General features: G+C 44.8%; 1 protein-coding gene, 1 long non-coding RNA gene and 1 pseudogene across 3 annotated transcripts in view; 2 read left to right on the top strand and 1 right to left on the bottom strand.

Moving 5' to 3' along the window:
* Nucleotides 1–16,893: 16,893 nt before the first annotated feature.
* LOC132006425 (14-3-3 protein sigma-like) lies at nucleotides 16,894–42,333 on the top strand (annotated as a pseudogene).
* A 27,345-nt stretch (nucleotides 42,334–69,678) lies between these two features.
* LOC132006549 (uncharacterized) lies at nucleotides 69,679–71,792 on the bottom strand. Of its 2 annotated transcripts, XR_009401132.1 has the most exons (4): nucleotides 71,618–71,792; nucleotides 71,031–71,224; nucleotides 70,786–70,902; nucleotides 69,679–70,553 (listed from the first exon to the last, which is right to left on the bottom strand). It is a non-coding gene; the product is annotated as an uncharacterized LOC132006549 (long non-coding RNA). The 2 variants fall into 2 exon arrangements; XR_009401133.1 differs by lacking the exon at nucleotides 71,031–71,224.
* Nucleotides 71,793–71,961: 169 nt separating this feature from the next.
* PRAG1 (PEAK1 related, kinase-activating pseudokinase 1) overlaps nucleotides 71,962–72,089 on the top strand; it is a 47,288-nt gene continuing 47,160 nt past the window's right edge. The window contains exon 1 of the mRNA XM_059384415.1: nucleotides 71,962–72,089. This exon is cut by the window's right edge and continues 27 nt beyond it. The gene's annotated coding sequence lies outside the window, so the exon portion shown is untranslated.

Below are 72,089 nucleotides of genomic sequence, written 5' to 3' on the forward strand. Positions count from 1 at the left end.
AGTTGATACATAGAGAAGGTTGAGAACCTGCTTCCCAGCCCAAAGCGTTTTATGAGTCTGAACTAGGTCTGGACTTGAAGATAACAAAAGTTAAATTTTCTTTAACTTTTGGTATCTTAAAGGAACTCATTTAAAAAAAAAAATACTCTTTCTAATTTTTAGTTGAGTTTCTAATAATCTTTATTGGACTCACTCCCTCCACTATTTTATTGAGAAAAAAAAAAAAAAACTGTGGCCTTTTGATAAAAGGTCTGAAGAACTCTGAATGGAAACCCAGAGTTCAGGGGACCTGGGCAATAGCCCTAATGAATATCCAGTAATGCCTACAACCATGCGAAGTTATTCATTTTTTCCCTTTTTAATTCTATCAGCATCCTTTTGATGGACAGGCTCTGAAGTCCACAGAGATAAGCTTGCGAGTTTGCAATCTGGCAGCATAGTTGCGAGTCAAATGGGTTTAAAGCTGGACTTTGCCACTTACCAGATAGGTGACTTGCCCTCTCTGTGACTGGGGTTCTCATCTCTTAAAATGGGGGAGACATTTTTGAATTCTGCTACTGGATTTTTCTAAAGGTTATCAGGATTGGGGAGAGGCGATGACAGCGCCTAGCTCATACTGTGGGGAGGATTAAGTAAGTTAAGACCGGCCACGAGTGTATTTGTAACCCCAAATCAATACCTGTGGTACTTTCATGGTCAGTTTCAGACACACAACGCTGAAGAATGTGTGTTGCGATGTGCATAGTCTCAGCTGACACTGAACAAGAATGACACCCTGCTTTCTTGTTTCAGCTTTCTGACTTAACAAGTGTCACTTTTGAAGTCTATTTACTGCCATGTTTTTATATTTTTGTGTCTTTTGTTAGAGATTCTGCTACTTAAAATGACCCCAAAGCATAGCCCTAAAGTGCTGTGAGGTATTTGTAAATGCAAAAGACTCTGAGGGGCTGTACAGAGAAAATACATGCATTAGATAAGTTTCCTTCAGGCATGAGTTTTAGTGCTGTTGGCCATTGAGTTCAATGTTAATGAGTCAACAATATCTACTAAACAAGGCGTCTTTAAACAGAAACACACATAAAGCAGGTAATGTACTCAATGGATGATGCAAACATTGTGACCGGAGGCTTGCAGGAACCTCCCCTTGAACCTCTTCTAGGAGCAATGATTCAGTATTTGTGGATTCAGTATTCACTGTGACTTCATAGAACACAACTACCACAAATAAAGAGAACTGGCTGCCTACCCAGTAAAGCACATACAGTGCCGCCAGGCACATAGTTACTGCTACAGAAGTGTTTGTTAAGTGAAGAAATCCCTCACTGAAGTTATGAAGTTCAAATGTCACCTTTAAGATCCGTAAAACGGATCCAGTAGGAAGCAGGAGACTAGGTGTCTCCACGGCCCTTCTAAGGAAAGTCATGGATCCGGGGAAAGGGAACTATAACGGGCCGTGACAGATTTGGCAGATGGGATTCCCTCAGGTTTCAGGGCCCTTTATAAGACGAAGGCTACTGTAAACAGCAGTCAGAGATGCTGCTGGGAAGGCAGTGGGTTTCAGAAGTCAGCTGTCTGATCATCTGGAATCTGATGCTGGGCATCAGAATCAGCGAGTGGGCTACAGAAACACCTGCTAGGCAAATTTCCCCAGCCTCACTTCAGAAGTTCTGATTCAGAGTCTCTACAGGCGTATCTACACATATGCAGCCTTGAGCAGCTCCTCACCAGCAGTCCAACAACAGCACCTAGGGGAGAGAAAGACTTCCTTTGGAGTAGGACAGCCTTGGTTTAAATCCAGCTACATGGTCCTGGGCAGGTGACTGAAATCAGTGGGCCCGGGTTTCAAGAAAAAATGATTACCCCAACCTTGAAGCATCATTGCTGAGAAAAACCAGGTAACATTTGTAAATTTCAAGATCTGATGTCTCAGGTGTTGGTAGATACCCAATGTTAATCTCCCTTCCTATTAGTTCATACCTAACTGCTGTTCCCATGTCTCACTTTTTATATGGAACTGACATTCCCCCAGGAAACACAGGGTTATTTCCCAGCAGGGAAGAGAATTCATAGCACCCCTTCCCTCAGGTGGGGTTCACACATCTGGCTTAGAACCAATGGATAAGAGAGCACCTGGGCAGGAACTGTGGACTCAGCCCAGTCTCATTTTCCTTGCAACTTTTGCAACCCAGAGAAGCCTGCCACAGGCTGCATTGTTGATCTGAGTGTGAACTGGAAAGAAAGCATTCCTTCCTTTGGTCTGATGTCAGCTTTCCTTAGGAACTTGATCTGGAGCCCCAGGGGCTTTGCAGATGTAATTGGTGGATTGAGTAAATGCAGACGGGCCAGGTGGGTAGCGTGGGCGCCAGAGCACAGGTGGCCACCGGCCTCAGCTGCATCTGGCACCAGCTGAAGCTTCCCCGGAGTCATCTGCAGGCCCTCCGGGCCCCATCTGTTTGCCACTGTCCAGGATGCAGACCCCCAAGGCCCTGCCTGTGCAACAGCTCTGTACTACAGGATGAGCTGTCCTTAGTGAGGAGACCTATGTAGCCTCCTCTGTTTCCTCCCCTTCCACCCATAACATCTTGTCCAAGCCTGTCTCCTCCACTTTCCCTGCCCTCTAACTCCTACCCAATCTCCAAAGTTCAACATTTCTTCACGTCACTCCCTGCCTTTGCCATTCATGTTTTTGCTCGATCTTGGCTAAGGGCTCTGGAAGTTTTCTTCCTCCTCTCTAGTGGCAAAGCCATAACTGCCAATAAAAGCAATTTCCCTCTGACTTTGGCAGAGTGAGATGAATCCCCACGTGGCTTCCCTTACATTCTCCTTGACTGGGTTTTTTTTTTCAACGAGTGTCCAGGGCCTGTTGAAGTTCGGTTCTGTCCAGTAGAAGGTGGGAATTATATGATCATTATCAAAGTGCTTTAAGTGGAGTGGAGTTTTCCTAAACTTTCAAGTATGGTCTGTTGACATCTTTCACCCTGACTGAAGAATGAGGACAGCTACAGAGCAGAGTGGAGGGTTGGAAATTCACAAACGCATACATTATGTTACCGCACATTTCTGGAGGGCTGATTCTGTGTCAGGCCTGGTGTGAATGAACTAACTCATTTAATCATTTCAACACCCAAGGATTTAGGAACAGTTAGGTATTTTCTTGATTTTACTGATAAAGATACCGACACATAGAGAGATTAAGTAATTTGAACAAGAGCCCAAAGCTTGGAAGCAGCAGTGTCAGGATTAGAAACAGAGCAGAATGTCTCCAGGTCAGGACTTGTGACCCCTTCACTAAGCTAGGCTCTAAAACAGCACTTTTCAACCTTCAAGACCATTGAGCCTTAGGGTTCCTAGACATCCTGGTGACTGTCAGGGGCGGGAAGTACCAAATTTGGGGGGGACCTAGTTACCCAATCTCTACCTCTCTCCCCAGCCCATCTCCCCTGGTGTCTGCTGCAACCACAAGCCTTCTGCTGTCCTCTCTTATATACAGTGGACTTCCATGTAAGTCTTAGCTTGAAAGGGGGACCCGAGGGAAGTGTGTAGCTCATCTCTCCAAGTTCCATTAGTCAGGGACAGTTTGGCTGGTGTTGATAACTCCAGCACTTAGCAGGAAATCTGATATCTGGTGGCTGCCTAACAACTGTTTTTTGCATGAGCAACTGATACTGCCCACCCCTGCCTCCCCTTCCTCTATAGCCTCTAGGAAATGAGCACAGGAAGGGGAAGAGTGTGGCAGAGCAGCAGGATGCAGCAAGTATGGCCCCAAGAGTGCCTCTTCATGATTTTACCAATCCTCCAGTGAACTCAGCAGGCCTCCAGGGCCTCGCCTGTGAACTCAGGGTGTTGGACTAAACACTTCGAGTTCTAGTAGAATCTTACATTTCTGTGAGTCAACAGCAAGGACACCAGAACTGGGAGCCAGTTACGCATCAAACGTGTCAATCACATCTCTTATCTCTAGCAAGGGAATCCTCCTTCCTCCAGTGAGCGCACAGGGCACAGTGTTTGATGTCACCTCTCGGGGATCCCCTAGGGAAAAAGTAATGTTCAACCTCCCAAGGAAAGAAACAGTCATGTATATACAGTTATTTTTAAATATAACTGGGTCAAGGATGCTACATGACAATGTGGTCATTAAGAAGTGTCCACCTACATGGGCGCCTGGGTGGCTCAGAGGCTCAGTTAAGCCTCTGCCTTTGGCTCAGGTCATGGTCTCGGGGTCCTGGGGTCAAGCCCCACATCAGGCTCTCTGCTCGGCAGGGAGCCTGCTTCCCCTCCTCTCTCTCTGCTTGCCTCTCTGCCTACTTGTGATCTTTCTCTCCCTCTCTCTCTGTCAAATAAATAAATAAATAAATAAATTTTTTTTTTTTAAAAAAAGAAGTTTCCATATACAGAGACAATGTTGAAGACAGAATTGCACAGGCTGAAAAGTGATGAAGCACCTTCAGGAAGGTCTTGCTGTCGCTTCCTCAGAAGCAGGACCAAATGCAGACACTGCCAGACAAATTACATCCCCCAGACTCATGTGTACACATTAGATGTGAAATATATCAACACTGACTTGTGAGAGTGAGAAGCAATCCTTGTCGAAGGCATTAAGACAATTTTAAAATCATTTCTATTATGACAGATTTAAAACAGGATTCTTTCTGCTTTACTGTAGGTGAGGCACCTATATTGGTTTCCTGCGACTGCTATAACAAATCAGCCCAAACTGGGTGGCTTAAAATAACAGAAATGCACTTCCTCATGGCCCTGGATGCCAGAAGTCCCAAGTAAGTATCACTGAGCTGAAGTCAAGGCAACATTAGGGCTGTGCTCCCACAGAAGGTTCTAGGGCAGGGCTGGTGGGTTCTTGCCTCCTCTAGCTTCTGGGGGCTGTTGGCATTCATGGTCACAATTCTATCTTCCTGGTCACATCACCCCCTCATCTCCTATGCGTCAAGACTCCTCCTGCATCCCTCTTATAAAGATACTTAAGACTGCATGAATAATCTCGAGATCCTTCATTTAACCATGTCTTTTGGTATATAAGGTAATATTCATCTGATGTCTTTGGGGGACATTTTTCAGCTAACTACAGCTTCTGAAGACCACTGCAGGACTCAAAAATCATCCACAGAGGGAAAAAGAAGAGTCAAACATCAAACACCATCACCCACTGGAATCATCTGCCTGTATAAACAGAAGTGGATGCAGAAGATGTCAGAGAGGCTCATCACGATGCTGTTCATTTCCCCCGCAGCCTCCATGGAGGAAGACAGAGAACTTTCCCCTTCTCTAGGTCACGGAAAGTGCTACCAGGAATAGAGTAGAGCCCGGTGACAGAGTTTTAGCTTGACTCCATCCCCCTGAGTGTGCAGCTGCACTGGCTGAGCAGGAAGAGTCAAGAGATAGAGCAGAGGGATTGCGGGAAGTGGGAAGTGCTGCTCACGGCCCCTCAGGCCCGGAAGACCCAAGTGGTGTCCAGGAGGGGCACTGGGATCCAACAGAGGGACCTACATGCAGAGAAGCTCCAAGACGGAAGGAGGAATTATCATAAGGACCTGCCCAGAGAAACAGCACCGCCCCTACCATCAGGTTCACAACCCAGAAGTACCCTAAACCCCTAAACAGAGAGAAGCAAAACTTGTCATCCGCCATGCCCCATGCGTGATCCGCTGATTACATCCGTGCCCCTCCAGAAAGACTTCTAGCCCCTTCTCATATTTCCCTTGCCCCAGCTTCAGCCTCGGAGAAACCAGAACCAGTTTCATGTGGCAGGAATAGGAAGGAAAATCCTAATGTCAGACCTTGAGCCCAAGGCAGGCACAAAATGGGAGGAGAAAAGCTTTAGTTTTGGATGAAGTTTTCAGTCTTGAGGTCTATGCTGTACTGGCCATTTTAGTTACTGAAATGCTCAATTTTCAAACTGAGATTCATTTTGGGACTTAGAGAACCCAGAGGGCTCTTTATTACTAACAGGGACAAAGTCACTGGACCTGCCCAAGTTTCCCCCCAGCAATGGGGACCTAACCAGCCCACAGAATTACCAAATGGATTTGAACAAACCAGGGAGAAAATACAGTGGTTTTCTGCATGCGCCTCACTAAGTCTAGCCCAGTCACTGTGATGTTTGGATTGCTTTTTATCCTTCGGTCTCTTTTTATTATATAGGGCAAAAAGCTGGATTCCACACATGTTCTTAAGCCTCAAGGGAAGGCCACAAAGGACCTGTGAACCAACCAGAACTGTCCAGGTCTCTCTATTTTCAAATGAACTGCAAAAATCACCTTCACAATGTGCAGCCGTAAGCCATGAATTGCAAGGATTTCTGGGTCAGTGGGGAGTGCCTGTGTTTCCACAATTAGCTGCACCACTAACCTCACGAACTTAAAGAGCTGCAGTTCATTTGGCTTCCAAATGCCATCCTGTGGGCCCAGTTCAGTTTCCATACAGCATCTTTCTCCAGTGTGGGAACAAAGTTCCCTGATTCACTCACTCTTCCAGGGCCTGGGAATCCCTGGGCCTTTCATCACCCTCTGTACCACAAATGTGGTCATCTCGGCATTTATCTGCTCCTAATGTTAAGCAGTTTTAAGAGCTGGAGCAGATGAAGAAGGGCCAGGGTGGAATAAAAGCATTTCAGAGCAGGCTGCCCTCTTCTGTTTCTCTTCTTGATGAACTCGGGCAGTGAACTTGAAATTTGAGTCAAGGTGATAAGCTGAGTCATGGTTTCCCATAATTTTTGGTGGACCCGAGAGCATCATTCTCCCTAGTGGCAGATGGTATCCTAAGCATAGGCCAGGACACAATACGAAAACATGCAAATGGTACCAGGTTAGAAATTGGGAGACCTGTGATGTGCTCTTGGTCCAGGAACTCACTGTTTGCATGGCATTCTTCATCCATGGTATGGGCATAGCTCATACCATGATCTCTCTCGTGATCTGTCTAACCAGGCTGAGAAAAGCCAATGGATCAAGGACTTGGAAAGTGCTGATACTGCCATTCAGTAGTGTGCAAAGAGCTGATTTTCTGTCCTTCTGTTGGAGGTGGTGATGAAGAGCTCTGACTCCTCCGTGAGGATGATGATTGATCACACTTATTTAACTCCTCTCCTATCTGTGTCCTCAGTAAAATGAGGGGAAGCCATTAAGTTACTGGGACAAAGAGATTGGACAAAAGACAATCTAACGAATACATGCACACACATATGGGAATGGATATGTGAATGCATATGTAACATTTTTAAAAAGCAGAAGCACGAATGGTAACGCACTTGGCATATTCCAGCAGGTGCATTCTAAGCCAGCAGCGGGGGAAGCTGGGAGACGACTCAGTTTGCATACAGACCTTGAGAAGCCTCAGGAACTGGCAGCACATTTGCCCTTGGAAGTGAGGGTGAATGAGAGGCCAAAAAGGGAGGAGTAGGTTAAAAGTCTAGTTACAAAGCAGTGAGGTGCACAGTCCCCTTCCCAACACTGTCTGGATTCCCCGTGCCCTCCCCTGCCCCTAGGAGATTGGAGGCTTATTCTCCAGGGAGGACAAAACAGAATCTACAGACCAGGGAACACCACCAGTTGCAGGTAAGAGTACTTGGTCGAGAACAGGAGGATAAACAGAAATATCCCCACCCCTCCACCCTACCACAAAAATGCTGGAATCTAGGCCATCACCCTTCAGAGAGAAGACTGGAAGATCCATCTCTGGGGAATACGATCAAGACTGAGAGGAAAGACCCAAAGACACTGAGCTTGGTTTCCTGTGGAAATGCACGGTGAAGCCAGTCAGCTGGCCCGAGGTACAGTTCCCAGTCTGTTGCCTCCAACACCTAGGAGCAGGCATCCAAGGGCCACCGGACACCTGAGGCAGGTCTCAGATATGAAAAGCAGATTTCACGAAAGATAAACAGAAAAAAACACCTTGGAGTAAACAGATACTAGGCAAGGATGTGAGAATTACTCCCCCGCCCTTGTCAAAAACAAACAACAAAGAAATTGATGTTTATCATTCCCAAAGAGATAACAACAGATACTACAACTTAGAAACGAGCATGGAGTTGTTTAAGAAAGGAAAGCGTAACCATGTACTGAGCGGACTACACCGCTCAGCCGAAAACTGTATTTACATAATCTACATCACGTAATCTGTTATGATATAATCCAAAGCCTGGTGCAACTACACAGAAGTGGGCAGGGAGAGGCAGCAAAATCTCTCCCGTCATCTTCCATGTGGGAAGATCTGAGCTAATGCTTAAAACTGAAAAAAGAAGTCCCATTATAAACAATCATGGGGAGACACACACACACACAGGAAAACAAAAGGTAAAACCACGAAAGTGACAGCCTTGAGAAGAAGAAATAGGACGGCTGGGGGTGTCACTGGAGGACAGACGGATTGATGTTTTCGGTAATGAGCTCAGAAAACTACTTGATTCTTGAAGCCATGCATATATATATATATATATATATATATATATTTTTTTTTTTTTTTTTTTTTTTTTTTTTTTTTTAAAATACAAAAACGAAAACCAAATCCCAGAAGAGTTTGGACTCTGGCATCAGCATGCCTGGATTAGTCACTGGTCCTCATTCCCAGATGCTATAGGATGCTAGGCAACATACTTAACCTCTGTGGGCCTGAGCTGTCCCCTCACATGTCTGTGGGCCTTCACAGTGGTACTGCCTTATGGAATTGTTGGGGCATAAAATGGGACCCTGTGGGTAAGGCATGTAGCATAAGCACATAGTACGTGTTCAGTAAATGATGCCTAGTGTTTTCACTGTTGTTTTCCCACCCCCAAGAATCTGATTTCACCAAGTTGTGGTGAGGCTTAAATGCAGGAGTTTGAAAAGCTAACTGGGGGATTCTGACACATGAAGGAAAACCAGTGGTTTCCAGCCTAGAGGAAGTGATGGAGAAATATAACTACTGGTAAAAAAAAAAAAAAAAAAAAAGAAAAAAAAAGTGATTCCTGGATGTTTCGTTGTATCTCCTCCCACTTGAGCCCTACATCATCCAGATGATAAAGAAATGGAATGCTAGCATCCCAGTGATTCTCATTTTTCTAAACAGTAAAGCTGCCTGAAATGTTGACTATACACAGGAGTTTTCTAAATCAATCCCCACTTGCTCACTGAATGAGGTCTGATTTCAGTCATAAATTTTCAAAGGAAAATGCTGACCCTAAGACATACTAAGACAGGCTTCAGAATGTAGCACAGATTTTAAGAGCAAGCAATTTAAGCATAAAAAAATAGTAATAAGCTCTAAGATTTTGGAGGGCTCAACTCTTGGTGTCTTTAGAACACTTAGATTGAACCAGCATCAAAAGCTGGGGGGAAGAATCTACTTATCTTTAGAGATGTACAGCTCTGCCCCAAATTTCCAGGTTTAAAACCGGCATCACTCAAACACAGTTCCAAGTAGCTGAAGCAGAAGAGGGAATCTGTAGGCTCAGGTAACTGGGGAGGCCTCTAGGCTAGTCAACAGAATGAAGGGAAGAGCAGAGGGAGCCAGCACCGTACAGACCAGCATTGGAATTTATGGTGCTCACCTTGTTCTGGGGGCCCTGGATGTGTGGGACACAGCCGTGAAAACAACAACACAAAACTGAGAGACAAATGCATGTAAAAATAAGAAGATATCCACCTCAGAGGATGAAGACTTGTTCAAAAGCAGTGAGGAGGCCAGTGAGCTCCCAAGAAGAAGGAGAGAGCAGGTTGTAGGGTAAACCACTCTAAGACTTTGGCTTTACTCTGAGTGAGATGAGAATCCTTTGCAGGATTCAGAGGAGTGCCAGGATGTAATTAATGTTTCGAAACTTTGTGCAAGCAAACCACCAAATGACTGCTTTGCTGTATGCAAAACTGAATGTGGAGGGGGGCCTGGGTGGCTCAGTGGGTTAAGCCGCTGCCTTCGGCTCGGGTCATGATCTCAGGGTCCTGAGATCGAGTCCCCCGTTGGGCTCTCTGCTCAGCAGGGAGCCTGATTCCCTTCCTCTCTCTCTGCCTGCCTCTCCGTCTGCTTGTGATTTCTCTCTGTCAAATAAATAAATAAAATCTTAAAAAAAAAAAAAAAAAAAAAAACTGAATGTGGAGAAGCCAAGCAACAGCAGGGAGGCAGGTAAGAGGCTACTGTTTTCCAGGGGAGACACGATGCTGGTTGGAATTAGGTTGTCGTGGAGAAAAGGATGAGATGTCATCACGTCATCAGGGTCTGGTTCTATTTTAAAGGCGGGCATAAACGGACCTGCTGATGGATTCCGCTGAGCTGCAGGGAGAGCAGGACAGGGCTGCCTCCCGGCTACGAGGACTCTCTCCCTGCCCATGCATCCTCATAAACGCACAAATCCATCTTTCACTTTTGCTTGTCTTTGGCTTCATTCTAATTCTCCACATGGCAGGTAATAACACAGTGTCCAAGAGCTCCAAATTCATACCCTCCCATTTACATCCATGCGAGATATCTATACATCAGACCTTAATAATGTCCTGTTCGGTCATGGGCCCAACCCTTGGATTGGTCACTGTTGTCAGGAAGATGAATTTCATGACCGTCCAGACCTAGAATACACACTTAACCCCATGAGTGCTTACACCCCCAGGCCAGTAGAGCATGTTTCTGGGATTGCAAAGTTAGGAGAAGCTTTCCAGGCATGCGGTCTAACCCATACCCCTCCACCGCCCCCCCCCACAACAAAAACCGACTTGTTTCTTCTTTGAGTTTTTCTCGTCTTCCCCAGACTCTGAAGGCTCTTCCTTTCCCTGAAACTCACCTCAAAAGGGATATTGTTCTTTCATTATCTAACAGTATGCAATCAAGGTAAAAGTCACAGTAATTTTAAATCTGGCCTCAGGATTCAGCTTAGTCTGTCACTCAAAAACAGTTGGAAGAGGGAAGGGGCAGAGAGAGCATTTCGAATCCCCACCAGCTTAATTGTTCAAAGAGTCTCTCTCAGCTTCTTTCACAAGAAGCTGCATAGAGAAGCATTTCCAGTCAGTTCTCGGAGAGTCCTGATATGTTTTAGGGCAAGATATGCCTGCTTTTTAATTTTTTTTAAAAACCTACCTAAACCTTTCTGCACTTTGTCAGTTAAGAATTCTTGGCCCCGAACAAGCTCTACCAGTAGCATTTGTGAGTTTGGGGAACACTCTGCTGAAGAACTGAGGAAATAGTACATAGTCTGAAAATATGTAAATGTTGTAGCAATTTAAGATCTTGAAATGTTTGTTTAAAAAAAATGGCAGGCGGCCCTGTGCGCTGTGGGACTGGCTGCCTGTTCACATGAACGTTCAGTGACTGCGGCCATCAGTCTGATCACTGGTCCCACCAAGGCTGCCCTCTTTATCCTTCCTTCTGGAACACCTGCTCCCACAGTCACTGAGAGAGAACTGATCTCTGTTGACATCTTTCCCTTCCCCAAACAACCCTGGGCTGTTTATGGTAAATATTGCACACTAGTGAGGTTTTATTGATCTCTTTTTCCCAGACACCCTCTGTCTCCTCCCACCCCAGCCTCATTTTTGTTCGTCTGCCACCTGGAAGCAGCAAACGCTGCTCCTCTTGCTTTTCTGCATACCAGAGGCAGTGATAATATTTACAGTGGCAGGGAAAGGCCCTTCCTGCTGTCTTCACAGCCCTGGTACTCATTGGTGCTGGGACCCAGGGAGAGCCAAATGCAGAACAAGGGCTCCTTCCCTCTGCATGCCCAGAGAGGTATTCAGCTCTGGCCCAAATGCAAGGTGTGAGAAACCCCTCCCTTGGCCATCTGGGACATGGTAACCAGGGAACTCCCAGAAGTTTCCAAAAATGGAATGGTGTCCCTCTAGGTGTTCAAGGAAAGGTTAGCTTTCCTTCTGGAAGAGAGTTATAGAGGAGACGAACACATCTGGTAGAATTTGATGAGTTGCCTCCAAAATAGATTTCATGTACCCCAGAGGGAACAGAGACAATCCATTAGGGTATAGGAAGAAAATATTATAAATTTGTTTATTTTTAAATATAATTTTTGTATATCTTTTTAAATAAATATACTAGTATAGAAATATAAATATGGCATTTAAAATGAATAACTGTACATGAATTGAGGCTATATGTTCAAATTAGTATTATTACTTTGGGTAAATGATCAAAACAGTTTGAAAACACTGAATTAGGAGATACTCCTGCTCTTTTCTCACACTAAAATTCCGTGGTTCTGTGATTTTATGTCCTAGGAAAAAGTCAGCCGTGATAGACCTGATAAGGGGAGGTAAAAACGGACAACAGGTGTCCAGGTGGTAGCCAGATTCTAGTAGGGTTTCTGCCACTTGGGACTTTTGGCCCCCTCCCCAGTCCTCTCCTCTACCCCCAGAGAAGAAGGTGAGGGCCGTTACAGGCACAGACCAGAGGATGGGCCTCATTACTGCCCACTCAGCTCTCCCTCCCTCTTGGGGGTATAGCTCCACCAGGAACTGGGACCAGGATGCACGTGACAAAAAGAAATGATGGCTTCTGGTCTTTTTGAGACTGCTGCCAAGGTAGTACCATATTATCCTAGCTCTGTTTAGGTTTTTGGCCGGATGCAGACCACATGATCCCTAGTTTGAAACTCGAAAGGCCTGTCTATCAATCTTCTGGCTCAACTCTGACCACTTTGCAGTTCTTCATTTGGGGGTTAAGATATGCTTTTTCTCAACCTTCCACTTGTCTTTACTCATTTACCATTCAACTTTTCTCATCTGCTTTTTCTTTTACCATTTTCCTTCTTTCCATTATTTAATTTCACCTTCCTCCACCCTTTGGAGGATCTGAAGCCTGCTCACGGCCAGCTCCCTTCCGGCAGTATAAACCCCACACCATCTGGTAATCCTCACGTAAAGATCATGCAGGGAGTCTGAACCTCCACTTCAGTTGCTCCACATTCCCTCTGGAGCCTCTAACCAGTCCTCCCAAACACTTCCAGCCTCGAAAGCTATGATTTACTTAAAAACACACACACACATACACACACACACACACACACACACACACACACAGAACTTAAATGTTACCTCTTCCAAGAGCCCTCCCTTGCTCCTTCTACACCATGCACCAAGCTAATCAATTCCTTCCTTGTGCTTTCTGCACACGCTTTATTATTTTTTAAAAAAGATTTTATTTATTTGACACAGGGAGAGCAAGGGAGAGCGAGAGACACACTAGAGCAAGCACAAGCAAGGGGAGAAGCAGACTCCCCGCCGAGCAAGGAGCCCGACACAGGGCTCGATCCCAGAACCCCGGGACCATTACCCAAGCCGAAGGCAGCCACTAACCAACTGAGCCACCCAGACGCCCCTTTTTATTAAGATATATAGTATTATATTAGTTTTAGCTGTACAGACATGATTTGGTATTTGTATGTGTTGCAGAATGACCACCACAATACATCTAGTTAACATCTGTTACCACACAAAGTTAGAAAATTTTTTTCTTATAATGAGACTTTTTAAGATCTACTCTCTTAGCACTTTCAAATGCATAATACATATTAGTAACTGTAGTCACCGTGCTGTATATTGTATCTCCAGGGCTTAACTGTTTTAAAACTGGAGATTTGTGCCTTTTGACCCCTTCCTCACACTCTTCTTTCACAGCATCAATGACACTTGGCAGCACCAGTATAGTTACATGTCTGTCTCACTCTGCTGGTTTGTAAACTCATCCAAGGCCAAGGCTGATACCCGACACACAGCATCCAGCATAGTGCCCGGTACAAAGCAGATGCTGAATAAATGTAGTGAGGGGAGGAAGGCTGTCTGAAGACAACTACTCTTGGGCTCCCCATTGATGCCCCAGAATACGGCCAACTGCAAAAGTCACAATAAGAAAGCTAATATTTATTGTGCGCTCTCATGAGAAGCCAATCAAACAGGTAAGTGGTTGAGTGGAGATTGCCAAACCAATTAATTCTGTATTCCATAAACTAAGAAGCAGAGTACTGCTCCCTACGAACTTTTAAAGAGTATGTTCCAGGCTAAATGACAGTATCCTGCTTGTTTGGCTCTAACTGACAGGTTTTTTCCTTAGGTTTGTTTCTGTCTTTTAATCACAGTTTACACATGATTGTTCCTGGACTGTATGGATTTAATGCTTGCACCTGCAACACTGACATTTTCTTGTTCCTAGAAATTCACCGGAAATTTTCCAGTCACCAAAAGGCTGAATCTAACTGAAACACAACTTTACATGAATACAGTTTTCTTCTTTACCCTTCTCCGACAGGGACTATCATTTTTTTTTTTTTAATAAAAGGATCAGCAAACTGAAAAAAAAAGAATCAAATGCAAGGTACTAATTTTGACTACTAACTTCTCCATCTGGTCCTGCATCTACACTGCATCTACAGCCAGGACAAACCATGTACTTTCTCTTATATACTTTTTATATCTAGCGCTTGCTCACGCTCTGTCTTTCCTGCACACAAACACACACAGACACACACACACATGCACACACAACCTGAAGTCATTCAGCTTTAATTTCCAGACCATGAAAACTTTCACACATATGAGTGCTCCTCTCCTGGCCTTAAAACCAAGTCAGCCCTTACTATGCAAAGCTCACTATTAGCAGCTGCTCAGAGACCAACAGAACCTGAAAGAGTAATGCACCCCCCCTCCCCCGGGGGCCGCTGCCAAAGCATGCCTGTCCCCCAGTCCCCACTCCCAGACTGACACACCCATCCCAGCAATGTGCTGTGAAGAAAAATCCTCTCATAAGGGATGGCAACTCTGTAACTTCAAAAATATATGCTTCCCTCTCTGGTCAACGCTACAATCACAATCTCAGGAAATGGAAACTTGGACTGATACTTGATCCCAGTTCTAAGATTGTCAGATATCTGAAAACCCTGAGCCTGGTGATTCAGAGCCTCTTTGGATTACGGTGAAATGGAGCAAAATTACATTTCCCCCTCTTTTTTGTTCTCTCTCTGATCTGCCCACTCTCCTATTCTCTCTGCTTCTATATAAGGTCATTGTGAGGACAGATGTGATAATGTTTGTGAAATGCCTTGAATTCCTACAAAGGAGGTTTATAAACTCAAAACACTATTGCTTTTTGAGATGTTATTTTTAGTGCTCTGCAAACACTGTTAACATCTCTTTAGTGATAAAGAATCCTGTGGCTGGATGGCGGTGATGGTCCCTAGCAATGGACATGTACTTAATCCATTGCCCTGTTCCCCCCCAATGGTTTGGATGGTCAATTTTATGTATTGGGTATTTTTTACTACAATTTAAAAAAATATATGTAAATGAAGAGTCAACAACAAAAACAGAAAATGTTTATATTACCTGACTGCTTAGAAAGCAGGTTTCCTGGCATCCATCCCCTCAGTGCCCCTGTGTTTTTTCTGTTTGTATCTGTCTGCCCTCTGATCTGTTATCAAAACCTCATGGAGGTTGAGAGAGGACTAAAGCTGGAAAGACTGGAGATCGAGGGTCCATCCTCACCCCTTCCTCCACATTACAGATGAGGAATGAGGCTCATTTGGAACAAAATGGTCAACTGCCTCTCCAGGTTCCTAATTTCAGGTCCAAGTTTGTTTTCTTGGGGGAAAGAGGCACATCATCTGTGTATCACTCATAGCAATAACCCACACTATTGATAACCAGCACAGTACAAATCTATAACCTCCTTTATCACACCACTCCTGCTGGCCTTGTTGAAGGGTGACAGAGACCTGAGCTCCACAGGCTGGGGCACGCTGTCATTGCCCTGGCCTCCTCCAGGAAGCATACTTCCGAGGCTGCTGCTCTAGGGCTGACGGCCAGAGGGGCCACGCACTGGAGTGTGCCTGATTTCTGGCCACTTTGGGTTTTAGGTGACCAACTTTCAATCCTGTTCTGTCTCAGATAACTGAATACCAGGCTTTGCCAGAAAATGGACATTTTACACCCAGGTTATAAATTGTCATCAAGAGGCTTTCAGAGAGGTGGACATAACCTCCAGCTACTTTGGCTGAGTGGCACCACCGGAGCTCTACCTGGACCTTTAGGAAGAGGTCTCCTTGGAAACAGGTCTGCTGCTCACATAATGTGATCACCAGGCAGGGCAGAGTCCCGGGAGAGGTAGAACATGGCTGCACCAACAGCAGAGAGACTTCTAAGAAGTACCAGTGCGAAGGGACCTTAGCCATCCGGTCCATCCCCCTCCCCCATTTCAGAGATAAGGATCTGAGGACCAAGGCAAGTAGGGTGCACTTAGCAACCTGTCGAAGGCCGCCAGTCAGGTGCCTGCCTCTGGGAGTTCTCAGCCAGGCATTTAGCTGCCGGGGTCCAACCCCCTCCTCCATACTCCTCCACCTCGGCGTAAGGGAGGCAAAAAGCCATGCTGGGGAGGCATGGGCTTTGGAGCCAAGCCAGCCACACAACCCCCCCCCCCCCCCCGCTTCCTCAATCGTTAAAGTTTGGGCAGGTCCCCCTGCTTGAGCCCCAGTTTCCTCTATAAAATGGGCATCATAGTTCCCATCTTTCAAGAAGTGCGTGTTAAATTAAATGACTTGAGTTTAGGGACACCATAGTTTCCGGCAGTAAATGCCCCACAATGTAGCAAGGATTTATTCCATTTACTCCATTACAGTCATCCCCCTGCCCCATCAGGGGATACATCCCAAGACCCCCAGTGGATGCCTGAATCCAGGCATGATAAAAAAAAAAAAAAAAAAAACCCTCCAGATACGATTTTTTTTCTATTACATAAACATCTGGGGGAAAGTTTAATTTATAAACTAGATGAAGCAAGAAATTAACAACTAAATTGTACAAGTTTTTGTACCATACTCACCCCTCTTCTTGAGACGCCGAGAGGCGATCCTACTAAGGCGATGAAAGGAAGCGAGGTGATTGACGTAGGCGACGTGACGTAGTTTTGTCGTCTCCTGACGTCATGACGCTGCAACGTCAGAAGGAGGAGAATCTGGTTATGGCCCGCGGTTGGCTGTGGGTAACTGAGACCCACCCGGAAAGTGAAAGCCGGAAGCCACGGACTACGGTACTCAGGCCGCCCCGCTTTTTGAGCATCACGGGCCTTATCCAGGGCAGGATTCCAAATGCACTGCGGGTCCAGCTTGCTGGATCGGGGGACAGGACACCCATGATGATAATTCGACGATTTCCAAAAAATCGAGGACAGCAACAAAGAATAAAGCCCTCACACCTCCCGGTTGGAGAAAGAGAGACTATGCCCCATGAGTTGGCTTGGGGGTGGGGGGGGATTGATGTGGGATGTGCCCTCCAAGCACGTGTGGAGGAAGGTTTATGGAGCTTGCTTTCTTTCTTTCTTTCTTTTTTTTTTTTAATTTCTTTTCAGCATAACAGTATTCATTGTTTTTTCACCACGCCCAGTGCTCCATGCAATCCGTGCCCTCTCTAATACCCACCACCTGGTTCCCCCAACCTCCCCCCCACCCCCCCCACCCCCGCCCCTTCAAAACCATCAGGTTGTTTTTCAGAGTCCATAGTCTCTCATGGTTCACCTCCCCTTCCAATTTCCCTCAACTCCCTTCTCCTCTCTAACTCCCTATGTCCTCCATGCTATTTGTTATGCTCCACAAATAAGTGAAATCATATGATAATTGACACTCTCTGCTTGACTTATTTCACTCAGCATAATCTCTTCCTGTTCTGTCCATGTTGCTACAAAAGTTGGGTATTCATCCTTTCTGATGGAGGCATAATACTCCATAGTGTATATGGACCACATCTTCCTTATCCATTCGTCCATTGAAGGGCTTCTTGGTTCTTTCCACAGTTTGGGCCATTGCTGCTATAAACATTGGGATATAGATGGCCCTTCTTTTCACTACATCTGTATCTTTGGGGTAAATACCCAGTAGTGCAATTGCAGGGTCATAGGGAAGCTCTATTTTTAATTTCTTGAGGAATCTCCACACTGTTTTCCAAAGTGGCTGCACCAACTTGCATTCCCACCACGGAGCTTTGTTTCTTGGCTCTGAGTGGGGGTCGGGAGTGGGGAGCAGTGGAAGGGGGGAGGTGGGCAAACAAGAAATGCTGAATGGCTTAGTTGTCTTGGGACGTAATAACACAGGATCCACCCAGACCAGTGGTCCTCCACCTAGCAGTTCCTGGGAGCTTGTTAGATACCGATTCTCCAGCCGGATCTTGAACCCAGTGAATCAGAAAAGTCTGAGGATAGGCTCCTGCAAACTATTTACCAAACCTTCCAGGTGATTCTTAGACATACACACTTTGAGAACCTCTGATCTCAGCCATTTATCCTGATTTCCTGGTTGGTAGCACAGTGACTATCCATCTGAGCTGCATAGAAGTAGTCCGGTGCCAAGTCTACAGCTCAGAGCAATTAAATCAGAATCTCTGGGATTGGACTCAGGCACCAGCTTTTTTAAGACTCCTCCAGTAATTTCAGTGTGCAGCCAAGCTTGAGATCCACTGATTTGGAGCAAGAATTTTGAATGAAGCAGTAAGTCATTCATACCATTTGTGAGAACGTGATAGTGTGTGAGAGTATCAATCAATTCAGAGTGCTAGGAGTCACCCCATTTCCTTTGCTCAGAGGTTTTCCCACCATGACTTCCTCAACTGTCCACTGCAGTTTCCCTCTCCCCAAGAGAAGTTCTGAGAACACTTGATCCTCCTACCCATTCACCCACCTCTACTACCATCCAATTGTTAACGTCCCTGAATTCATGGACTGGTGTTAAGGAAGTGTTAAAGAAGATCCAGGAGGAGGCTCTATTTATTCTCTTGGAATCCACTGTGAATTTCTAAATTAAAGACAATTGTGTTTCCATCGTATATGTGTCTCTTCTGTCGTATTTTGTCTATAGTGCTTATTATGTTGATGCATTTTATTCAGCTTTCAGTTCACATCAGCACCAAAGCAAGCTAATAAAACCCTATGTGATTATGTTTTGTTTGGCCTTATGAAACACCCAAGTGTTTCACCAGCTGGAAGACTTAACATTCAAGACAGTTGGTGGTCTTCACCACGGTTTCCTTACCTGGGGGAGCGTGGGTAGGAAAAGAGAATCAGTTATTTCCCCCAGTATTCTGTAGACTGGACTGCAAGACAGTTGGTGAGTAGCCTCATGGTGAATAAAAATAGTATGTTTAAAGATGGGCAAGACGGGGCACCTTGCTGGCTCAGTCCATTAAGTGTCTGCCTTCAGCTCAGGTGGTGATCTCTGGTCCTGGGATCGAGCCCCACTTTGGGTTCCCTGTTCAGCAGGGAGCCTGCTTCCCCCTCTGTCCCTCACCCCTCTCTCACTCTTTCTCTTTCTCTCTCTCTCAAATAAATAAAATCTTAAAAAAAAGTAAGGATGGGGCAATAGGATAGTATATCTAAGATGACATAATAAAGGCTAGGCTTACAGTTTCAGCTTCAGATAAATTACTTGGAAGTTTTAGAAATCTTCCAAGAAGCTCAATTTAGAAATGTGTATAGTTTGTAGAGTTAACAATTTTTAGTCTGCCAATAAAAATCAAATGTCCCTTCCCAGAGGATTTTCTAGGCTACCAACTTCCCACAAAGTCTCCAGGCATTCTGAAACCCCCTGAATTCTATTTAAGGAGAAATGGATAGTGAATATACTTGCTCATATTTCTCTGCACATGTTAGAATAACCAATCACCCTGCTCTCTCTGAAACTTTCCCAGCTGAGCGCTGAAAGTCCCATGTCCACTGTCCATCTGGAGCAAACTGGGACAGTTGGTCACCCTACATAGTACCTAGAGATGCTTGTTTACCATCTATCTCTATAAATCCTCACCTCTGCCTGACTCAATCACTGCTTCATCTCAAACCGTCAGCACTGTGCCGAGAAAACACACACACACACACACACACACACGCGCGCGCGCGCGAACTCCTCCAATTCCTTCTTCACAATGCTACTGCAAATACATTCTTTCCTTTTTCTTGAACTTCTACTTCACATTTTTCCCACTGCCATCACCACCCTATCTCTCCACAGGGGTGATTCCAAAGACATCTTGTTCTTTTTAATCAAACTGCCAGAACAAATGTAGGGAGGAAAGGGAAGTGATTCCTGTGTTTCTGAGTTGAAACTAGATGAAAGAGTCTATCATAAAAGTTAAAGAGTGCCTTTTGATTCAATGAAATAAATCTTTATTGCTTATCCCTGAAGTGCCAGATACTGTGCTACACTGTCTTGGCAGTAAGACAAGTCCGCAATATCAAGCTACTACATGAGACAAATGTGTCCCCTTAGCTCAAGAAGACTCCCTGGCATCCTTGTCCTTGTTCCTTGATTTTCCACTGGAGTGGGCACACACGGCTTTGGTTTTTGCCATCCCTTATCTCGGGCTGCTCGTAGCAATGGACTGAATCCACTGCCACTTTGTTCTTTCTAATCTCGGGGCTGCTCCAGAATTATTATAATAAATCCAATTAATTTCTCATAGCGATTCCAAATTCTGTCCACCCTAAAGCCCTTTCGTGCATCCGTCACGCAGTCGCAGGCCTTTGTCATCTGTCCTGCTGAGATCAGCACCATTTGGTGGACTTTCAGCGAGCGTTCACTTTCCTCTATTAAATTTTCCCGGACTCATTATGGTCATTTTCCCTCATCCTGTGGCTTTCTGTAAGGAAACTTATTTTCTCCTCTCTGAGGCTCCCCCTTTAGCCTCTATCACTTCTTCTTTAGCTTGCTTCTTCAATCATTACCCATTTGATGTATTTTTTCCTGCCCTTTGACTTCTCTTCAACATGCAAATGTGCTTATATTACAAAGACTCTTAGAAAAATTAAAAAAAAAAAAAAAAAAGAGGGGATCCAATTCCACCCAAACTATGGAATTCCCACACCTCTCCTGCTTTTCACTAACTTCCTCTGTCCACACCCTCCCCGCCACCCCAACCCTCACCTTTCTCATGGATTGCTCAGGCCATTGCCTCAACCCCATGCAGCGTAGGATTGGCTCCTGCTACACTGAAATTTTCTCTCAGGGCAGACGTATCAACAAACAACTCGTAAAATGGGATGCCTCTTCTGGTCCCTCACCCAGCCCAGCCTCTTGGCCTCATTTGAGAGTGTTGTTAATGCCGACCTGTCTCACGTTCTAGATCCTGACTCTCCTCATCCTTCTCGTGCCCTGGGCACATCACTCTTGTTGCCTGTTTTTCTTCCATGCCTCCTGCCTCTTCCCAGCCTCAGTCTTGACCTCATTTGGTGCCGTGGGCTGCAGCTCTTGCCTCCCGTCCGCCTCCCCTTCTCTGAACCCTCCCCTTCACTTTCTATGCGTGTTTCCAAACACCTGAAAGGCAGTTCCGCATGGGAAAATCCCAAGATCCCAAGATCCGCGAACTCAGTATGCCAGAAATGAAGTTCATTACCATCGTGTCTAGAACCTGTCTCCCAGGCTTTTCCGTCTTGGTCCCGGCATCCATTCTACTAACTCAGATTCCTGCCTTATTCTTTACTTTTTCTATTCCTAACTTCTAGGCATTTGGCAAATAACATCATGTTACTTTTACTGTTGGAATTTCTCAATACAAATGGCAGAATGGCGACTCAGATTAAGCAAGAACAGGGGAACTACCTGAGACCACAGAAAGGAGAGCTTCACGTGAATGCCACCAGACTTCTTTCTTCACCTCTCAACTGAGCTTCTGTTTGCATACTCTCCATTCATTCGGGCTCCTTCATGGGATAGGGGGGCCACGGTCAGCAGCAGCTCTGAAGGCACACCCTGTTACCAAGAACAGGAAGAGACTCTTTATATGTTCCAGGCACATCGCTTCTCGGCCTTTTGGCTAAGATCAAGGGTATATGTGCCAGGCACCATTGCTAGGCACTTCAGAGTCCTCAAGGGAAGAAGAAAGAGAAAAACTAGTCTCCAATTCAAATTTAGAAAACCCATAGACAAAGTCTAAAACAGGCCAGTGTAGGTCATGTCCTCACCACTGGAGCGATCACTGGGTCAAGGACCATGAAGCAGAGTAACTTGTCAGATGTGGACACGGCCTACTTGTGAGCTTGGGGATTCACATAGGAAGGGTGCCATGAATGCAGCAGGTAGAAAATATGCAGGGTTAGATTTTCAGATAAGAAACTGAAAAGCAGAAACTCAACAGTGCTTATGAAGGTCCACAGGACTTAGCGTTATGTTATGAAAATTAAGGGGTAACAAGGAACAGTATCTGAATAGACTCCCCATCCACCAAAAAAGAAAAAACCCATACAGAAGAGAACCAAGACTTTGCTTAGAACACAGTTTTGGGAATACATTAAAACACAAATAAATGGTTCACCAAACCCCCAAATTTTATGCCAATGGTTCCTAGCCTCCACAAGTAGAGAATACCTTTTAAAATTAAAAAATATTTTGGGGCACTTGGGTGGCACAGTCGTTAAGCATCTGCCTTCAATTCAGGTCATGATCCTAGGGTCCTGGGATCGAACCCCGCATCGGGCTCCCTGCTCAGGGAGCTCCCCTGCTTATATTCCCTTTCTCGCTATGTCTCTCTCTGTCAAATAAATAAATAAAATCTTTCAAAAATAAAAATAAAAAATTAAATTAAAAAACAGTCAAATGTATACATCATAGCGATTATAATGATAAAATGCACAGTGATGTGACAGGATGGCACAACTTTGCACTACAGTACTGTTCAGCCGATAGGTGATAGGCCGTCTTCTGCACAGAGTTCAAGGGCCCATGGAGGTCTGCAGTCATGAGCTTTTCTTTCTCATAGAATTTTGGAAGGATTTTTGCCTGGAAAACTTTGGGAGAAGATACTGAAATTGCCCACTGAAGCCATTAAAAAAACCTCAATAATGCACCCATGAGATGCCTGTTTTTAAGCAATTTAAATTACCAGTGTCCCTTTTTAAGGTAAATAGTTGGCAGTTTTGCCCGCAGGTTAACGAACGTCGCAGTCATCGTCTGAGACTCCATAATGCTGCCTACAGAGGCTGGTGTTTATGGTCATGTATGGTGTCCTCTATTTGTCATCTGTTTCTGCATCTATAATTCATCTATAGTCTCATTCATCAGAAGATTTGTAACCATAATGAAGCCTAAATGGAGCACATATGAATATGAATTCCATGATATGTAAATTAAGCCTCGGGTTATAACATTTAGGGGAGGTATTTCTCCGAGGAGTGAACGCTGTCACCTGACGGGTGTGTTCTGAGAGGCTGTTTTCCTCTTCCATGGTCTAAGATTTAAGATGTACCTGGAAACATTCTGTGGGAGTGGGTTACCCCACATCATTGTTGTGAAAAGCATTATTCTATGCCATGCTCAGTTGGATTTAAGCATGAATAAAAACAAATGTTCAAGAAGCTTGTTTCCATACTAAGCTATTTCATCTGTTATCTTTTCCTTTTGCCCTCAAATGGGACCAAAAGAGCTTCCAAAATAGAATGCAGCCTTGTGTGAAGTCAAATTAATCTCTTATTTATAATCTATCATGGAATAATTGTCCTGAGTATTATTAGGCTGCAAAGCTATTCTATTTATGTTGTAAAAATATTTTTAAAGGAAAAGGAAAAGCCATCTGAAGTTGGATATTAAGAAGAGAAAGCTATACATTGTGTTCTGCATTTGAAATTCCACACACCGTCAATAATCCAGATTTATCCTATAAAGAAAGACATGCATCCCTTTGCCTGATTTCTCCACTTCAGAGTTCACTTTTACCATCCCCAGGTCTCCTTGTTCAGTCAAATGTGTATGAAGTCTGAAGCTTTCTAAGAAGTGCCCTGCCCTAGCCAGGATCAAAGGGAATGTTTCTAGAATGGGACATCTGCACTAGGGCTCCCTTGGTTCACTTTTTTCACTCCACATTTTTTTTTTATCAACAGCAGTGAATACTTTTCAGAAACAAAGCCACCTGCCGTCAAATACAAGCAAAGCAATGCTGACCCTTTGTGTGCCTGGGTATGTGTGTGTGTGGTGGGCGTGTGTGCAGCCGTGTGGGAGGCACTTACATGGCGGACCTCTCTTCAGGGTACTGCAAAATGTTCATGGAGCTGGAATTCACCTTCCTGGAGGGCGTGAAGCTCCAAATGGCCATGTTAGGGAGTGACCACTCAGTCGCCTCTTCATACGAAGGGTCAGACGTCCTGCCTGAAGTCATTCATGCGGAGATGTAGCTAGCTTAGCCACGTGACCCCAGGCCTGGGGGATCAGGAGACCCTTGCCTTTCTTAGCTGTCAAAATAAGGGCATGAGACAGTATCCCTGGGAGCCTCAGTTTTCCTCTGGGTGGAAAGAGAAGTTTGGGCTAAATCTGGGGTCTCCACGTTGGCTGCATGGTAGACTCGCTTGATTTTCTTTTTCTCATAGTGATGCAAGGGTCTGACTCCAGACCAGTCAAATTAAACCTCAGGGGCTGGAAACTGGACTTGGGTATCCCCTCCTGGCTGAAGCTCCCAGGCTCGGTGCAGGCTGGGTGCAGGACTGTGGGGTGAGGAGAGCTCCAGGATCTGTCCGGCGTCAGCACTGCTCGGCTTGCTGCTCATCTCAGGGCACCCCCCACCCCCACTCCCCAGTGTCAGCTGGTGCACCCTGCCCAGCCCACCCTTCCATGTGCAGAAGTCAGTAGGGCCACAGTACCAACAGGATCTGCTGAAATAGTCAATGCAATTAATCAGAATACGTAAACGAAAGTGTGAGGAGTCTGATGGGGGGGGTGGGCAGAAGATCTATTGTTTAAAGCGAATCATCATGGCTCCTCAGAAAACAGGCCAGCAGCAAAGCCCCCTCTTGCTTCTCTCAGAAGCTGCACGGGCGAGCTCATTTGCCTCTTCCTACCCAGCTCCGACTTCCGTTTTGCCGCTCAGCTCTGTGCTGCAGAGATAAACTAATTTAATCAAGAGCAAGCGCTGCATTTTGATCTTGCAATCATGTCACATAATTCCATTTCCAGGGCAGCGCCACACTTCCCTCTGCCCGGTTCTCTAGTCTCTTGAAGCCTCCTACCCCCTCACTCCACCCCCAGCCCCCGCCCCTTATTCCTTCTTAACCTGTCCATCCCTGAGTCCCACCATCCCCAGACCGCCCGACTGCCATGAGCCCCCAGGCCCCTTGGCCAGGTTTTCTTCTGTACTGTCCTGCCTCCCCCACTCCTTCCAGCCAGTATTGCTGGGCCACCGGTGGCTGTGAGGATGTGAAAATCTGAGACACAGGCATGAATAATGAATTGGGAGAGCCAGACTGAAGTCGATCAGAACTGAGAACAGTATTTCAGAGATACAGCCAAATGACTTAGCAAGAGGTGGTATCAAGTTACCCCAAACCCCAGAAGCCCCAGACATACTGTTAATTATGAGAACGCAGTTCTGAGTAGGTGAGGCTCTGCAATCATCCAAAAGCAGGTTAAAGCTCCATACTCTGCTTTGAGGCTAAAGCTGGGAGTTCTAGAAGGTGCCAAGATGCTTGCCCCACCTACTGCACCTGCCAGCCAGTGCAATGACCGGCTAGATGGCCAGCTTTCTCATTCCAAGATCATCACAGTCCCACTGGGCAGGGCACAGCTGAGCTGGGATGGTTAGAGCGGACAGAACTCTGCATAGCAGCCAGGCTATTCCCAGCCGGGGAGCTGGGAGGTGGGGAATCTAGATTGTGAGTTTGCCAGGGGGGAAACAGGTTAGACATCTGGAAGCTGAGGAGAGTGGTCTGTTGCTTCTCTTAGTCCTTAGAAGCCAGCCTAAGTCCCTGCTGTCAGCTCAGATGTGCCTGATCCCTTTCAGTCAGAATAGGATTCCCATTTAGTTGGAAATCTCCTTGGGACCTCCTTTTACAAACAATACTTGGTGGATGAGTCTACGAAGCCCGTGGTCCAACCTGGGGACATGCTCGAGCTGATGAGCAAGAGGCCCGCAGGGTCATCCCAAGTGGCATTCTTGCTGTCCCTCACGTCCCCACCCACCTGTCCCCCAAATGCAGCCAGACATGTCAAATATGAACCTGGCAATCCCACTCTGTTGCCAGAAACCTGTCAGTAGCCTGTCAACTGCAGAACAGAGGCTAGATTCCTAGTCAGAGCGTTCAAGGCATCTTTGACTTGGCCCAAGCTCCCATCTCTAATTCCACCTTTCCAATAGTGACTCGACCTGACAGCTCAGAGAAGCGGCCTGCTTTGTTCTTTGTGTCCTCTCTGCTGTTCCTCTCCTGCATGACTTTGCGCAGGTCGTGTCATCTGCAGAAACTTCTGTCCCACTCATGTCTGTCTGCTGGATGAACACCCATTTATCCTCCAAGACCCAGCTTAAGAGCTCTCATTTTTTTCCCCCGAGAGCCCTGAAATTGCATGAACTTTCTTCCTCTTGGACTCCCATCGCACCCACTGCCCATTTGACATTGAAGGACCTCTTTGGGAGACTAGACTGGACCCAAGGGCAGGGACCTTGCCCCATTCACCCAGGAATGTTCTTAGCATCCAATTACAATGCCTGGAATACAGTAGACATTAATACTTGGCTAGAGAGTCCTGACTGGAAAAGAGTCGGAATGGAGGGAACAGTGTTCCAACCCGACAGGCACGGATATTTCCTAGTTCCTGCCTTGCACAGAGGTCCAGAGGTCTCAGCTGCCCTCCTCTTCCTCATGATGGAGAGCTTCAAAGCACACATATGACAATCCCCACCTCCCCAGCCTCACGGACTACACTGTGATCTCATGCTGTCGGCTGCTCCCAAGTTCCCAGGCTCTTCTCATCTTTGTGGGGCCCTCACAGGCAGTGGAGACATGCTCTGGTGACTCACACGTTGTCGGTGGTGAGTTAAATCTTCCCAGCCAAAACCGACTTCATTTTCTCAACATCTGAGTCATGGAGGAAACAGGTAGAGCAGGTATGAATCTCTGCAAATCTGAATGGACCAAAAAAAAAAAAAAAGTGTCTTGATTTTTTCATAATTCAATTTAATTTCTATTTCAAGTCTCATTCCCCCCCCCCCCCCCTTAGGGTGGCAGAGTCCATTTTCTGTCCTCTCCCTTTTCCCCAGGGCGGCATCACAAGTACCAGGAGGGACTGAGTAACCAGGAGGAAGTAGCTGGTCTACATTCTCTGTGTCATCTGTTCATTCTGGGTCCTACTGGGAAGCCCCATCTCCTCTAAGATGACCACCACCTATGTGCTTGCTGAGGTGGCATCATTCGCATCCTCCGTGCTGTTCTTGGGAGCCAAAAAGCCATGTTGGGGCTGGAATGGGGCCTGAAACTCTGAAGGCTGACTGAGACCACATCTGCCAAATCACACTTGAGAGTCATGGCCACTTCCCGGGAACCTTAAAGAGATAGGACACAGGTTCACTCTAGATTCTAGAGTCTAGTAGATTCTATGAATTTACGTGTGAAGGATTTTTTGTTGGTTGGTTGGTTTTTGTTTTTGTTTATTTGATTTTAGTTTCCAAGCATCTCTAATATTTGACATGGGGACCAGGGTTCAAGGTCTCCCTCCTCGGACACCCACCAGCTCTCTGCTTTCATGACTCCCCTGGTCTAATTGGTTCTCCTCCCCACCTGTGACACCCTTTCATAACCAGCGTGTATGTGGGGGTCAGGGGGGCGCCTTCCTACTTCTCATCTGCCTATTTATCTCTGCCCTGTTTCTGTTTCCTCACAGTCTGTTCTTTTGAAATTCATAGCCCATGGAGACATTTTTCCCTCTGATCTTTTCTGTTATATCCCTTCCCTGGACCAGTGATTACCTGCTACAGTCTAATTACGGAATGGAGAGAAGGGGTAAGGTACAAGAGGGAACTGGCGGGGAAAGTATTGTTAAGAACGTTAGCAAATGCAAAAGTAGGGGTGCTGGGTAGCTCAGTCAGTTAAGGGTCCGACTTTTGATTTCAGCTCGGGTCATGACCTCAGGGTTGTGAATGAGCCCCGTGATGGGTTCTTCACGCTGTTGGGAGTCTGCTGGAGATTCTCTCTCTCCTTCTCTCTCTCTCTCTTCCCCTGCCTGAGCGCTCACTCTCTCTCAAATAAATTAAAATAATAATAATAATAATATTAGCAAACAGGAATGTAGCATTTACAATGAATCAGGCACTGTTCTAAGGACTTTACATACATTAAATCACAGCAATGAGGCAGACACTATTGCAATTCCCATTTTACAGATGAGGAAATTGAGGCGAAGTAGCGCCAGATCGTTGGAGCTGGGGTTTGAACCTGGGCCTCAGGCTCTGAGTTTGTGCCCTGAACCGCTACAATGAAAGGCTCTCACAAATCAGTGCCCCGCCACACATGTCATCCTCAGCATAGAGCTGTCTTCCCTGAAGATGTGTAGGAGAAGAAAAGTTTTAAAATATTGTGATAGAGCCCTCTCTCTCTACTCAAAGTGCTTAGGCTGGGATTTAACAAATTCTGATTTTCAGGAGAAATCTATCAGTCATCCAATTGAATGTCAAAAAAAAAAAAAAAGCCTTAAATTCTTTCAAAAATAAAATCTCCCAATAGCAATGATGCCACTGCCTTCGTCTGCCAAGAACATTTTGTCTTGCCCTTCAGCAGTGGGGTCAGAGAGGGCTTGACCTCTGAAAAGGTGTTCCAGTTCCTTCTATTTCACTCTGCGTGTCTTTGACCATTGCATCTAAGAACTAACACCTTTTGGAATGAAAAGTCACCCAAGAAAAAGCACTGGTAGGCTTCTAATTCTTCTAGGACAAACATTCTTAACATCTGGGGGGATCACAGACATGTTTGCAAGTAAGAACTGCCTCCCCAGGAAAATCAAATGCACATATCCAAATGCATAAATAATTTATCAGAAGACTGTAGGGGGTGACTCCTGGATGGCTCAGTCGGTTCAGTGTCTGCCTTTGGCTCAGGTCATGATCTCAATGTCCTGGGAACAAGCCCCACATCCAGCTCCCTGCTCAGTGGGGCGTCTGCTTCTCCTTCTCCCTCTGCCGCTCCCCCTACTGTCTCTCTCAAATAAATAAATTTTAAAAAAAAAAAAAAAAAAAGGACAACTGTAGGGAGATTACTGAGTCCTGGACTGTGTGTGAATTCTTCCTGGAAGTGAAATTGCTTTACTTATTTTGGTACATTGAACACCTAGCAGAGAATAAAATAATTGAGTTAGCCTCATCCTGCTTCCACCCAGCCCCCATACCCATAATGTCTCTCTGTGGTACCATAAGAGACAGAGAATCTTCCCCTCCCTTTAATACACCCCAGATTCTCTGCAAATGTGGGTGCTCATGAGGACTTTGTTCTTTGGGCACTGCGTGCCTCTGTGTTTGCTTCTGAGAGAAAAGCCCTGACCATTTGTAGGAGCTGATCAGAAGCTGCCATTCTGATTTCTGGACAACTTGGAGGCTACACATAAAACTCTACATACTGCGGTACCTGGGTGGCTCAGGTCATGATCCCAGGGTCCTGAGATCGAGCCCCACATTAGGCTGTCTGCTCAGCAGGGAGCCTGCTTCCCACCCCCCTGCCTTCTGTCTGCCTCTCTACCTACTTGTGATCTCTGTCTGTCAAATAAATAAATAAATAAATAAATAAATAAATAAAATCTTTAAAAAAAACAAAAACAAAAACAAAAAAAACTCTACATGCCTCATGGGGCCAGTTAGGGAAGGACCAAGGCTCTTGGTCTCTTCATAAGCCCATAGAGGACTCCTTCCCAACCCCTCACTGCAGGGTAGCCAATCTTCTGATTGGCTTTTTCCACAAAAAAGAGGCAAAAAAGGTTTTTCCCTTTTCAGAAGGGACTTCAACACATCAAGTTTTAAAATACTGTCCCCCCAAAAAATAGTTAATGGGTTTTCCAGGACCTCAAGAGTATCATGGAGGTACAGTTAGCTTTGTTTCTCAATCCTCTAATCAAGCAACAAAATGAATGTTTGCATCAAGACCAAACATTATTGGGAACACATAGATGGCTCAGGATAAACTCTGTGAGCAGTGCAGAGTCTACTGCAAGAAATCATTGTACCCTACAAATGAGAACATTTACATGATTATCGTTTGTGGTTCATTGGAAACATGCCACCAGGGTGATTATTAAGAATAAGCTGAGCACACAAAGCAGACAACTAAAAGATATTGGGACATAAAAATTGCATTTTCTTCTTCTCATTTCCCATTTCCTTTCCTCTAGTGGTGGGGTGGCAGGGGGTTCCCTTTTCATTGCTTCTTATCAAACTTCCCTATTTGTCTGATGATTTTTTTTCTTGTGACCTATTCCTGCTACCAAGTTTTAATATCTTAACTGTGTTCATGAATGCTTACACCATGAAAAAGGCCATCTTTGTTTCTCTGAGCCTTTGCAATACACACCCATCTGTAACTGTTCTAGACATGTTCCTTGTTATAAGTATGTTTATGATTATATAAAACACATGCAAATAAAACTGTACCAGTACATTCCACGTATTATGAGACACCACAAAATAAATTATAGAAGGATGAGATGAAATAATTATAAATAGAGCACTAACATTTTACTCTCTTTCCTGACAGATGATCCATTTCCCTTTGGGGAACAGACATAACGTATCAAAGCAATTAAACGTAGAGCGAAGCCCTCCAAAAGGTCTTAAATTGGATGTCACTGCCTCAAATTATAACCCGTAATAGTTCCTTAAACCTTCCCATTTGTATAAGTGAGCTCAGAGGAGACTCTCTATTGTAAATGTTTGTGTCCTCCCAAACTCGTATGTCACAACCCTAACCCCCAGTGTAGCTATATTTGGAGATGGAGTCTCTAAGGAAGAAATTCAGGCTAAATTAAGGTGGTGGTCTGATCCAAATGGATTAGATAGGTCCAGTGTCCTTACAAGAAGAAACACAAGAGAAATCATGTTTTCTCTCTCTCAGTGTCTCTCTGTGTGTATTTATATGTATGTGTGCTCACACTGAGGAAACACCATACGAACACAAGCAAGATGGTGGCCATCTGCCAGCCAGAAGAGAGTACTCACCAGAAACCAGCCCTGTCAGGCCTTGATCTGGGACTTCCAGCCTCCAGGGCTATGAGAAAATAAATTTGTGTTGTTTAAGCCGCCCAGTCTGTGGTATTGTGATATGGCGGCCTCAGCTGACTAAGACACTCTCAGAACACTCTCCAGATTATTCCTGTACCCTCAACTCTATAAACACACAGACAGAGTCTTTCAACATCAAGTTAATACTTTCTTCAGAGCTGATCACAAAATTGTGTTAGGTAACAAATTTCAGTAGCGTCAGAAATACTTGGTGGTAGGAGAAACTCAGACAACGTCCCCCTCACGTGGGCAAGTAAGAAACACAGGGCCAGTGTAGCCCAGCTACGCAGCAGACCTATAGACCTTTCCTTTTCCCTCAGATAGGCACCGGCTTCCCCAGTGGACTGTATCATAACTGCCCCCATGATTGTGGTTTTAGGATGTGCCTCAGAGAGGCAAGAATTGAAGTGTCTGTGGGAAGTAATTAGAAACTGGAGTTCAGCACTTGAGAATTTTTATAGACCTCTGTTTCTTGACATAATTGTTTCTTCTGTTTCTTGACATAATCTACTTTCCCACTGAAAACAACAAAGATAGGTGCTATTTTTGTTTATTTATTTTTTAAAGATAAATTTCTTTCAAAATGCATGCAAGAGTAAGTTAGAAAGGAAAGAAAATCAATGGAAGGTAAAAGTTAATTAAAAGGAGAAATATATAGAGGTAACTAAACACTGAATCTGGCTTTTGCTCTGAGGTAATGTATTAAACCCTGATTACTCCGAACTCCTGTTTTTAACTGCTCTGCAATGTGTAAGACATGAGACAAATCCTTGAGGCCACTGAGGCAAAAATCTGAAAGGAAAACGTATAAGCAATCTAGGAAAGTCAGACAAATCGGAAAGCATGGAAAACACTGCTAAAAAGTACTTGTTTCTTTCAGCCTTGAAGCTGGGTTGAAGGAAAAAATGTTTCTCCTGAGAATTCGTAAGTAGAATCCAGTTTTCATGGGCATTTTCTGCTCAAATTCATAGTACTTCGAATCTACAATTGATTTTAAAGTAGCCCTTAGTTGGGAATGCCCTATTGGTGCCAGGAAGAAGGAAATGCATATTGTTTTTGAAGGAACTTACCTTCAACCAAAGCTTCAAAAATTATTACAGGTAAAATTCTAGGGAACATAAGTCCCCATAGTCAATATCACAAGAAACACATAAATGAAAGGCATGAATGACAGATTATAAAATCAATCAAGAAGATTTGAAAGACTCCAAAAGAATGACTAAAAAAAAAAAAAATAGAAAAAGAGCAATTGAAAGTCAAGCCCAATATTCATAGTAGACACAGTTTAAGACTAATTTAGTGAAATGGAAAATACTGTAGCAGAAATTACCCAGAATGTAGCACAGAAAGAAATGAGGTGGAAAAAATTTAAAAGTCATTAAGAACCTTATAATATAGAATGAGTTGTAGAATCATAAAACCACAGTTGGAATTTTGGAGAAACGTAATAAAGAAAATGGAGAAGAGGTAATATTTAAATTGAAAATGGCTCCTAATTTTCTGTTACTGTTGACAGATCGCCATACTCATACTAAAAAGATGAATATATGTGTATATACAGTGGGATATTACTCAGCCATATTATGCAAAGTGAAGTAAGTCAGTCAGAAAAAGACAAATGCCATATGATCTCACATATGTGGAATTTAAGAAACAAAACAAAGCAAAGAAATAAAAGAGAAACAAACAAAAACAGTGTCTTCAATACAGAGAACAAACCGGTCATCGCCAGAGATGAAGGGAGGGGGTGACTAGATAAAAGGGATCAAGAGTGCCCTTATCTTGATGAGTCATGTACACAGTTGTTGAATCATCATCTTGTACACCTGAAACAAATATAAACCGGATGTAAATTATACTCCAATTTTTAAAAAGTTAAAAAACATTGAAAAAGAAAGACATTTTCAAAGAAAGTTACGTTTTAAAAAATTTACAACTGTACCCCTCATAACCAAACTGCAGAAGGGAAGGAATGAGATCGTCTTAGAGTAGCCAGAAGGAAAAGATGGTCAAAGAAGAGTTCTCCAACAGCTATACTGCCAGCTGACTTCTTATCAGAAGTAATCAGAAGTAAAATCAGAAGTTGGTGGAATAATTTTTCAATATGCCGAGAAAAAGTGAACTCAAAAAACTAAAGTTTTGTATCTATACCCTATCACTCAAATATGGGGCTGAAATAAAGATATTTTAAGACAAATCAACACTAATAGAGTTTCCAAGAAATAGACCTTTCCAACAAGTTATAAATAGGCATTTCGTATAGAAAGAAACTAATCCTCAACCCAAGGTCTGGGATGAAAGAAAAAAATGGTAGAGAAATTAGTAAAATTGTCTGTAAACTTATAATGTGAAAAACAATAATAATAATATGCCCTTTCAGAGTTAAAAAAAAGACAATTAAAATACAACAATGGTATAGAAGTAAGGAGGAGGTGATTGGAGTTGAAGTGTTCATAGACTGGATAGTTTGTGAAAATGGTAAAGATGCTGATTTTAGACTTTAAGTACTTTCACTTAAAAATTTCCCAAGGTGACCATTAAAGGAAGACAATGCACATATTTAATTCTACTTCTAGGAATTTACAAGAATACCAACATATTGGAAACATTATAAATGGTTATCAATAAAGAATTGGTTAAAACAATTATGGATAGTAAAATACTATGAATTCAGTTCAGATAATCGGGCGCTATGCAGCCATTTTAAAAATGCAGTAGCTATGTATGTATTTCTTTGAACTAATCTCCAAGGTAAAATTAAAAATGGTGTGTGTCATATATACTATTTATTGTTTTTTTTTAAAAGAAGGGACTGAAAATATGTGCATACATTATGCTTTTATTTTTATAGGGTAGCTCTGAAAGAGACACGAAATTCACAACAGTTAATTGACTCAGGGTTAGCTTTAAAATTTTCTAGTGCATATACATTCAAAAGCAAGATTTCTTTTAAAGACTTATCAAAGCAGGAGAAAAGCTTTATACAAAACCAAATACCCAGAGAAAAATACATGCACAGGGGATTGCAAACACACACACACACACAGGACCTGAGGCAAGATGTACGTCTTTAAACTGTGTACCTCACCTTTGTGGGAGCAAAACATCTAAAATAGCCCTCTGACTTTCCCTTTTCTCTATATAATAGCAGAGCTCTAATCCTTGCATTTGCTACAGAGTGTAGTATGAGCATTTCTTTGTTTCCTCTTACATCCTGTTTGATTGTACACTTCTTGAAGACCTGACCCAAGTATATTATTTCCTTTGTAGTTCTTTTTTTTTTTTTTAAGATTTTATTTATTTATTTGACACAGAGAGAGAGCGAGAGCGAGGGAGAGATCACAAGTAGGCAAAGAGGCAGGCAGAGAGAGAGAGGGGGAAGCAGGCTCCCCGCTGAGCAGAGAGCCCGATGTGGGGCTGGATCCCAGGACTCTGAGATCATGACCTGAGCCAAAGGCAGAGGCTTAACCCCCTGAGCCACCCAGGTGCCCCTCCTTTGTAGTTCTTAAAATATTTTTAGTATAAGCTTTGTATATAGTAGGTGCTTAATAAATCAATATGTGAGATACTATGTATTGTATTTTATGGGTTTGAAGTTTTTATGCTACCCAATTGACCTAATCATGTGAATGAGTTTTTATAACATAAGAAACTCATTGGAAAGTTAGATGAATTTTGGATGGTTTTAAAATTTGGAAGTCCACTAGTTTCTTTCACCATCTAGATTTCTTGCTAAATTTAACACAGTAGGGAAGACTTACTTCAGGCATCTAGGAAAGCAAAAACCACAATACAAAATAGTCTTGCAAGCAGCCATATTAACACGTTCTTAATATCTTCATTCTGTGTGACCTGAAAACCAGCATGTGGGATGCATTCCATTATCACATTTGTACATGGCACCTTCTGAAACTCTTGTCTGAAATGAGGACCTCTAGTCTATGGTCATACCACCCTGAACACGCCAGATCTCGTCTGAAATGAGGAACTCTTGAACTGAAAGCCAGATTTGAGGCCTGGAGGGGGCAGTTATAGTCCTGGGTGTGCAATGGAGAATAAAGCATTAATCTCAGCTACTCAAGCTAACAACACTCATTCAGGAACCCCTGAGTTGTACAGATCTGTTGCTAGAGGTACAGAGTGGTGTCCTTGCAGTAGACGAAGGAAGTAGCTTTCTCTGTCCTGAAGTAGGGTTTGGTTTGGGTTTTGGTTTTGGTCACGGAAGAGCTTCTTCAAATGAAAGCATGGAGGAGATTCCAGTGTATAAAATAGATGAATTCAAAATGGGGGTGGGGACATCCCAGAACCCCAACTTCCAAATCCTAGATCTATGGAACCCGAGTCAGTGGTGTTCCTCAAGCTCTTTTCAGTGTGTGTGAGAATCAGCTGGGAGTGGATAGAACAGGGGCTGATCAGAACATCTGGGTGGGTCTGAGACTCTAAATCTTAACAAGCATCCCGGGGGTGTGGGGGCTGTGCCTGCCCTTCCTCCTCACAGTCATGCCTCACAGCGACAACGCTCAGCAGAGCCCAGTGTGAAAATTAGCCTGCAAGAGGATCCAAAATGAGTCTTACTCTCTGACTCACTCATGAAGCAATGGCAGTGAGAGATTCTCCAGCACTTCAGTTGATTTCCCCATAATTTCCTGAGCCCCCCCCCCCCACACCTGACTCAGCAACTACATTTTATCAGCCTGCTAAAAGGAAGTGTAAGAACGTGTTTAATTTCAGGCAGCCATAGAGCTCTAAAAAAGACTAACATTCCACCGAATACCCATTTCCCAAATTATCTCAAGAGAAGGAAGACAAGTAATGTCTTGATCCTATGGAACTGTTTAGGACAGCAGCTGAAACCCTAAAAATAGCTGAATCCTGTTCCGAGCCCCATCAGGGAATTCCTTCCCAACATTTGACATCAATGGATCGCCATGAATGCACAGCTGCCTGGCGACACAAATGTGCCACACAGTGCTGAGACAAAGGGTCTTAGATTCTAGAAACAGCGGTCGGTGGAGACCCTGCACCAGACTGACTACTTTCTTGTCTATGAAAATGGACATTGGCAAAACCTGTATGTCCAAAACAGGGGACTTGGGAGGGGCAGGAAGTACATTTCGGTTTCCATTTTGGAGATAGTAAAGCATCACCCCTGATGCCTGCCCTGCCTCTCTGCTTAGACAGTAGACGAACTCTAGAGCGGGAGCCAGCATGTGTGTGTGTGTGTGTGTGTGTGTGTGTGTGTGTGTGTGTGTGTTTAATCTAGATTCTATCACAGTGTTTTTTGGCTTTTTTAAAATTTTTTTTAAATGGTGCTTGGTAATTCCAAGTGATTCTGCCTGGGCAGGAAAAAGCCTGGGGGTGCTAGTTTAGATTTGCAAGACCCATTTTCCTTCAGAAGAAATCACGAGCATGCTTACATATGTCAACAGAAGTTGCAGGATCTCATTTTATGAATATAACACCTGGGACTAAGTTTGGCCCCAAACACCACCACCACCACCACCACCACCACCAACAACAACAACAACAACAACAAAAACCACCCCAACTATGGCGAATTACAACTGGTATTTCTCTAAGACTTGAACTTCTCAGAGAGCCTGAGCATCCATGTAAAGAGATACTGTATGACTTGCTCTTTTCTCATAAGGATTGTGAAAAATTTATTCTGAAGTCTACAAAGCCCTTCAATTCTTAGTGAAAGCATCTGGGTAAAAAAGATGATTATTAAGTATTCATCTAATTTTTAAGCGAGATTACTAGAACTTCTAAAACTAAAATGAGGAGCGCAGTGGGTTAAAGCCTCTTCCTTCAGCTCAGGTCATGGTCTCAGGGTTCTGGGACCTAGTCCCGCATCGGGCTCTCTGCTCAGCGGGGAGTCTGCTTCCCTTCCTCTCTCTCTGCCTGCCTCTCTGCCTACTTGTGATCTCTGTCTGTCGAATAAATAAATAAAATCTTTTAAAAAAATTAAAATGGGGGGAGCCTGGGTGGCTCAGTTGGTTAAGCATCTGACTTCCACTCAGATCCTGATCTCAGGGTCCGGGGATCGATCCCAAGTCCCGGAGTCCGGGTCTGCACTCAGCAGGGAGTCTGCTTCTCCCTCTCCTTTTCCCTTTGCCCCTGCCCCTTGCTCTTTCTCTTTCTCTAGCTCTCAAATAGGTAAATACATATTTTCTTAAAAAGTATTAAAATGAGCATTAACCTTCAAAACGATTGCTCCAGAACACTGGAGCTGTATTTCAATGAAGCTGCCATTTCTCAAAATATTTCTTGACTTCTATTTTGTGAATTGTCTTTAAACTCAAAATAGGAGCCACATAAACACAGTCCTAATACAATATCTTTTAACTATTCTAAATATATACATCTTTCGAAATGTGAAAAAAAGACCATCAACTATTCTGTATCCTAAGGCCCATATCATGGACCTATCACCCAAGAAAGTTTAAACTTAAAGTTGAAATTTATTTTTTGTTGTTTATTGAATGAAATCAGGATTTTTTTTTCCTATTTCCCATCTGTGAATGCATTTTCAAAATACATCACCAAAGTGCCATCCCCAGAATTTTTTAATAGATTTTATTTTTTAAAAAGATTTTTACTTATTTATTTGACAGAGATATCACAAGTAGGCAGAGAGAGAGGGGAAGCAGGCTCCCTGCTGAGCAGAGAGCCCAATGTGGGACTCGACCCCAGGACCCTGAGATCATGACCTGAGCCCAAGGCAGAAGATTAAGCCACTGACCCACCAAGGTGCCCCATCATCCTCAGAATTTTTATTTCCCACTGAGAATCACTGCTATATTTTAGTAAAAGCTTATTTCTAATCAAAACTCAGCTTCATGATTCCCGTTACTCAACAGCTTGCCTCTGAATGAGACCTTTTTCAAAAATCAAATCCATTTTGAATGGAGAGAGCTTGCCACCCCAGACTTTGAGGGCAGTTTCCGATGGATTCTTACACACTTTTCACACTGATACTCAGAAAAGGACCGTATCTGTTCGTGTGCTCAAAATCTAATATGTTAAGAAATTAATTAATAGTTATTATTGATTGGTTATAGTTTTTAAGCATAGAGATTGTTTTATGTTACAGGTTATTATAGATGACAAGCTGCATTGTAGAGAGCCAGGCTGATCACTGGTTTATTTGACATACAGAATATTAATCGAGAACCTTGAAAACCTGGCATTGAGTGTATGTAGAACATGACTCCATAAGCAAGAGCTAACTGTTGTTATAGAAGCAAGTGTGTGTGTATATGTTTTGAGCAGTGAGAAGGGGATGAGTTGGGCAAAAAGATAGATTCAAACTTACCTTGAAGACATTTTTGAAGCTGACCACTTCCCAATAAACAACGAGAAGAATGTGATCGAAGAGAGAAGTTTGTAAACTACTTCGGCCATGAGTACGGCTTGGATATTTGTTCTTATTTACTAAAGTCCATGCCCTGTCAAAGTGGTGTTTAAAATATTTGAAGTTTGAAAGGCATGGGTCATGACGGGATACAACTTTTTAGTGAAAGGAAAATCATTTGCGATATTCACTTATGGAGGAGGAACCTACCACAGCCATCTTTACCTAAGAGAACTGGATCGGGGTGTGATGACACCCATGATGCTGGTGGTGGTTGCATCATGGTTCAATTTTTGTTAGAGGGAGTGATCCTTTATCTCTTTCTCATACCTTTCTTCCAAATGGGCCCACTGAAGCTAACAATGTGATCTCTGGAAGCTTCCTGTTACCTCAGAAGCAAACACACAGATCATGAGTTGCTTATATTTTGAGAGGGTAGAAGAAAATGAGCCAAAATGAGAGACCACGTAGCTTGTGAGAAGTAATACTGTTAGACCATAGGGAAGCTGGGAAGCAGGTCTTGACTTCCAGATACAGCACTCTAGTCAGATAAACTCAATGTGATGTTCAGCGGTGACTTTAGGCTGTTTTTGCTCTGGTAAAGGACACAAAAATGTTCATTCTGTGGAGCTACTGTGTGGGTTTTTCAAAAATATGTGTTTTATCAACACTAGCATTAATACGAATACTCCAGTAGTTAAACAGAGAAAACAGGAGACAAAACCTGTCCTACACCTGTCCAACACCTATTTGGTTCAAATACCAGCTCTCCCACTCTCATGTAGTGTGGGCAGTTGAATGAGTTAACCACTCTGGGCCTCTATAAGCCATTTTTACTCATAACACATATGACACTAAATGTGGGTTTTCCACACCAAGCAATTCCGCAACTTTCCAGACACCAAGTGAGTGTCCTACAATGCAATTCAATTCTGACCCTAGCTACCCAGACATAGTGTCAAACCCCACAGATTAAGGGTTCAGGCCCACATATCTTCCCTTTGTTTTAGATACAAGCACAGGTCGTGGTGGTCTCCCAAACTTCCAAGTGATTGGCTACAAAGTGGGGATTTCCTCCACCCCCTCCTTGGGTTCTGTAATTTGCTAGAGTGGCTCAGAGAACTTAGGAAGGCACGTTACCTGCCATGAGTGGTTTGTGATAGAGACAAGAAGTCAGGAATAGCCAAACTGAAGAGAGGCAGCGGGCAAGATATATGGGTAAGAGGCCTGGAGTTTCCATGCCCTTTTCAAATTCACTTCCCACTCAGCACCTTGAGGTATTTGCCAACCAGGAGGCTCTCTGGCCATCCCCCAGCCCCCAAACATGTTTCAGGATCCTTTTTTTTTTTTTAAGATTTTATTTATTTATTTATTTATTTAAGACAGAGAGAAGAGAGCATGAACAGGGCAGAGAGGCAGAAGCAGGCTCCCTGCTGAGCAAGGAGCCCAAAGTGGAGTTTGATCCCAGGACCCTGGGGTCATGACCTGAGCCAAAGGCAGCCACTTAACTGACTGAGCCACCCAGTCACCTTCTAGTTTCAGGATCTTTATGGAGGTTTCCTTACATAGGCATGATTGATTAAGGCATAGCCCCTGGTGATTACCTCCATCTCCAGCCTCTCCCTCGCTCCCCCTGAAGTCAGGGAGTATGGGTGAAAGTTCCAAGTTTCTGACCATGTCTTGGTCTTTTTGGTGATCTTCCCCCCTCCTGGAGCTATCTGGGGGTCCCCAACCACCAGTCATCTCATGGGCATGCAAAACACATTCCTGTCCCTCCAGAGATCCCAACAGCTTAAAACTCTCTTGTGTCAGGACAGGAGTCAGGGACTAAGACCAAATGTTGTAACAAAAGATGCCCTTATCACCCGTCTCGCTCAGGAAATCACAAGAGTTTTAGAGTTCGGTGCCAGGAACTGAGGACAAAGACCAAATATGTATTTCTCGGTATATCACAGCCTCAGTTTCTCCAGCTGTGAATAAGATTATGATTAATACCTCACCTAGTAGTTAAGAGGATTCAACCTGTCACTTGTTAGCAAACACGTGGGATGGACAGACTTCCCCTTCGGTGACAATTATCCTATTTTTCCCTGTTCAACAAAGACACAGTAACCACTCCTTTTGTGTCCATCTCTGAGCTGGGTACTCTGAGGGACACGGAAAAAGAAACAGAGAGGTTTCAGGCCACCAAACACCCCAATAGAGCTGCACAGGCCCCTTAAGGGGATAATTTTTTGCCACGGTAGGAACTTAGTTGGTGGAGTGGCTGGACATTTATTGTGAAAGTGTGTCAAGTAGCAGAGTGTCTCGAATGTCAATGATTAGCTTACTTCCACTCCGAGTTTAGAGACCCACTTCATGTATTTGTTTAGAGATCAAGGCCTGTGATACCAAAAAAGGAAATGGAACATAGTTCTCCTTGGGTAGCTAAATCCAGAGTGCTGGGCAGAGCTAACATCTGCCTAGTCTTTCTAAATGAGTTGTTGTGCATATCTTAGGTTAAATAAAATAAAGCAAAATAAAAAAAGAAAGAAACCTCTCACAGTACACCGGCAGAAACGTATTATTCAAATGAGATCAAATATTTGTATGAGCAGTACGGTGTTCTATAAATGTTTGGCAAGCTTCCACCTACACATTTTATTACCTTTGTTATTGTAGCGTAAGTTATCTTCGAAGGTTTTAAGGTTGTAAGAACATAAGTCCTCCAGCTGCACGAGGGATGTTTAAGAGAGAACAATGACTGTGCGTGCCCGTGAACACACATTGCGAGGCGCTCTGCGGAGAAAGGGGATGTGTGGTTCCTACAGGCTGCCGTCATCTTCAAATATTTAAAATATTGTTCTATTTTTAAATGCTTTTTTTTTTTCCAAATTAAGTCTGGAAATTGTTTCTGATGAGAAATAGCATACCGTCCGTGGCAGAAATTTTGCAGAAAAGTGTTGGGAAGCTGATAAAAATGAAGTGTGACCTCTGTGTCCCTGGCATCCCAAACTATGACCTTGAACCGAAGACAGGTTACTATCTTTGCACTCCCAAGATGTTAATGCATGAACCCCTCCAGTTTTAGTTACTTGAATGCAGTCCCCACTCCCCAACACCCACATACATCCCTGTCCCATGCCTATCAGCTGGTGTGAAGCTTTTCAAGGTGCCAAAATGTATGTTCTCAGGAGCAAGTTTTTGGTTTTGTTTATTTCCTGTTCCTTGGCCTGCAGTCTTTACTGCTGCTGCCCCTTGTAAGAGTGCAGCCCTGAAAGAGTCTGACACTGGTCCCCAGGTAGCCAGTTAGCCCACTGCCTGCCTGTGTGTCCTGCCACGGAGGGAGCCCCTGTGATCCAGAAGGCCATGCTGGCAGAGCAGGCGAAGGCTATGGGGACATGTCAGCCTTCGTGAAGGGTGCCATGGAAAAGGGAAGGAGCTACCCTGTGAAGACTGAAACCTTCTCTCAGTGGCTTTCGAGGATGTGGTGGGAGGCCAGAGCGCTGCCTGGAGGGGCCTGTCATGCCCAGCAGAAAAGCAATGAGGAGGGCTAGGAAGGGAAGGGTCCGGGGACTGGGAGAAGGTGTGTGACGGTGCGGTGGGCCCGCTGGACACCACCTCATCGAAGGTACCGGTGACGCTAAAAGCTGGGTCTTCCACCGGAAACTGAAGGGTGACTACACCACTACCTGACTGAGGTAGGACCGAAAGCATATCATCGACCCTGCCCTGTCAGTCTGCCAGGAGGCCATAGACCTCAGCAAGGAAATGGCTGCCTGGCAATCCCACTGGCCTGGACCTGGTCTCAAGGAACTTTATGGTCTTCTCCTATGAGATCCCCAACAGCCCAGAGCAGGCTATCTCACTGGCCAAGACCACCTCGGACGAGGCCATGGCTGACCTGCACACCCTCACCAAGGACTCCTACAAAGACAGCACCTTCATCACGCAGGGACTGCAAGACAACCTGGTGCTGGGGACGGCTGACAACACCAGGGGAGAAGGGGTGAGGCTCCTGAGGAGCCCCAGAACTGAGCCACTCCTGCCCCTTGCTCTGCCCCCACTCTCCACAGAGAGGATTAGTATGGGGTTGGAGACCTCACCACTGCTCTCTGTACCCTGTTCCTGAGAACACTCGCCTCTGAACCAGGTCACTGCTCACCCCCTTGACCCTCTTCTGTCCCTATTGCCTCTTGATCTGAGGAACTGAGAAGAGTCCCACCCTTGTGGCTGAGAACTGGGCTATGAGTGTGGCAGAAGCTAGAGATGAGTGTGTGTGTGTGTGTGTGCGCACGCGTGCACAAGACCAAGAATGAGAGGAAAAGCATGACTGCTGTGTGTGACCATGTTTCTTCCGAATAAAGTTCCCCACCACCCCCCCAAAATCGAGTATAGCTCTTCTAGGCCAGTCATCTCTGTCATCCTAAGCAAGATCTCTTTCTGCAGCTGCAGGAAGGCAATGGTTGTCTTTATGGTGCACCTACACACCACACGTGGTATGCTGGAGACCAGAAGACTGGGTCACAAGCTAAGGGAAATTCACAACTGCTTCTAGAACTGTATACTGTTGGCATTTTAGGCTCAGACCCAACCTCTGAACCCTGGCTTAGGTTCCAGAAGCCTCCCCATATCTCAGAGCCAAGCCCAACTCAGTTCCCAGAAAGAAAAGAAGAACCTTATCTTGCCAGTTGAAAACCCACCCTCCCTCTCTGCTAGAATGAGTGATTGTTGTTTCTTCCCTTTGGGGGAAATCCCACCCTTCTAAACAGGCATCTCCCGCCCCTCAGAGCAGGGGCACCGCAATCACTGGAGCCCTGGGAGCTCTCCCAGTGGCTGCCACAGGTCACCTCAAATCACGGCTCTTATGGGCGATGACGTAGACCAGGCTTCAGGATCCCAGCTCAGCCATCCCTTGTCTTACTCCATCCTTCCAGCCCGAAGTGGACAGAATTTCAGGTAAGCTTGTTTTTAACTGACAAAGGTGGTTCTCGCTCCTAATTTTTTAAAAGCAAATGTGTGGACAACAAAGTCAACATACCTCCCGTGAATGACAGTAATATTTGGGAAAGTTTGGGGAGAAGCCATTGTCTGTCTTCATAATAGAATTCTGCTGTCACGGAACTCCTCAGCATTTTTTTTTTAAGATTTTATTTATTTATTTGACAGACAGAGATCACAAATAGGCAGAGAGACAGGCGGGGGAGGGGGGAAGCAGGCTCCCTGCTGAGCAGAGAGCCCAATGCGGGGGGCTTGATCCCAGGACCCCGGGATCATGACCTGAGCTGAAGGCAGAGGCTTTAACCCACTGAGCCACCCCGGTGCCCCACTCCTCAGCATTTTTAAGCAGCTGGTAGCATCTCAAGCCCAAGGATTGGCGCCTGGACTCCTTCCTTCTCCGGGTTCCAGTTCCCCTTTGTATGGAGGCAGTCCTTTGGTCTGTGACAACTGCCCTGAAAGATCCTGCCAACAGTCCTCCTGCCACGGGGAGTCTCCACCCCCCAGAGAGTGCTGTATTCCTCGGCATGGCAGAGGTTTGCACATCAGATGATATGACCCAGGATCTTGGTAGGTAAATATTACGATTGTCATCTTTCCTACTTTTTCACTCAGTCCTAGGACTCCAGGGCATTGCTCCTACCAAGTCCTCAACCTGTTGTGGCAATGTTAGAGATAAGCCTTCCCGACTGGGGACAAACCCGGAGGTGGAGGGTCACCCTAGGAGTTCGGCAAGATGACCTTGGAAAGCTTCACAAAACACTGAAGTTCTGAAGAAAGCTAATCCATTGGTGAATCTGCTAATGCCTGCATGTCCTCTTCCCCTGCCCCAAAGATAAGAGCCACAAACAATGATGGCCTTTCCTTCCATTATTGGCATAATTTTACACTCTCAATTTCATTAGCTGTTTAGATAATAAGGCGGGTGCAACGAATAAAGCCCATAAAACAACAATAGAGTAGATCACTTGCAAGTGTAGAGCAACTTAATTGTTGTTTTCAGCACACCCAGAATGACAAAGGGGATTGTCTCTGAAGTCTGATGGCATTTGTGTTAGACAAAAGCTAGTGGTTGATTTCGGTAGTTATTATTCTTCCCTGCAGTTTAAATCACTTTCTTACTGGAAGCAAAGGAGCAGTAAGGAAACAAAACAAAACAAAACAAATTCTAACCTTATGTAAATGCAGTTCTCCAAATAGATTATTTTTGCAGATTCTGGAGCCACTGAGGGAGATAGGGTTCCACAATTCTAAAGAATCCTAGAATTTTAGAGATGTGGCCATAAAGAGCACCATCTAGTTTCGTTAGTCTGTGCTTCCTGAACTGGCGTGCCTATGCCCTGCTTTTACAGGGTGCTCCAAGGACACTACGAGATGGAGCCCCTCCCCCGCCAGAGAGACACCCTTATAAGGCCTGACATAAGGGAGGCACTTGGAAAATATCTGTTGTGTTAATAAATCTCTGTGGTTTGTCAGTTTCATTGGTTGTTAAATAACTTAAAACTTTATTTTATTTTATTAGGTTTTTTTTTTTTTTAAGTAGGTTCCACACTCACTATGAAGCCCAATGAGGGGCTTGAACTCACAACCCTTAGATCAAGACCTGAGCTGAGATTAAGAGTCGGCTCTTAAACCGATCGAGCCACCCAAACACCCCATACATTATTTTAATATTAAAATAAATCTGTGTTAAGCATGAACCTGAATGTATGCAGATTTAAAAAAAAAAAATTATCTGGGAGATCAGGGATCCCAGGGATGAGATGCAGAATGGAAACACAAAAAATGACTTCACGGAGGGCATGTGTGCTCGCGGTGGGGTGGGGAGGATGGGGGGTGGTTCTGACCTTAGGAACTTCTGGAATGAGGAGAGTCTATACTAAAGGCAAAACAAACTGTACATAAGCTTCGCACTCTGTCAATCAAGTTGCTTTCTTTCCATAGGGGTGCAGATTAACAATAGTTACTGGTACACATGTACACCAAGAATGAACAAATCAATAGAAGGACAACCAGTGATAGGAATCAGTTTTCTCATTCTTGATAAGCAAAGGGAGAAGGCTAGAATGATCTGTGTGTTAATGGATTCACACTGGAAACCCTGTACGAGCTTACATTTAGCTGAATATGGGTATAGATACACCTGTATGTACTTCAGATACATATAGATGTGCAAATATTTATTAATGTGTATATAGGAGTTAGTATACACATATCTATTTCCTTCCTCTGACAGCTGAGAGGACCCAGAAGCCAGCACACCTAGAATCTTGGTCTCTTAGAGTAGTCTCCAGTGAAAGGAACAAAGCAGAACTCCTTGGAGAAATGGCCGCTTCTAGGAGCAGGGCAGGAAACACACACACGATGAGCCCAGAATATCTTCGAGTGCCAGAAAGTTATAAAATGCTGGAGGAAAAAGAAATCCCAAAACCAAACCCCATATGATAGGGGTACGTCAAAGGGACACAGGAACCAACGGAAAGACCTCCTAATGAGAGCCAAAATGGGAACAATTTGAGTACCAAAATAAAGTAGAATTGGATTATTATCTAAAGGAAAAAAAATAGATACCCATAAGCCTATTGCTACTATAAATAAATGAAATAAATGACTGAATAAATAAATTGCAAGAAGGAGACAAATCTCAGTAATTCCAAGTAATTTCTGTACTCTGCTTTCCAGGAGGTGAAGTTTGACTGCCCACTTCTTAATGACGGGTTGTGCTTAGTAACTTCCTAACTTCCTTGAAGGGAGGAGAGTATGCAAAGGAGGGGAGAGGAGTAACTTTGGAGTGGAGAAAGCTGATAAACACTACCTCGGCTAGGAGATCAAGGTCAACAGCAGCCGTGATGTCATATTGGTTAGTATGTTCTCTGGATATGATGTGATGGGCGGTGCCCTTTACCTGTGATCTTGTGCTGAAGACCCATAAACCCTGTCTAACCCTGAGGAAAATGTCAGACGGACCCCAAATGAGGGAAGGTCTGAGTCAAAATCATCCAAAGAAGATCTGAGGAACCGTTACCAGCCAATGGGAGCCCAAGAAAATCAGACAATGGAATGTCATCTGGGATCCTGAACAGATCCTGGGACAGAAAAGAATATTAAGTAGAAATTGAAGAAATATGAATAAACTAGGACTTTGGTTAATCATAATGTATCCATATTGGTTCACTAATGATAACAAATGAACTTACTAATATAATGTAGGGTGCTCATAATAGGGGAAATCAGGTACATGAGGTATGGAAACCCTCTGTATCACAGTTGTAAGTGTTCTAATCTAACACTGTTCAGGAAAACAAAAAAAAGACTGTTCTGAAATAAAAAATGTTTTTAACCTTAAAAAAATCTAGATAGGTCATGGGTAAAAGGCCAAGTATGATGAATCTTTAAAGAAACAGACTGAAGGCAGACTGAGTAGGAATATCCCCGAATGTTAGGGTGTCTTTTGACCCTTTTCTGCCGTTAGGAGTACTTTGGTAGCACGGTCTATGGTGTGTAGAACACTACCTTAAACTTTGGACTTTGCCTAAGATTAACTCCAAGGAAACTTCAAGGATTTACAATCTCCTCGTTTAAGGAGTGGAACAAAGACAAAGACTGGGCGTCTCTAATGATTAACCGACATATTTACATTCTCCATGTTGGAAAAAAAAGAACTTCATTGACACAGAATGAAATCGACCACTCCTGGGTAAGACTTACTAAAATATTTTGTTTTCATAATATATAAGGGTGATAAATAAAACCTCTTTATTTTAGAAATATTTCTTTTTCACTTTTAAAATCCTTTGGAAGTTTGTAGTGACTAATATTTATGCAAATAATCCACTTGGCTTCATTTCAGCAATCTCCCTCTTTTTACCTTTTACTCTTTGCAAAGCTCATATCCTGGGTAATTCTTGAGGCTGAAAAATCTCATCAGTTTAGTTTATGTTCAGTACTTGAAAGCCTTTCAAAATGTATGGCATTTATTTCTCATTACATAAGGCCCATAGTACCTGTTAAATTATAACTTGTGTTTTAATACTGAGTAAATCATAACCGGCTCTTAATAAAATCAGTCCTCAAACTAAACACATGTTCTACTTTGTCCAATACCTTTTTAGACTTTGTCAGTGAAATCATTTCTTCCTCCCTCCGTTCCTTTCCTTCCTTCCTCCGAAACGCTTACTGAACATCTACTCTGGCCAGGATTTGGGAACACATTTTATTTTATTTCCTTCATTTTTTAAATATTTTATTTATTTCTTGGAGAAAGAGAGAGAGAGAGAGAGAACAAGCAGGTGGAAAGGCAGAGAGGGAGGAGGAGAAGCAGGCTTCCCACTGAGCCTGGAGCCCGACTTGGGGCTGGATCCCAAGTCCCTGGAATCATGACCTGAACTGAAGGCAGATGCTTAGTGGACTGGGCCACCCAGGTGCCCCTGGAGAAAACATTTTAAATAACATATGGTTGGTATCAAGGACTCCTAGTCCAGTAGGAGAAGCCGGTGATGGGCAGATAATTAATCCTCATTAAATGCATATTACGCTAGAGGTGTGCAAAGGATGCTTATGAGGGCAATGTAGGACAGAAGGCTGTTCCTCGGGGTGGGGGAAGTCCTCACTATTATTACTCAGGATGGGGGAGGGTTCATCCCCTCCCTCACCTGACATTTGGCTATTACTTTGCGGGGGTTGCTTCCTTGCCCTGAGGTACATCTGAAGTCCGGTCATTTTAATCATTTGACAAATACATCAGATGTAATGGAATCAACCAACCCTTCCCTCTTATCTTGTCCTGAATTTTCTTTGTAAAACCTCCTAGAGGTAAAAAACTCACAAACAAAACACACACACACACACACACACACACAAAACCCCAAAAACAAAGTGTTTGTGATAAATCCTATGATAAATCCTGAAAGGAACAATGCATTCTTTCTGTCCTCTGGCCCTCTCCGCATTAAATACATAAAACAGAAGGGGTTTAGAAAAGTGATCACATTTAACTGCTTCCTGTATTAGCCAAACATTTGAGTAGAAAGCCAGATTTCTTTTAGGGTTTAAAAGTTTGTGAAATAATTTTTTCAATAGTCCTTTTAAAAAACATTTTTCTCTGAAAAAAGCACTGTGGCCTTTCTGAATTGTGAGGGATTAGAAATGCCTGGTTTTTACATCAACCCCAAGTGATACATAGCTATCAAGCCATAATCTGATAGTGCTGGTCTCATGACTGTCTTGGAAAAACAATGTCCCCATTGTAACGCCACAAAGGGGCAAAACGGGAGCCTCTCAGAAGGGTCTTAGTGTCATGCTTCTGCTCCAAAATGTGCTGAGTATCGGGGACCCATGTCACATTGCTGGGTAAGGCAGTGCCCATGTCACTACACAAAACCATATTATGTAGGCTTGACAAGGGCCATGACAAATCTTAACACTGACATGTGAGCTCTGAGACTGTTAATCAGCCCCCGTCTTCCAACGATCAAGGTTAGCAGTTGACTTTCTAAAGGTTTTTGTCAGGAAGCGTTTTATTAAAATTCTTTTTTATTATTTAATTCAGCAAAGAGACATTTCTAAGTGTGTGAACATGAGAGGGAAAAAATATTTACATGTGAATTACACATGCCCGCCTGGGCGCTGTCTCACGTTTAAATCAGATCCCACAGAAACTTTGCCCACATGAATCTTAATCCAAGATGTTTATGAAACCACCAGACCGACATCTGAACTCTCTTTTCCGGTGCCAACGATTTCTGGAAAGAAAGACGCTGTAACTTACACAATGTGCTTAGTATATGATCTGCCTTGGCTAAACCCTGGGTGTTGGGTCTGCCCTGCAGTTTTGGTTTGTTAACAATAGTTTCACTAAATAAGGAAAGCCCCGAGGGCAGGTCTTTGATTCCGTGTACCACTGGTGGGTCTGGCCTCTGGGCTGGCCCAGATAAAGGGAATTCGGTGAGCCCACCCCCCAATGGAGGGAAATGCTGACCGCAGGTCTCCCCCTATAAAGCACTGTTAGCAGAAGACACAGACAGAGAGCCGTGAGAGCTTGACAGAGTTCAGAGGTCACAAGGCCCTTTCTCCATCTCAGGGATGGCTTCCTCAATCTTCCCCTGGCAGCATCCGCACCTGCGGGTAGTGCGCAGGAGGGCGGAGCCAGGAGTTCCATCACGATAAGGCTCTCCAACACATGTGACCTCACACATCGCCTTGTCCAGACTCTTCCTTGCCCTTCCATGGGGTTCCTCCCCACTTTCTTGGGAACAGCTATTACTCATTCTTTAAGATCCTTATCAGATACCACGTCTGCCAGTTATCCCTTGTGCCGGGATAACTAGCTGTTCCCATCCCCACCCCGCCCCCATGTTCCTATCGCGTCTTACAACAGGCATCACCCTCGGGGTGAGGGGACGTCTTTATGGTGTCCTTACGCCAGCAGTGCGTGACTCTCCCAGTCACTGCCTGGACGTTTGTCCAGGAAACAAAGCTAAAGAGCTGGGAGAACGGGGATGAGGAGGGGTGACGGGAAATTGTGGGGGAGGAGAATGAGTTGCAGGACTGAATGCGAGGTGCTCTGAGATCCTCAGTGTGGGTTCAGCACGAGAGGAAAAGGCCAAAGCAAATATAGTCAGTCTCGAAGTGGAACAGAAGAGCCCTAGAATGAAGACAGGGTTAATGCTGGTCTTCGGAAGCAACCAGAAATGGAAAAACAAACCTCAGCTGGGGTGCCTGAAATGTGTGTGTGTGTGTGTGTGTGTGTGTGTACATACGTGTGGTGTGTGTGCATATGCATGTGTACATATGTGTGCGTACATATCTCTGCATATGGCATAAACATTGTTTTGTAAACGAGGGTAACAGCCACCCTAGACACATTTTCCTTGCTTTCGAGAGTAATTTTCTTGGCATGCCATGACTTGTGCTAATTCCAAAGAGATAATCCCAGTAGAATCATGTACTTCGTCGTTCCCAAACCCAGATGATGTTCCAAGTTTTAAAGTAATATTTGTTGTCCTTCTCTCAAAGGTGGTTGGGTCATATGACTAATTCCCAAACTGATAAAAAATCAGATCCTTGAGAAGTCTGTTACTCATGATATTGGCACTCGAAAGAGATCCAGAAGGATGCTACATAGGAAGACTGACTTCTGCTCAAATATGGTAAGCTGGGTTACAGAGACCTAGCAAGATTGTCTGATGTTTCTCAAATCCTTTACATCTAATACAAGGAGGCCAACTTCCAGACAGATGTGGAAGACAGGGCGTCCTGATTAAGGAAAATATGACCTGGTCAAATTACATGTGATATTACTGTCATATTTTGTCTGTATTACAGGTCAGCAAACATTTTCTAGAATGAGCCAGATGGTAGATATTTTCAGGACTACAGGCTATCCTGTCTCTGGCACAACTACTCAACTCTGCCTTTGTAGCATGAAAGTAGCCACAGGGCAGACGTAAACAAATGGACATGTGTCCATGCTCCTGACTGTGTTTCAGTAAAACTTTATTTACAAAAACAGGTGCAGGGTTTGCTGATTCCTGTTAGAGTTGATGATACAGCAGAAATACAAAAAAGATCTGTAACCCTTCAGCTTTTAAAACGCCTGTTCTGCATTTTTTTAAGGTACAATAGTATAGAGCAGGTTAATGATTTTGTTCTGGATCAGACCCGGATTTGAATTTTTGCCCTGCCCCTAATTACCTGTGTGACACTAAGCATGTTACTTTACCTTCTAAACCTTTATTTCCCTGTCAGTAATACCAGTTATGATATTATGATACTGACTTCATGGTTTGCTTTGAGGATTAAAATATGTCACCCACATATAGATATTACACAAATAATATGTGTCAAGGCCCGAGTGCCACTGCTGCATAATGTTATCTATCTCATGCATTTACATTGTCCTGGAAAAGGCCACGACCATCAGCAAGAAAGTCCAGCGCTGCCTCGCCTGCCTGCCTGTGAACCTTTAGGAGAGTTACACGCTACAGGGTGATTCGGACCGTTATAAAGCTCAGCTCCTCAGAATTTCTACCTTTTCAGGGTCTCACAAACTTCAGGAGATAGATTCAGTAGCAACTTGGTTACCTAATAGTCACTTTTCAAGAATAAAACTTCAGGTCTGCCGAGGAAGGGAAACTGAGACCTTTACTTTTTTTTTTATTTACTTATTTGACAGATGGAGATCACAAGTAGGCAGAGAAGCAAGCAGAGAGAGAGAGAACAGAGCAAGCTCTCTGCTCAGCAAGGAGCCTGATATGGGGACCCTGAGATCATGACCTGGGCGGAAGGCAGAGGCTTAACCCACTGAGCCACCCAGGTGCCGCCCTTTACATGTTTTTAAACCAATGTCGTACTGTCATTCAGTTCTGCTTCTTCACAGTTTAGCTTTCCTCCTGGTCACAAGGGCCCCCTTGTCTTTGATCTTCCCAGTGATTAGCGCACTGACGAGCATGCACCAAGCACTTACTAAATGCTTTTTGAAGGGATATTGTCAACCGGAAAGAATGAGGAACCAACAGAAGATAAAACTACATGTCCGTGACTCTTGGGGTATTCTTTCCTTGGAATCGTGATTTCCTAACTTTATATCCAGACCCGTCCAGGGATAAGACTAGTCTCAAAGCAAAGAATCACTTTCTCTAGTTTCTTTTCCAGTGATGGATCAAAGCGAATGTAGATCTTATTCTATACACTTAGCTGAGCAAGGAATGTAACTAGATTTTCCTATAACCCAGCTAAAATTTTGTTTCGTACCTTTTCTCAGTGGTAGGGACTTTAATCCAGTTAATACCAGGTGCCCTCTTGTGCCTGATTTTTGTGTCTAGGGCCTGGTGGAGTCTGGGATTCATCTCCTCCTTGGCCACTGCCCATCTGGGGAGGCAGCTGTGTGAGTTTTGCTCATCGGGCACATCCGTGTCCCCTTCCTCCTTACTACAGAGGCTCATTCCTTCCAATGCAGCGTTCTTTTCTTTCTGCCGTGTCCCAGAACAGACTCTGTGCTCAGTGTTCCACTGTTTTCCTTCCTCGAGGCAGTAGGCAGGAATGTCCTAGGTGATTTATGAAGGAAGGACACAGCAGGTACATAGAAATGTGGTGGAGGCAAACACACCCACAAAACTAGTTAATATTGCGAAATTGCTCTGCCACATAGATCGTTCAAATTAAGATGAATTGGACAAGAGGGATGCACACCTGTGTGCAAATAGCCTGCCTAGCCCCCGGGTACAGGATTGTGCCAAAGGGGAGAAGACATTGCTACATAGATGGGGCTTGTCTTGGAAACAAATAAAGCCTCAAAATGTGATGCATTTAGAACAAGCCACAGATACAAAGAGCTGCCTCAGTAGCCATTCGGTTCCTGGGCAGGAAACGGTCAGCGGAAGCTCAGTGCTTGTTTAAGTGGATGCCAGAGAAGAGATTTACAGCTTCAGGGAGGGTTGGAAATGGTCTTTAATATATTCCCAGCTGTGCGAGTTTTGTGATTCTTTAGGAGTTTGTGAGTATGTGTGTGTGTGTGTGTGTCTGCTTTTGGTTTGACATCATGGCGACAAGTCCCCTAAGAGCTGTGCTATTTTCTTGTTGTATGACCTCAGAGAAGGTTCTTCCCAACCTGCTTGTTTCCTCACCTATAAACTTGGGATAACGATGCTTCTTGTGTATTCGGAGGACCGATTACATTGGGTAAAACTCTTTGCAGAGTCACTGATGCATTTTGAATATTTGATAACAAGTAGATAAATCTTGATAGAAACGAGGAACTAGATAAAACTATTTGGCCCTCCCAAAACTTTTGAACTCTTCTATCTTCAGGGTTTCTAGAAACAGTACACCTCTTGTGGGTCAATTTTGACAGACAGACTCGGACTCAGATATTAATTATAATGATAATTGCAGCTAGGTTCCCAGAGCCCTTGCTCCTCCACATTTCCGTAAGGTAGGCGGAATTGTCACCCAGATAAGGAGACTGAGCCCAGAGCTGATGACTGGCAGAACCTTCCTTTGAAGTCAGATAATTGGCTCCAGAGTTTCTGTCATCAACCACTGCACTCCGTCTGCCACTGACTTGCAGTCTATATTAGTCAAGTTCTCCAGAGAACCAACAGGGTATGTGTATATATGTACGTATGTGTGTGAGGAAAGGGAAGGTTGGAGGGGAGAGAGAGATTTTAAGGAACTGGCTCATGTAATTGTGGAGGGGTGATAAATCTAACATCTGCAGGGCCAGCTGGAAACCAGGAGAAAGCTGCAGTTCAAGTCCAAAGGCAGCTGGCTGGCAGAATTTCTTCTTGTTCCTGAGGTCAAGGTTTTACTCCCTTTTGCCTGCAACTGACTAGACGAGGCCCACCCACCTTATGGAAGTAATCCACTTTACTCCAAGTCTACAGATTTCAATGTTCATCTCATCACCAAAATATTTTCACAGAAACATCCAGAATAATGTTTGACCAAATATCTGGTCCACCCATGGCCCAGCCAAGTTGACACATCAAATTAACCACCATGTTGTGGTTCTCCACAAAAATCCACTCCGATTCCTCCCTAGCTTTCCATGTCCTGGCAATCAGGTAATAGAGCAAGTGAGTTGATTCTGAAAAGAATTCTCGAGATGCTAAGATAAAAAGCGCTGTACAATTACTCAGGTTTTCTACTTCCTTCTGCACTCCCTACCCCCTTTTATCTGCCTTTTCCGCACCCCCTTCTTCTGGGAAAAGAAGGAGGTTGGGGAGAGAGAGAGAGAAGTTTCAACAGGGATAGTTTTGCAATCCAATACCATAGCGTGTCGCAACACCGTGATGCTTGAGGCAAATGTATCTAAAAGACAAATTCCATTTTAAGTGCCTACACTATATAATAATTCAGCACTTAACATATCTTGGTACTTTGAAGTCTTTACGGGTGCTTTTCTCCTCGCTTCTCAGGTATGCATTTTTCAACACGTAGCAGAGTTTGAAGAATCAAAGTCGAGTCCCTAGTTTTCTCTGGGTGAAATTGCAAACCTGCTCATGTATGATTATTCACATCATAGCTTTATTGCAAAAGGGACCAGGGGATCTCAGGCAGCTGCAGCCACCACTTTCTCAGTCCCTTCAGCCAGCAGCACATTTACCTATTCATATATGGAGAGAAAGCCGTGTTCTGCTCTCCCTGTGGGGAGTCATGGGCCTGGAATGACAAGTATAGAAAGAAGGCTGCCTATTGCAATGTCTGTGACAGGTTCCCGTGGCCTTGGTTCTCATCCTATTTCATATAAATGCTTCTGCTGAAAAGGCAAATTGCTAATTGCTGTATGAGTAAGTTATAATAAGTTATTAAAAACAATATTGAGGGGCACCTGGGTGGCTCAGTCAGTTAAGCATTTGCCTTCAGCTCAGGTCATGACCCCAGGGTCCTGGGATGGAGCCCTGCATCAGGTTCCCTGCTCAGTAGGCAGCCTGCCTCTCACTCTCCCTCTGCCTGCTGCTCCCCCTGCCTGTGCTCTCTTGCTCTCTCTCTGTGTCAAATAAATAAATAAAATCTTACAAAATATATATATTGACTTAACTTGCAAAAACCCCTTTTGAAATCAATTTTTATTCGAAGCTGCGAAAATGGACATATGAATCAAATATCCATCCACTGGCGAAGGGATAAAGAAGTTGCAGTATAGCCACAGAATGGATACTGCTGAGAAGTGAAAAAAGAACAAATTGCTACTATGTGGGGCGACATGGATAAATCTCAAAAGCCTAATACTAAGTGAAAGGAGCCAGATACAACATACTACACAATGTATGATTCTCCTAATATGATATTACAGAAAAGGAGAAACTCTAGGGACGGAAATCAGATTTGCGACTTCCAGGGGCCGGAGGTGGCAGGAAGGAACTGATCGCAAAGGGGCATGAGTGACCTTTTTGGGGTGATGAAACTATTCTATATCTTGATTGTAGCGGTGGTCACAGGACTGCGTACATTTGCCGACATTCATAGACCGGCAACACCTCGAAAGGGTGAACTTCCTGTATATAAGTTATGCCTCAATAAACGTGACGTCAAAAAAAAAAAAAAAAAAGATGTAGGATAATGCAAACATCTGGAGAGAGCCAAAGACAAGGATGCCCAACACATGCAGAATGGCACAGGAAAGAATGGCCATTGCTAACCTCTCATGCTCTCCCAGACCTCAGGGGAACAGTGAAGAAGGAAGACTAAGGGAGCAAGCAGAGGGCAAACCTTATTCTCCACCGCATTCTAGATGCTTCTACTAAGACTTGCCAGTGCTTTGGTTTATTACCAAACACTCTCACTATCTGCTTGAAGGTGGAAAACATCAAGTCGGTGTTGACCTTCTCGGTGCACGAAGAGACTGAAATCATGACCCACCCCGGGATGGGAAGCCTTCTTCCCGCTCTGGCTTCTTAAGGGCACTAAAGGGACAGCAGCCAAGGGAGTCTGGTTTCCCTCTTTCTGTGTCTGGACTGCATCTCAGCAGGTATAGCAGGGAGGCCAAAAAAGGAAAAAAGAAAAAAGAAAGACATTTTTTCATTTGCCTTGAAGGGCTACAAAAGCGAGGTGCATGGGGGAGGGGTGCTACTAGAGTAAGTTAGCAAAGGAATTACTCAAGCCTATAAGAGCGTGTTATCAGTAAGTCTCACTTCTAAGGGGCAATCTGCTGTCCCGTCTCTCTCTCCTATGGTGATTCCCTGTAACTTAGTTCTTCACTGATCTCTATTGACCCCTACCAGCCCCCTTCCAAGTAGAGAGACAGAAGGTAAAGAATATATATTCTTCGCAATGTCTGGAACTTACTTTCTGTGTTCACACTGTGCTCGGTGCTTTCCGTGTATTATTTCACGGACTATCAAAAACAGCCCTATGAGGAAGGTACTGTGAGCACTCCCATTTTTCAAATGAGGATACAGCAATCTAGAGAAATTAATGAACTTGCCGAAGGGTGCCCAGCTATTTAGAGGGCAAAGCTGACAGTCACAGTCATACCCACACCAATGCCAAAGCCAGAGTTCCTGCCCACTAAGCAAAGACTGCTCTATCGTTGCAAAGCCAAGCCATTCCTTTCAGAAGAAATGGGCATCGCTAAACATTGCCTTCTATCTTTCAAAAACATGCGGGATGTGTGACTAGGGCTGTCCAAGAGAGTCAAATACAAGCTCTACAACCTCATGGTTGTGGGAACTCATGTGAGTCGCGTGCTTTCCCCAATTCTGTTAACTGTAAAATTGGAATGATGACACTTATCTTACAGAATCATCTTGGAAAATAAATGGGATCGTATGTATGAAAATAACGCTACAAATCACATTTTTTCCTCCAAAGAATAATCCCCCCCAAAGTTTAATTATTTGCTATTCTTACCCATGGTAAAGGGACATGGGAAGAAGGCTGGACACATTTAAAGCAACCGATCTGTGTTTTTCAAACTTTTGGAGGTTTTAGCATGCTTAAAACCTGGAGAATATATTGAGTGGTATCCTGGATGTGAAGGCAGAAACAGAAATAGTATTGCCTTTTGCAAAACCACCATGTTCTCAAGAAAGACTTACTCTTGGGAAGTTGGACAAACCTTCCCATACACCCTCCCCCCCAGCTTTCCAAATCCTGCCCTTGCATGAAATCTTGATTTATCTGTACATCTGAAATTGCAATCTTACTTGTTTATAGGTGCTGCACCCCTAGAAAGATGTAAGTGAACTGAAAACCATAATACACTGAAAGAAGTTTGGAGTTAGAGTAATTTGTATATAGCATTAGGGAACACCTACTTTTTAGTTCCCTGTAATGTAGGAATCTCTTCCATAATACCTTGATGAATTATCTGAACTCAAGTCCTTACATCTTACCAAGGTGGGGAGCTTGCTGTCAGGGTCCGTAAACTTACTGCCCCTCCCTATGATCTACCCTCACTAGTCCTAGCTTTCGTATAAATGAAGGCCCAGTTCCATATTATCCTTCTATCATGTATCAGTGAAATATAACCCTGCTGCCTCCTCTTTCTATCAAATCCTCTTTTCTGGGGAGTACAGTTTCCAGACTCTTGACTCTGCTAGGCCTTAGCTCTGCCCAGTACCCCATCGCCCACCCTTACATTGGGGCTAACATTGTCTTGACTTTTTGGCAACTCATCAGTCTGTGGTTGGCTTAACATCAAGCCTGTAATGTAAGAGACTGCAAAGGAAAAGGTGAGGCCCTTGGCTCATGAAAGTGGTGATGAGAACCAGGTGTTGTGGACTTGACCAAGTCAGAGAACCCAGATTCTTCTCAGCACCCTGAATGTCAGCCCTGCAGTGTGTGGCAGGACAAGCCTATGAAACTGATACACTGTATAAAATCCAGGAGGCCAGTGGGTTCATTGAGAGTGAGCGATCACTGCTTCAGGATCCAGAAATGACTTGGACACACACAATTTATTTTTCTCTCTCTCACACAAAGATGTCCTGGAATTCTTCATCAAATGCCTCCATGGAGTCTGTAGGTGCACCATAGACTGCATGGTCTTCATCTATCAGCCTGATGGTCCACTGAATCTCTTTTCTGCTTCTTCATATTGAAATAATGAGTTTCTGCTTTTCCCTCCAGTATCCTGTGTGCATAGACAGCAAGACAATGATCCTGACCGAGAACAAACCTGAAAAGAAGACAAGACTTCCACTAAATATTTTCTTGACAAGGACTGGCAGGGAAACCATCAAAGACTCTGAGACGCACGTATGACTCTTCTTCTATGGGAAGTTCACTCCTACAGGAGAAGCAGGATGTGACATGAGTGTGAATCAAGGTTTCTGACCTTTGAAAGAAACTTGTAAAATGGTTAAGAACCATCTTAGGAGGCATGGAAGTGACGAAAGGGGACCAACATAAATGGTATTGGAGGTCACAGTAGATGGTGCTAAGAGCAAAAGGACATGGTGCAGGTGCGGGGCAGGGGGCAATGACCCCAAAATGAACTTTGCAAGATGAATAGAATTTAGTTGGGTTGGTGGGGGGTGAGAAAAGAGCTTTATAGGTAGAACTGATTAAAATTAAAAAATTGGAAGGAAACACTCATCAGTAGGGTGAACGCATGTGTCACAGAAGACAGATTTAAGGAGGCACGTCGACGAGAACTAGGTACGGAAGCTGAAGGGAAGACCCAGAGAGATCTGAGGGAATCAGAGGGGGAGGAGAGTCTGAACTGCTTTTCTGGAGCCCAGAGGGGAAGTCAAATTACCCTTTGGAGGTAGAAAATGACAGCATTTGGACAAAACAAAATAAGTATTACTTTGCAGAATAGTTGGAAACCTTATAGAACTTGTTAACTTTAAAAGATACAGACTAAATAAACATGTATTTCAAAAGTGTGACTACAACCCTGCAGTTTATACACAATGGATAGGTTGCTAAGAGAAACTAGGGATGTGTCTACATCCTGATCTGACGTTAGCATCACAAAAGGCAGCAATATCTTTTCTTTTCTCAAGTCCATGAGATTAATCTCTAACGATAAAACCCAACATAAGTGGTCTTGACTTAGATCTTAGACCCGGGATCCCATGACACACAGATGATATTTCTGAACACAAACGTTTTCTAATAGCCTCATCCCCAAAACAGGGTCGTTCACCGCTTAAAAGTGTCTGGTTTTCTTTGAAATAGTTTGTGTGCTAAGAGGGACTGGCTTTATTTTCTTTCTCAGTGGTCTTGGAAAGCCATTAACTTTCTGGTCTGTACATTTCTACCTATTCCTCTTGAAAAGTCTCGGATGGGGGCGCCTGGGTGGCTCAGTGGGTTAAGCCGCTGCCTTCGGCTCGGGTCGTGATCCCAGGGTCCTGGGATCGAGTCCTGCATCAGGCTCTCTGCTCAGCAGGGAGCCTGCTTCCTCCTCTCTCTCTCTCTGCCTGCCTCTCTGCCTACTTGTGATCTCTCTCTCTGCCAAAAAAATAAATAAAATCTAAAAAAAAAAAAAAAAAAAAAAAAAGAAAAGTCTCGGATGGTGGAATTTGGGATAAATGTTGAGATCTTTCTGTTGTACTGTAACATTGGTTAAAAATAAGTGTACTATTAAGATGCTGTTTTTATAGATGGTTAACTTTTTATCTGGAGTGTCACCTCAGAGTACCTCAGTTTTAGGTACTTTCTCCTTCTACACCACAGAGAGCCCAGGAGTTGTTGCTACATAATACTAATAACAAATTCCTGTCACTCCTGAGTAACTATTCCACCAAAAAAAAAAAAAAAAAAAAAGCAAATTCTGCTTTTTAATCTTTAAAGTTTATTTATTTATCTGTTTGTTTGTTTGTTCATTTATTTATTTACATAAGTAATCTTTATACCCAATATGGGGCTCAAACGTACAACCCTGAGATCAAGAGTCATATCCTCTACCCACCAAGCCATGGGCACCCCAGATTCTCCTTTTTTAAACATTCATTTTATCAGATGAAGGTTTGGGGTTGTTTGTTTATTTGTTTGTTTGTTGGTGAACAGGAGATACGCGTCTCTCACTAACATTTTGTTTTTAAAATACTTAAATGCCACGAGAACCACAAAGCACAATTTTTTGTCACGATTCTAATAAACAGAAAATAGACACCTTGGAGGCTTTGAAATGATGCTTAAAGGACAACACATTTGCGTTTTTCACAAAAGTGTAAACAGAAACCCAGTGTGCCTGGCGGGGGAGGACGGCTGAGGCAGACAGACATTGGCACCAAGAACAGCATCTTCAGTCACTGTGGCTAAGGGCAGTAAGGAAATGCCAAAAAGGCCTTCAGGAGAAACGTATTTGCCTTACACTTGGAGCAGCCACAAGAAGGTCTGGGGCAAGCAATGAAAGGACCAGGAATTGCCCAGACTCCAGATGCCGATGTCAGCTGGGCGGCTGAACTTGCTGTCTACCCTGAGGGCAAAGGAAACCTTTCCTTTTGCTGTGTGCTGCCTTCAATTTCTTAACCCCTGGACTCGGAAGGAGAGCAGGGGAAGAGGTTAAACGAATGAGGCTCCGCGGAGACCTCCAGCTTGGCTGCTTTGGGAGCTGCGAGTTTATTGGAGCTAATGACTCAGAACAGTTTTGAACTCTCGGCGGGGTTCACGTCTCCACAGCTTGCCCCGCATTTGGCACAGATAACCGAGCCTTGGCTGGAACAGCCGTTCTGATAATACGGTGGAGAGTCCCGTGTCTTTCCCAGTGATTGCCCTCACGATGAGAGGGAGACAGAACCTTCAACTGGTGATCGCTCTGATGTGGATTTTCATGGTTTCATAAATGATTAAATTGGACATCTTCCAAAGGGGAAAAGTCGTAAATAAAATTTAAGATTTTTTTCCCCTTTCTTTTCTTTTATTATTTCTTTCTCTCTGCCTCTTCCCCCCTCCCGTTTCCTCTCCTTCCTTACCTTACCCTTCCTCTTCCTCCTTCTTGTTTTTTGTTACCCTGTTAAGGAAACACCATGGGGATCTCTCATAATTTTGAGCCTTATTAAAGAAAGACTTGGGAGGCACCTGGGTGGCTCAGTGGGTTAAAGCCTCTGCCTTCGGCTCAGGTCATGATCTCAGGGTCCTGGGATCGAGCCCCGCATTGGGCTCTCTGCTCAGCAGGGAGCCTGCTTCCTCCTCTCTCTCTGCCTGCCTCTCTGCCTACTAGTGATCGCTGTCTGTCAAAAAAGTAAATAAAATCTTAAAAAGAAAGAAAGAAAGAAAGACCTGGAATAAAAAGGACTGGATTATAGTCTAAGTTCCACCACCTACTGGGTGTATATTCTGGGTGAATATAGTTTTGTGAATCCCAGTTTTCTCATCTGTAAGCTGGAACTCCTAGCCAGAAATGGGATTCAGCTCACCTGACTCAGTCCAGCGCTCTATGGGTTTACTTCAGGATCTTACTGGTGCCTTTGTATTTGCCTCCATAATTCTCCCCCAGGTGTTTTCCCTGCAGACCCCTTGGCCTCTGTTCCTTTGCTCGTCTGCATTCCCTGTGATGCCAGAGGGAACAACTCACATGCCAGGAAAAGGGCTGGAACTTGGTTCTTCCAAATCCATCCCAATAAATACCCTAATCCTACAAGACTGATAGAGAACCACAACACAACCACAACAGAACAGATGCCCTTAGCCACATCCTGCTTCCGTATCCTGCTTCACTTTCCAAGTGGCCACCCGTCGTGCTTGCAACCCAAGCCACAGCATCCATCCTAGGGAAGACCTCGTTAACTCCCTGGGAGTGGGGTTCCCCTGCTCTGCGACCTTAGAGTATTGTTCCTTCCAACATGGAAGGATGTCATTATTTGCCATCAAAAATGCACCATCCCTACACCTGAAACTGACATAATACTATATGTTAATTACACCTCAATAAGAAAAATTTTAAAGAAGGGAATATAATTAAAAAGAACGCATGGTCCTGTTTGGCCGGGTCATCCCCCATCCCCCCACTTCCCCACTCTCTGCTATACTGTCCAGCTCAGAAAGTCAGGAAGCTTATCTGTTTAGCTCATCACTGTATCATCGGGGCCTTGCCTGGAGCCTGGCACAGGGTGTGTCCTCAGTAACAAAGTGCTGAATGAGTGATGATGCCTGCTCTAACAACACCCATCACTCACGGAGTATAGTATATTCTGGGAACTGTAGATTAATCGTTTGGTTCACCCCAAAATTCAGATATTGAAACCTACCCCGCAAGGGGATGGTATTAGGAGGCGGAGCTCTTTGGGAGCTGATTAGATCATGAGAGGGGAACACTCCCGAATGGGATTAGTGCCTTTATAAAGTAGACCCTGGGGGTTCCTTCATGCCTTCTGCCATATAAGGACAAAGCAAAAAAAAAACAGCCTTCTGTGAACCAGGAAGGGGGTTCTCACCAGACATTGAACCTGCCTTGATCTTAGACTTTCCAGCCTCCAGAACTGTGAGAAATAGATGTTTGTTGTTTATGGTACTTTGCTGTAATAGCTCAAGGGTGCTAAGACACCAGGTTCTGAACTAGGTGGTTTACAAAGCTTGCTTAATTTTCAAAACAATCTCTTGAGGAAGGTATCACTTCCTGTGTTTTACAGACAAGGAAATTGAGTCCAGGAAAAGCACCAAGAGGGAACATCCAAATCTGCTTCCAGAGTCAGCAAAGGCTTTCCAAAGGTGACAATGATAAGATTTATGATAATTTAATCCCTTCCAAGTCCAGCCCAAACCAAATTTAAGTGGCTGAGTTTCTCTGGCAGGTTAGCATCTTAATAGGGAGAGAAAGATAGACAGACAGATAAGTATCTCATGTATATGCTCACATAATTGATATTTATCAAGGAAGGTTCTATCAACTATAGGAAATATTAATAAATATGAGACATAACCATCTGGTATAGATCCGGGCTAAGCTGGTTAACTATGGAAGGTACGTGGGTTTTGTCCTTTTGCCACCACCACCCCACCCCCGTCCCCACCACCTGCCACCACACTCAGTATAGCCCTTTGGAGATCAGGAACTGTCCCCTTCTGGCTTTCTCAAGATACTGATGCCCATCTGTCAAGCCCAGGTTTGGTGTATTACAGCCCAAAAGATGTGGATCTCTGTATTATCTTCCCTCTCATACAATAACATTGTGATGCTTGTCTTTTAATTGAATTACAAACAAAGCGACACTATGCCCTGATTTGAAAAGTCACATTTATTTTCATTCTGGACACTGGCTCTGTGGGATCATGCAACTGAATGGTGCTGTCGTCCCCACTTGGACTCAGTCAGCTGAGTTGGAAGAGATTTTGTGTTTGTGGTTTTCTTTTCTTTTTTTTTTTTTTTAAGAAAAGAGATGAGTGAATGCATGTCTGTTTGAAAGCAAATTCCTCTTGGAGCAAAACACCAGCAACGTGCCCTGGTGATGAGTCCTCTCTCCTCATCTTGTGAGCCTTGACCTACGGATGAGGATATTAGATAATCAAAGGTTTCTCTTGAGAAGAATCAGAGGTAAAACTCTACAATTCCCTCATCTCACAAACGCACGTTTTTCTTTTTCCCTTTTATGCTCTTGTGTTACATCTTTTTGGAAGCTGTTTTCCCATTCAAACAACCCCTACAGGACCAGCAAGTCTGGAAGAGCTGCAGGTGTCCCCTGGCCACTGTTTAAAAAGCCTGCTTGTTAATCAGCCCCATCACGTGTCTTTTGACCCCTTTCCTGCCCTGCTCGCTTCACGTCTCTCCCTGCCAGCCACCACTGCCACTTCTAAAAGGAGGAAAAAAACTGAACAGTCGGTCAAAAGGACCATTATCCTAAGGCCTCCTTAACAAAGCCTGGGGCTTTCCAGTAAATTAGTTGAAGGTTTTGCTCGCCTCCCCCTTTCGAGATAGGGTGGTCCCCTCCCCCCATCATTGGTCACTTGCAAAGCTCGGTGACTCCGCTACCTTCTGTGACCACTGGACATTCTACCAAGCATTCTTCCCGGAGCCTCTCAGCTACTCTCTTGATAGGTCAGAACCAGTTAGGACTGTAAATCCACAAGCAGATTAGCCTAACCTACACAAAGTACAGCAAGGGGAATACTGTGGGCAGTGCTATCTGGGAGTTTAAACAGGGCTTCAACCAAATAAATAAACCACTCCCCCCGACCCCGCCAGTCTCCTATACATGATTATTGACTGTTTTGACCATGTAAATCCACCCCATATAGGAATGCTAATTCTAGGAGGTTCTGACTTGGGGAGAATTCATTTACTGGTAAGCGCCAGTGTCTGGCGAAGGCTCTGGGGTTGGATAGAAGGTTCTAGATAATCTATGTCAATTACATAGTGTGGGCCTGAAATTGAAGGACGCCTGCATGGATCTGCAGGTCCTAGAGAGGAAGGTTTGTTTGCTTCCCCCCATGTCACCCTCCTCCACCCAGCGCAGAAACCGGGCACCATCTGTCCCTTCACTCAGTTCATGCTCTCAGAAGCATGAAAGGAGGAAGCAGGTAAAAGTATTTTTGGTTTCCTCATGTGGTGGACCATCGAGAGAAGTAAGATGTCCTCAGAGTCACTTGGGCTGTACCAAAATGGGATTTTACTCCTAGAAAGGACCGATGCTGGTTATTAGTAAAATGCTGTAAGTGTCCAAAAGATGGTCTTTCAATCCTTTTGTAGTAGATTTCCTATGAGAACCCTAAGGAAAAAAGAAGGAAAGAGGACAGACCACCTCACTTTCAGGGTGAATAAGTAAAGGAAACAGTTTGCTTTTCAATGGGCTTATACAACTTTGCAATAGATGGTGAATGATGTATCTTTCTAGAAAAAAAACTTTCTCTTCTTCTACCATTAAACATTCCTTGGGAAAACATGATTCAGAGCATTGGCTTATGTTTTAAGTAAAACCCCTTAGAGACAGTCCATATAATGACAGTCTCACGGCTGGGTTTTGACGAATGATGACTAGGTTGCGGAAGTCAACAAAAACAACGCAGGCAGGGGTCAGGACACTCAGAAGCCTACTGACCTAGTAAAATGTAAAACCAAAGCTGTCTTGGGGGAGACAAGAGGAGAAGGATGTTCAGCGGTGGGATGGTTGAACGGTAAAGCGTGTGATGTTTTCTCATCCATGATTTATCAGGCGGCAAATAGGCCTGGAGTTTCTGTGGCTTTATAGAATTGTGGATCGATCTGTTTCCTACAGGAGCTTAAAAACTGATGATCTTTTGAATGACTAAGGCTCCCTGACTTAAAGGTAACATGACATTTGGGGTGCCTGGATGATTCAGTCGGTTGGACATCCAACTATTGATGTTAATTCAGGTCTTGATCTCGGGGTTGTGAGTTCGAGCCCCATGTTGGGCTCCACGCTGGGTGTGGAGCCTACTTAAAAAAGTGCTAGGCACATTGACATTGTTGCCCAACTCTCAGCACCACCCGTCTCCGAAACTTTTCATCTTCCTATACGGAAACTACACCCATTAAGCAATAATTCCCCACTCACACATAATTTCCCCCCTGCAACCACCATTCTGCTTGCCCTCTCCGTGAACTTGACTACTCTAGGGACCTCACATAAAGCAAAATCATACAGCAATTTTCCTTTTGTGACTGGCTTATCCCACTTGGCGTAACATCCTCAAGTTTCATCGTGGTGTACCAGGTATCCGTTTCCCTCGTTTTTAAGGCTGAATTGTATTCCGTTCTTCTTCCTTTCATAAACAACTTCATTAAGATATAGTTCACATCCTATGAAGTTCGACTCTTTAAGTATACGATTCAACGATGTTTAGTCAATTTTTCAAGTTGTGTGATCATGATTCACAGTCCATTGGTAGAACACTTCCATCGTTGGAGTGAGAAAACCCCGTGCCCATTGATAGTTAGTTCCCACTTCCAGAGCCCATTCCTACTCCCAGCCCAAGGCAGCCATTCTTCTACTTTCTGTCTCCGTCAAGTTATTTCTCCTCGATATTTCCTATAAATGGAATCACACGTTAAGTAACCTTTTGTGCCTGTCTTCTTTCAGGTAGCATAAGCTTTAGCTATTACGAATAATGCTGTGTGGGAGTTTCTGTGTGTCCTTAGCTACATTTCTCTTGGGTAGATGTCTAGGAGTGGAATTGCTGGGCCAGAAGACAAAGTTATAGTTGACTTTTTAGGAAGCTGTTAAACTATATTTCACGAAGTGGCTGTAGCATTAGGAGGTTTTCTTAGAGTAATGAAGCAGATCTTTCAAATGGGCTTGTTTTTCCTTTGTGACTCTTCCTAATGTTAAATATTCTGCTTCTTTCCAACCCTGGCTCTAGCTCAGTCAGAAAGCCAAGCAGCAGGAGTCATGAATTAATTCCTCAAATAGTTCTCATTTTCACACCCTTAACTCACAGTGAGTCCACATTAAAACCAAACAACCTTGACATCTCAGAAGGACAGGGTTATGAAATGTCTCAGGAGACCTTGGGCAAGACATCGAGGACCTCAACATCTCCATTTGTCCCTGAAGGATAAGACCTGGATGATCTCTCCTGTCCATTAATGATATCTCTGGAATGTACGTGGACCCAGAACCATCCTTTGATGGGCTTTGAGGTTCATCTTGATTCATACTGCCTGGGTGTGGAGATAAAGAGTTTCTCAACCATGCAAATGCCAACCCAGGTAGGGAACCAGGACTTTCTCCTAACCATGGGCCCTGAAACCGGAGAAAGAGAGAGCTATCAGTGAAAGAATGGCCATTCTCTTCCTAGGGCAGGCTGAACAAGGGGACATGCTGACTTTATTACAGAAAGCTGTTTGGCCTTATATCCTTAGGGGACATTAATTAAAAGAGCATGTGTCATGCTCTTAGGAGCTGATTTTTGAAAATCTTTATCTTCTGTCTAGAAGCAGGAGTGTATATCATTCATTGGCACAATTTCATTTTCGTAACTGTATTATTTTCCCAGGGCTGCTCTAACAAAGTACCAAGAACCAGGCAGCTTAAAACAGCAGAAAGGTATTGCCTCAAGGTTCTGGAAGCTGGAAGTCTGAGATCAAGGTGGAAGCAAGAGGCAGGCTCTCCCTAACAGCTCTGGGGTAAAAGCTTTTCTCGCCTCTTCTAGCTTCTGTGTACGCAGGCAATTCTTGGCCTTCCCGGGCTTCTAGAAGCATCGATTTAGCCACATGGCCTCTTCTCCTATTGTGTTCTCACACAGTCTTCCTTTTTTGGGTGTCTGTCTCTTCCCTCCTTTGTATGAGGACGCCAGTCACATTGGATTAGGGACCAACTGGATGACCTCGATTTAACTTGGTTACCTCTTTAGAGACCCTACTTCCAAATAAGGTCACATTCTGAGAAACTGGGGTTAGAATGTCAATTTATCTTTCTGGGGGGAGTGGGAGAACACAAATCAACCTATAACAGTAACATTTTTGAAGAAAATGAGGTTTGCAATAAGGTATCTGTCACCAAATATACAACTAACCATGTTTATGCTATAAAAGGAAGAAAAGAAAGTGTTTTCCTTCTTCAGTCCTTGATGTCTGAGCTCTGTAGCACTTGGGCACAAAGGAAGATCATAACAATCTTGAACCCTTGGCTCTCAGTCCCATGTGGTTTGAGACTCTGACATCCAGCAGTTATTTAAATAATAGCTTTCAGTTTTGGTGGAAAAAATCTATTCAGTGCTTGGAATATGATACTGTCAATTATTTAGAATATTTTATCCGGTGGAGAATTGCCTAGGACTAGAGTCGGGGGCGGGGGGGGAGGGGAGAGTGGGATGTTGGAAAAGGTTTTTTAAAACACTGGGGCACAAGGAGGTAATGTCATAATCACAGGACAGGGGTTGGCTGATAAGATTCCTTGAGTTTCCACAGCTCAGAGAAGAAAAAGATAAGTTGCGTTGGCAACCGAAAGAGCTGATTATCACTAGGCGAGAAAGAAGGAGGGGAGTGGGGCTGTGCACGCGTGCTGGACCAACCTTTGGCTGGCTCGCTGAGACAACCAGCCTCCAGCTCAGATGTGTCCCTCCCAGTAATTTTCAGAAGAACTTTTTTCTTTGCTTCTTCCCTGACCAGTCAGTCCCCTCTGGGGTGGCTTTGGGCACCTGCCTATGGCTTTCAGTGATTCCATCCTATCTCTTCAGCGGCCCAACCTCCTCTCCCCGTTAAACGCCCTTTTCTGGACAACAGCCCACTGGAGGAGCCCACCTTCTCCAACCCATGTTCCTCTGTCCCTGATTTCCTTCTTCTATGGAGTCCTCTGGAACTTCCTGCCGTTATAAGCAGAGTAACTAAGACTTTAAGCTGGTCTCAGACACTCTCCATCTGACACAATTCATTGCAACCTGAATTTCCTTCATGTCCCCTCCTTCCTGGCTAGTCTCCCTCTGCACACGGCTCTGGGTTTCAGAAGGTCTCAGAGAGAGGGCCCATGCTCCTTTTCTCCATGGCGTCTTCTAGATTACGTGTTTGCCAACGCTTTGCCACTTCATATCATCTCTTCTCCAATGTCCTTCCTTTTTTTCTATGGTTCCAAACGCCACAGCTGGCAGGATACCGTCCTCCTCCGGTTGGCTGCTGTACACACCAGACACGAGAGCCCACAGCGTAAGTACCTTGACTTCCCAACTTGTACTAGCACAACCATTAGTCTACCAATCTCTGGAGGTTAAAATTCTGCTGGTTATCTTTGATTCCTTCCTCTCCCCCATAGCAGCACCAACCTGGGAATTTCTGTGAGCTTCCTGTGAGAAAAGGCATACAAATCCGATAACACACAGGGCCTGACACAGAGCGAATGCTCCGCCATGCAAGCTGCTATTTGTAAATATCTTAGTGCCCTCGTGAATTACTAAGCAGTCAGTCCCCAGATCTCCCTCTTCACATCTTTCCAAACCATCTACCCCACATCCCTGCTTTTCCATTCCCACCGCCCCTTCCCTCCTATCTGGACCAAAGATAGAAACCCCAAGCCAGTCTCCTTGTCTCTCACCCCTTCTCCCACTTCTTAATCTATCTGGGATAGAAGATCCAGGTAGAGCCAATGATAAACTAGCTTGGATGACGTCATTCGGTAGCTCAGAAAAGTCGGTGCTCCCCCGTTGGTAAGTTCGCTCCTTCCTGCCAGTCCCACGCTGAGGTTTCAGCCTCATCTCCTATAACCACGCTCCAGCCATAACCGCATGGGGAATCTCTGCAAAGTCTCTTGCCTCTCCTCCGACCACTCTTTTGTGGATACCATTCTCTCAGTCTGGAAATTTCCCATTGTCCACAAATTGAAATCCTTCTCATCTTCCTAAGCCCCCTGCCTCTGTGAAACCACTTTTTGGGTTTCTGTCTTTTCGTTCTTTGAGCCCCACTAATGCTGCATTACCTCCAGCTCACAGACCTCTTTTCCCTGTAGGACCTCATCCTGCACTTTGTAAGTAGAAGTGTTCAATAAGTGTTTGTTTACTAACCCTGAACCCCTTTGTCCCCTTAAGGGGAGAGGCACCTCTCTGCTGTTTGGAGCTCTACTGTCGGCTGGAGAGAAATCAGGCATGGGATTACTTTGGTTCAAACTTCCCAAGGTCCAACCCCTCCAGTATCCCAACTAACCTCTTCTCAGTATATTTTCATGTGCACACTTCCTCATTCTGCCTTTTTGCCGTTCTGATTTCAAACGACTCTAGCTTACCGACCACCAAAGCACTACCTGTCCCGGCCTTTGTCCTAATTTCCCTCCATTTCACGGCTGTCTTATACAGACTGGTAAAACCCTAAAGGGAATCACTCTGCTTCAAGGTCTGATCTGTACCTGGGAACCCGAGCCCTGCAGTTAGAAGTGTCATGAAATGCACTGATAAGTAGCTAGAAGCAGAACGCTGTGTACACACCAAAGACATTGCATTGCAGGATGCATTTTGGAAGTTCGAGCAAGACTTGTTTATTAAAATGCATGAGCTTACCGCGGCTTTACCGAGGAGATAACATACTTAACAGTCACTGGTGGAACCCTGCATGAGAGAACGGGTATTTTATGAGGCTCTAAGTGGGTCTTTTGAAGTATTTTTTGATTCTTTTCATTAGGCAAGATGAAGCCATCTTTAAGGCCATGTCGCTGGCATGAAAAGATTCACGTGATATGTCAGCAACTATGGAATAATGCATTTATTTTGTGTGAGCGCAGCAAAACACTTGGGGACACGGATTATTTGGCAGAAAGACTGAATTAACCCTTCCATTGCCGTCTCATGCCACAGAACTGCCAATCTCGTCCCACCGTTGCCTTTGCTTCTGACCCTTATGTTCTTCCGCCTGTTTGTGTGTTAGGGATACGTTAGGTAAAGAGAGGAAGATCAAGGGGGAACGGGAATGCTTTCTCTAAGCTCAATCCTGTGAGGTGGGTGTCCCCAGCCAGGCCTTAGAGAGGGAGAACTAGAGGCGCATCTAGCCTGAATCATGGGAGCAAGGAACTTCTCAAACCCCGGGGATGTGCCATCTCCCACTGTAACTGAAGCGCATGCATGTCCTTATGCCATTTTTTAATTTCTCTGGTACAGACCACTTTGTACCTATCTGCTTATCAACCCCCCCGGCCCCCTGCGCCCTCCCTCCACAAATAGGTGTTGGTAAAGAGAGGCCTGGCCCCTTCTGTTTGGTTGGATGCTGATGGAGGCTAGCCAGAGTTTCCTTCCCTGTTTGTTCGCATGGTTTCCTCTCATTTAGAGAAGAAGGAAAAATCGGGCTGGACTGCCAGGACTTGGAGAGGGCAGCACGGCAAGACCGGAATTGTCCACCCGTGGAACCAGATGGCTGTTGCTTCCGATCCCAGTATTACCGCTGTTCAGCTGACAGGCCCTGGCAAATTCTGTGGTCCTCTGCGCGTCAGGTTTCTTCCCTGTAAAATGGGGATGGCGTCCCTCTCGCAGGGTGGCTTGGCACAGGGTAGGCACTTGAGTAATGTTAGTTCCCCTTCCATCCTCTATGCGACCTCCCCTCCCCCTAGTTCTATTCACACTACGGAGAAATCCAGACATTGCAGCATGAGGAAGTATTCCTTATTTCCCTCTACTGTTCCCCTTTTCCCGCGCCCAAGCCAAACCTCAAGAACAGGTCTCCCCTCCGCTTACCTCCTCACCCTCAGTCCTGCTGTCACTGCCAGATCTCATGGCAAGCCCAGGAATCTCAAGGGAAACCAGTCCTGCACCTCTCAGCTGGCTGGAGGCTCAGGGGCTCATCCCTGTGGACTGCAAGGCAGAGAACCTAATTGGAGTTGCCATACCTTACCTCTCTGGGGAGCAGGAGGGCGAGAGGGGAGGCCGCAGGTGTTTTTCCAGGGTCTTCTTTCTATTCCGCTCCACCACATTGCCCTTACCCAGGCAGGCTTACGGTGGTGACCCTGGCGCTCGCTAATTCCCTGAGGAAACACCCAGGTCAAGGTTCGGGCCGCTGGAGGAGGCGACGAGACGCGGACTAGGTGGCAGGCGGTCATACTCTGTTACAAGAGTTTTTAGCCCGGGGACTCTCTCGAACTCAGTCTATCTCAGTGCGTGAGTCACTCAGGGAAAACTGTAAACACAGGTGTAATTCGGGCCCGCGGAAGCCCTGGCTCACGGTCCAGGCGAGGTGTTAGTCCAGCTCTCCCCAGCCCCAACCCTTCCTTCTATGTCCAGAAAACTGAAGTTCCCGGGGGTGAAGCGACGTGCCTGACGCTCAGTCCCGGGACTGAGCGGGACCAGGAATCCGCGGTCGGGAGTCCCAGCCGGGCTCCCTCGCGTCCCCCCACCCGCCTCCTCCCCCGCCACAGTCACGCAGCTTTCGCGACCCGGGGGGCTCCCGACCTCGCTGTCCCACTCCCGACCCCTCGCTTTCTCGTTCCCCCGCCCAGCGGTCGGGCTTTACCGCCCCGGGGTGTAGCAGAGCCGGCCGGATGAAGGGATGCGGGACACCTCTGATACCTACACACACATTGTGCTCACAGGAAGGCGGCAAGCCCGGATCGCCGCCGCGGCGGAGGCGCGCACCGCCGCCTCTGGGGCGGGGGCAGGTGGGGGCTCGGCTCGCGGGTCGGAAGGCACCCAGCGCCGGGCCAGGGGCGGGGCCTCCCGGGCGGGCGGGTGGGCGCGGGAGGGAGGGAGGGGCGGGGCGGGGAGAGTTGGGAGCCGCAGCCCCGCCACAGGGAGCCGGAGGCGCGCGGGCCTACCGGGGGCGGGGGGCTCGCGGGGCGGCGGCGGGGACTGCGGAGGTGCGGCGGGAGCCCCGGCGCGCGGCGGAACCGGAGGCGGAGGGGGCGGAGCCGCGCTCGCAGCTGCCACCCGGCCTCCGGGCCCAGGCAGAGGACACCCGCCCGCGGCCGGGCACGCACCGCGCGCACTCACTCTCCAAACAATGCTCCGAGGCGCCCGGCGGGGCGGCTGGCGGCTGGGCGACCGGC

This window comes from Mustela nigripes, chromosome 18, assembly GCF_022355385.1.
Source record: "Mustela nigripes isolate SB6536 chromosome 18, MUSNIG.SB6536, whole genome shotgun sequence".
Lineage (NCBI taxonomy): Eukaryota > Metazoa > Chordata > Mammalia > Carnivora > Mustelidae > Mustela > Mustela nigripes.